Source organism: Dryas octopetala, chromosome 8 (genome assembly GCF_963921425.1).
Source record: "Dryas octopetala chromosome 8, drDryOcto1.1, whole genome shotgun sequence".
In the NCBI taxonomy this organism is placed as follows: domain Eukaryota; kingdom Viridiplantae; phylum Streptophyta; class Magnoliopsida; order Rosales; family Rosaceae; genus Dryas; species Dryas octopetala.
Window position 1 is genome coordinate 15,191,043 of NC_141373.1, and position 64,190 is coordinate 15,255,232.

General features: G+C 34.1%; 5 protein-coding genes and 1 pseudogene across 8 annotated transcripts; 3 read left to right on the top strand and 3 right to left on the bottom strand.

The window, feature by feature from the left end:
- Positions 1–5,717: 5,717 nt before the first annotated feature.
- On the top strand, positions 5,718–9,330 carry LOC147277545 (uncharacterized; annotated as a pseudogene).
- A 254-nt stretch (positions 9,331–9,584) lies between these two features.
- On the top strand, positions 9,585–14,904 carry LOC147277546 (uncharacterized). Its single transcript, XM_086255660.1, has 9 exons — positions 9,585–10,115; positions 10,249–10,455; positions 10,544–10,633; positions 10,742–10,849; positions 10,969–11,216; positions 11,323–11,371; positions 11,497–11,805; positions 11,900–12,177; positions 14,544–14,904. The coding sequence occupies exons 1-8, from the start codon at positions 9,585–9,587 to the stop codon at positions 12,167–12,169; spliced, it is 1,812 nt and encodes a 603-aa protein (XP_086111786.1). The 3' UTR covers positions 12,170–12,177; positions 14,544–14,904.
- On the bottom strand, positions 11,856–14,352 carry LOC147277547 (staphylococcal-like nuclease CAN2). The gene is made up of 8 exons (XM_086254139.1): positions 14,268–14,352; positions 14,005–14,060; positions 13,755–13,869; positions 13,530–13,639; positions 13,257–13,432; positions 12,879–13,176; positions 12,727–12,795; positions 11,856–12,140 (listed from the first exon to the last, which is right to left on the bottom strand). Exons 1-5 carry the CDS (start codon positions 14,304–14,306, stop codon positions 13,396–13,398), a joined length of 357 nt encoding a protein of 118 aa, XP_086110265.1. The 5' UTR covers positions 14,307–14,352; the 3' UTR covers positions 11,856–12,140; positions 12,727–12,795; positions 12,879–13,176; positions 13,257–13,395.
- A 2,897-nt stretch (positions 14,905–17,801) lies between the features above and the next one.
- Positions 17,802–24,539, top strand: LOC147277548 (tryptophan aminotransferase-related protein 4-like). The gene is made up of 5 exons (XM_086254581.1): positions 17,802–18,132; positions 19,619–19,919; positions 20,604–20,899; positions 21,724–22,010; positions 23,825–24,539. The coding sequence occupies exons 1-5, from the start codon at positions 17,843–17,845 to the stop codon at positions 24,079–24,081; spliced, it is 1,431 nt and encodes a 476-aa protein (XP_086110707.1). The 5' UTR covers positions 17,802–17,842; the 3' UTR covers positions 24,082–24,539.
- A 3,811-nt stretch (positions 24,540–28,350) lies between these two features.
- SOL1 (carboxypeptidase D) lies at positions 28,351–38,782 on the bottom strand. 2 transcript variants are annotated; one of them, XM_086255002.1, is made up of 15 exons: positions 38,573–38,779; positions 38,221–38,281; positions 38,021–38,116; positions 37,772–37,802; positions 37,594–37,650; positions 37,192–37,287; positions 36,130–36,252; positions 34,475–34,579; positions 33,718–33,764; positions 32,862–32,987; positions 32,581–32,683; positions 30,842–30,904; positions 30,530–30,613; positions 29,314–29,377; positions 28,351–28,808 (listed from the first exon to the last, which is right to left on the bottom strand). In XM_086255002.1, exons 1-15 carry the CDS (start codon positions 38,673–38,675, stop codon positions 28,516–28,518), a joined length of 1,452 nt encoding a protein of 483 aa, XP_086111128.1. In that variant the 5' UTR covers positions 38,676–38,779; the 3' UTR covers positions 28,351–28,515. The 2 variants fall into 2 exon arrangements, with proteins under 2 accessions (XP_086111128.1, XP_086111129.1); XM_086255003.1 differs by having other exon boundaries at positions 28,593–28,808; positions 30,522–30,613; positions 38,573–38,782.
- Positions 38,783–44,128: 5,346 nt separating this feature from the next.
- Positions 44,129–46,504, bottom strand: LOC147277550 (uncharacterized). 3 transcript variants are annotated; one of them, XM_086254652.1, is made up of 3 exons: positions 46,340–46,504; positions 44,947–45,259; positions 44,129–44,494 (listed from the first exon to the last, which is right to left on the bottom strand). In XM_086254652.1, the coding sequence occupies exons 2-3, from the start codon at positions 45,212–45,214 to the stop codon at positions 44,415–44,417; spliced, it is 348 nt and encodes a 115-aa protein (XP_086110778.1). In that variant the 5' UTR covers positions 45,215–45,259; positions 46,340–46,504; the 3' UTR covers positions 44,129–44,414. The 3 variants fall into 3 exon arrangements, with proteins under 3 accessions (XP_086110778.1, XP_086110777.1, XP_086110775.1); XM_086254651.1 differs by having other exon boundaries at positions 44,947–45,236; positions 46,327–46,504; XM_086254649.1 differs by having other exon boundaries at positions 44,947–45,236; positions 46,340–46,503.
- Positions 46,505–64,190: the final 17,686 nt, after the last annotated feature.

Consider the following 64,190-nt stretch of genomic DNA (forward strand, 5'->3'; position numbering starts at 1 on the left):
CCAAACATATCCTGCAGTGGGATTGAATCTTACATTAAAACTTATTTCATGCAAGACAACAATTCAAATAAACAAGGGACAATACTAAAGATGTGGGATTTATGGGATAAAGAACAAAAAAGAAATGAAAAGGATGAGGTTGTTGATTAAAAAAGTGAAGGATGAAAAGGAAGAGAGAAGAAAAGTGCAAATGAAGAAGGAGGTTTTGCACTTTCAAGCTACTGGAGGTTCGGTCTTCTCTCATGAGGTCCGGTCCTCAATCTTCTTCTCAGCTTCTGGAGGTCCGGTCCTTTCCCATGAGGTTTGGTCCTCAAGTCTTCTTCTTGATCTTCTTGTCCTACATCGCAACCAAGCAAAACCACAAAGTATAAACTCACAAGGAAAAGGAACATAAGTTGAAAATGAATTTTTTTTTGTCAAAGTTGAACATAAGCAAAACCATATTTTGGAGTTATAAACATGCCATAATCGAAGTTATAATTAATAGAAGTGAAAACATACCTTTCACTACAACAAACTCAAATAAGCTTGCAAAATGAAAAATATAATGAACTTTGATAGCACTGAAAAAATGCCTCATGCCTACTGAGAGGCAATAGAGAAACTATTACTTAATCATGTTGAAAAAGAAAAAGAAAAAGAAAGACTAGTTAAGGGGAACTCATGCTAGTATTCAAGTCACATATGAGGTTCAGACATATACCTTCCCCATATGCATGTTTGAACCCCATCTGTGACTCATTCTCCTGTTCACCTGTGAACTTGAAGGCAATACATATAGATTGAAAACACACACACACAAGGCATAAATTAAAAGAAAGTTTAAGTTAGTACAGATTAAAATAAGAAACTATAAGTATGCTTCCCAAACCCAAATAATAAGCAGCTAAGAAGCACACCTTTTGTCTGAAGGAAAATATCAGAACTTTCTCATATTTTTACTTGGAGAATACCTTGACAGCAACATCCTGTAAAATAGCAAAGATATAACTCAACCACACATGAAATTATATATGCTCACAATACTTTCATGCTTCTCTCACTTCCATAACCTAAAGATAATAATTAAAAAAAAAAAAACCAAGACAGATCCCACGATGCACTATCATTGTTATACTTGTTCATATAAATAAAAAGAGTTGTTGACCTATACTACAGACACATAAATTAGACTTTTGAGTAGTATGTTATACACTGCATTTTCTTCATTAAGGTTACTAAAAATCATCACTAGAGCATATCACTTTGGTTAAATCGGGAAATTTCATTTTTATGTATCCACTTAAATTTGAAGTTAACTAAAGAAAGAGTGAAAGAACATACTGATCCATACCACAGACCATGGTATTTATCACTACAACAAAATGTACTTATGATAGCATTTCACTATAGCACTTTTTTCAAACTGCTATTAAAAATAACACAATGGTAGCATATCCATTAAAAATGCTATAACATCATTTTATGCTGATCAGGTCTTGAGCGCGCCACACCTAAACCCAAAAAGAAAATAACGCGCGCTGCTTTCCCTCCCTATTTCACAAAAAACTAAAACTAAAACTAAAACAAAAAACATAGAACATACGCTCAAGCTCACTCCCTGCTTTCCCTAGCTCCCTGCTTTTCCTCTTACTCTGTCGCAAAAAATCTTTCCCCAAATACACAGAACGCTCTCTCACTCTATCTCACTGTCTCAATCTCGCTCTAATCTTCCTCTGGCTTACTCTCTGTCCACCGATCGGTTATTTGCTCGCTTACTCTCTGTCACATCCATGGGTAAGCCTGATTATCTACCTTTTTGATTTTGGGTTTTGGGGAAAATTGTGTGCAATTGACTCAATGTACTTCTATTCTCCTGATTATCTACCTCTTTGATTTTAGGGTTAGTGGGTTTTGGAAAAATTATGTGCAGTAGACTCAATTTTTTCTCAAAATTTTCATGTTCCTTTCTGTGCATCTATATTTTGTTTTATTTCTCTAAATCTATCTGTGCACTTATATTCATTCTTTGGTCTATGAATTTATCTATTTGTTTTTGGTTCTGAAAATTTATTTGTGCACATATATAGGTGGGTTTTCGGTTAATGGTGTGCTTTTGCTGGCATTATTGTGGGTATTGAAGGCATTTCTTCAGGTAAATGTATATATATATTTTGCACTTATATAGTTATGTCTGTCATTTCTTCATTTAGGTTTTTGCATTATATATTTTGATTTATAATCCTTCTATGGAGTGGCAATTCTCTGACTTTCTTTCGTTTTTCCTTTCTGTAAGCATCATATTTGTCCTCTCAATCGCTTCAGTGGTTTTTCCTTTCTGTAAGCATCATATTTGTCCTCTCAATCGCTTCAGTGAATTTTCTTTTAGTAAAGGTGCGTTCCATTCAATTTTGGATATATAATGTGAATTATTTATTTATTTTATTATTATTGTTAGTCTTTTTCTGTTTATATTTATATTGCATTATTTTTCTTCAGTTAGGTTGTTGTTTTTCTGATATTTAAAGGTTTTATATTAGTGTTAGTGTATGTATGTGTATGGACACACAAAGAATATTGATGACCTTGCAAAAAAAAATGTCATTTCATGAGAAGAGTTTGTTAGCCAACATTTTTAGGCTTAAGAATGCTGAAACTTGATCTTTATTGTTGACTTAGCCGTTCATATTTTGTGCACTTTAAGCTGGCATCCACTGTGGGACTTGTGCCAAACACTTTCCCTCATGTTGGACCCCTATTTTAGTTGGTCATAGACTGGGCAAATGCCCCCTTTTTTATGTGTCCAGAATTTCTAATATGTGATCCCTGTTAAGATGACCTATATTTGATGGTATTGAATATCCACCCGAAAAGTTTAAACTGCTACATGGAGAGACTAAGTGGGTATATATAACTTTACTAGACATCTAGCCTAACCAATATGGGGCTAGTGCTCAACACTTCGATGGTAAGAGCGTAGTTTGTTTCTTCTTTTCTGTTTGTTCAAAGGTGGGGAGAGAGTTTGGTTTGGGGCTTCACCTATGGGCATCAGTCGATCCAGATTTCAGGGACTATTAATTCTCTGTAATTATGTCTAATTGGGAGGATGTTGTGTGTTAGATTTGTTTCTGTTGTTGTACTACATACTAGAGTTTGTTTTTAGGATGTTGTACTCTGCTATATGTTGATTGTTGTATTCTACTTGTTTTATTATTAGAACATCCTAGAGCTTGTTATTTAGGATCTTGTCCACTGTATTGTACTCTGTACTTCTTTTTTCATTAATGAAAGTCTGTTTCTCATAAAAAATAAAAAAAAGTAATCTAGGTTCTAGATATTTTAACTCATTAGAAAATCTACATTGGTGATTTAATTGTAATTTTTATTTTATTATTTGTTCCTTATTGCATTCCACATGTTAAATGTTTTATGCGTATTTTTTAGAATTGCAATTAGTTACTGGTAAACTCTGATGAGAATGTAACTTCCAAAAAATAGTACAGGATGAATATAGGCTCTTATAATGGCTGTGAACCTTTTGCATGTGAAATTTAAGGCGAAGGGTAATTTTTGAAGAAAGAAAGGGGTGATTGTGAAAGGGGAAGGGCAGCTACTTGTTTCCTTTTTCTTCTTTTGTAGAGAGGAAGAGTGGAGGGGTGAGGCATAAATGCTAGACAGGTTGCTGGTATGAAAAAAATTTAATAGTACTTAGGTTTTGGTTTGCAAAGGAAATAATAAAGAAAAAGAATTGTAATTTTGTAAGACAGTTCTCATCTTTATTCCCTTTTACATACAAACCCAAATCATACAAAATTTGTGCACCTTTCCAGTGGTATTCTAAACTATGCGAGGGAAAGACACATCCCTTGCATTTCCCATATTACATTCTTCTTGCCCTATTATGGTTATTGTTGTTCTTTCTTTGTACCAAACCTATACATGTAGTTGTTGAGACTGAATGTCCTTTTAAAAAAAAATTTTCGCAATATATTATTTGGAATCTTATGTTTGATCACTAATTTATTTCATGAAGGTTTCTTGTCTACCTGCTTTTGATAATTTGAGCGAATTGAAGCTGGTTGTTCTTGATTGCTGTTACTGGTGGGTAGAGTTGCTCAAGAGATCACCTAATCTGAAATATTTGCAGGTACAAAGTACTTCTCTTTTGTATTTTGGACTTTCAACATATTCTTTCTTCTATGCAACCGTGTTTATGAAGGATATTCCTTCTTTGTGATTGGGTGAGTTTTGTTAGCTAGGTAATTAAGTACTTCTTTGGGTAGTTGAATTATGATTGAATAGGTTGTGCTATATCTACTTACTGGTTCTGATTATTTCTCATACATAGGCAACGCTGGGCATATTTGGACAACTTTCGCATGCAGCGCCTTTAGATGGCACATTTGCTTTAGCTTTGGTATTTTCCTTTCCTCATTAATGTGTTAAAATTAATTTTAATTATCTCCCTTGCTAGCTCCATGTGTATTTGTGGTTTTTGTAGATCATATTCTATCTAAATTAAAAGTACACAGGACAACATTATTTGTTCTTGATTTCATTGACTAGTCACATGGTCATTTGTAATTAAGAGGGGATCGGATTATCTGACACAACTCCTTGGTATGGAGGGCACATTGATTAAATTAAAATATTGGGACAGAAGAATCCCAATAAATGTGAAATCAAAAGTTTGTTGCACCTATATACTTATTTTTAGCAAATGCATGAATAACAAATAATTTAAAATTTTGCAATTGAGAAAAGAGAATGGGAATTAAGAGAACATAAAAGGAGAAGGGATACTCGTAGCACAATGCTGTGTTATATTTTGGTATTTGTTAGTCTTAAGTTTTTCTTTATTTATACTTATTGGGGCTGAATTGTATTATCTATATTTAGCTTTGTGCTATATATCTAATTTGGGGGAAGGTCAATATTTGTTTTTATGAAAAAAATTGGGGGGAGGATGACTTCTTTGCAACTTATGCTACTTGAACCATTTAATTGATATTTAAACTCCAAAAACCAATCACAAGTTTTCTTGCTTATTGGATGATTTCTTGCTTATTATTGTTTTTTATTCAATTGATATGCAAGAGAGAGAGGTGTATACTATTTTGTAAGTCTTAGAACATCTTTATCTTTCTCTTTGGCATTGTGGACAGAAGCTAGCTAGGATATGGATCTATATCTTTTTCTTTCACTTTCTATTTTTCTCTCTGTCCTAAAAAATGTTGTCTTTCACTCTCTGCACCCATCAACCATTCCCTTTTCTCTTTCTTTTTATTTATTTTTCATGTCAATGTAGGATTGTTTTATAGTTTATAATGTTATTTATATATAGTTATGAAGTAACAATGTTATTTTGTTGTAACAAAAGCAGAGATTCGAGGGTAGATTGGTCTGAAGATCAATCAAACCATTGCATTTACAGAGGTTTTGGTGCTGTTGAGTGCAAAGAGGTATTTTTAAATGCTTCATTTAAATGGAGTCATTACATTAAATGAAATCATTGCATTTGACTATATTTTATTAGACATATAGACAACTCAATTGAGAAAATCTCTTGTTTGGTACTAGTCTTTCTTTACTAATTTTCATTTATATATCTATTTTTTGCTCTATCACTTTGAAATGCAGAATTTGTTATTTTAAGTTTTGTGCAATTGAGTAATTGATATGGGATCGGTTCTCTAAGAGTTTAGGACTTGTTATTGTAGATCTTATATGACTTTAGGATGATGGATAAAGATTGGGTGCATCTGAACAGGTAACAATAACCTTACAACCTAATTGAATAGTTAAAAATTAAACACTCTTGGTAGACTTCTTAGTACATTCATTTTTTTTTTAAAATGTTAGAGCTACTGATCAGTACTTGCAAGGAGCATGGAATTTTGTAAAGATGGCAGAAAAGAATTCAGGGAACGCAGAAAAGATTCTATGCCCTTGCAAAAATTGCCGGAACTTAAGTCATCATTTTTCTTATACTATTTTTGAGCATTTGGTGATAAAGGGAATGGATCTCACATACACAAATTGGTTTCATCATGGGGAAAAGCCAATTACAGATGAGGGAGTTGAAGAAATGGACATGAATGAGGCATATGAATTATATAGAGCAGCCTACTTGCATGATGAAGACTATATAGAGCCTGTTGAAGAAAGAAGGGATGATGATTTCATTGAACAATTAGAAGATGCAGAAACCCCTCTATACCCTAGTTGTACAAATTACACAAAGTTATCGGCCATTGTAACTTTATACAGACACAAATCTGTAAGTGGATGGACCGATAAGAGTTTCACTAGCCTTCTATAGATTATGCATGACATGTTACCAATGTCGAATGTGCTTCTCAAGTCCTTGTACTCAGTAAAAAAATTTCTAAATGCATTCGATCTAGGCTATGAAAAGATTCACGCTTGCAAGAACGATTGTTGTCTCTTTAGAAAACAGTATGAGAACATGGACAATTGCCCAAAATGTGATTCTTCAAGATGGAAGGTTGACAAGCGTACAAAGAAGATTAAAAAGGGTGTGCCGGCTAAAGTTTTGAGATATTTTTCTATCATTCCTAGATTTAGAAGGATGTTTAGGTCTCAAAGAATGGCTGAAGATTTAAGGTGGCATTTCAATCATAAAAGCAATGATGGGAAGATGCGTCACCCGGTGGATTCTGTATCTTGGGACTTGGTTAATGATAAATGGCCATCATTTTCAGCTGATCCACGCAACCTTAGGCTTGGTCTTTCTACAGATGGCTTCAATCCATTTTCCAATTTCGGCAAACCATATAGTTGTTGGCCAGTAATGCTCGTTACATACAACTTGCCACCTGGATTATGCATGAAAAAAGAGAACATTATGTTAACATTATTGATTCCTGGTTCAAAGCAACCTGGAAATGACATCGATGTATATTTACAGCCACTTATAGAAGATTTGCAACATTTGTGGGATATTGGAGTGAATGTTTATGATGCATTTAGTAAAACGATCTTCAATTTAAGAGCAATTTTGATGTGGACAGTAAATGATTTTCCAGCATATGGAAATCTTGCTGGATGTAAGACAAAGGGTAGTACAGCATGTCCTATATGTGGTAAAAATACTCATTACCAGTGGCTAAAGTATAGTAGGAAGGGTGTATACATGGGTCATAGGAGATTTCTACCTCCAACACACCCATTTAGGAAAAATAAGTCATGGTTCAATGGCAAGGAAGAAAATGGAAGAAATCCTAGAATCATGACAGGTAGAAATATTTCTCTTGCTCTTAAAGATTTTGTGAATGTTTGGGGAAAAGCTGATAAGAGAAAACGAAAAAGAGAAGACCAAAATGGGGAAGAGATGTGGAAGAAGAGGTCAATCTTTTTTGATTTACCATACTGGGAGGTGAGTATTTTATATCCTTTAACTCTAAACTTTATTTTATTAAGAATTTAATAGTATATAAAAACTCTAAACGCATAATTTTTATGATCCAAACAGGAATTGCCATTACGCCATAATTTGGATGTAATGCATGTAGAGAAAAACTTTTGTGAAAGCATAATAGGCACACTTTTGGATATTAATGGGAAATCAAAAGATGGACTCAATGCTCGTAAGGATTTAGAAGATATGGGAATTAGGAAGGACCTATATGCAGAAGATCGAGGAACAAGAACATACCTTCCTCCAGCTCCACATACATTATCAAAGGCTGAGAAAAAGACATTTTGCAAAAGGTTATTTGACTTGAAGGTACCTGATGGTTATAGCTCTAACATTGGGAACTGTATATCAGTAGAGGAATGCAAGATTATGGGCCTCAAGTCTCATGATTATCATGTTCTTATGCAACAACTGTTGGCTGTAGCAGTAAAAGGATTGCTGCCAAAAGGGCCAAGAAATGCAATAATGAAAATGAGTGTATTCTTCAACAAAATCTGTCAGCGTGTTATTGATAGGGAAAAAATGATATCAGTTGAGAGTGAGGTGGTTGAAACCTTATGCTTGCTTGAAAGGTTTTTTCCTCCATTTTTTGATATCATGATTCACCTGCCCATTCATTTAGGAAGAGAAGTACGATTGTGTGGACCAGTCCACTACCGTTGGATGTATCCCTTTGAGAGGTTAGGAACACATATCAATTTTTTGTACTTAATCATTCATTTTAGAAGTTGTACATGTTTTAATATAATGGTTTTATGCTTCCAGACATATGAAAATATTCAAGGGATATGTGAAGAACCGTGCACGACCTGAGGGGTGCATTGCAGAATGCTATCTTGCAGATGAATGCATGGCATTTTGTAGTGAGTTTCTACAGCACTCAATTGAAGTTGATGTTCAAGAAGTACGAAATTCTGATTTTGGGAATGAGGTAATTCTTGAAGGTCGTCCAATTTCTGGGAAAAGACAGATTACATTAAGTGATGAATTGTTAGAAATTGCTCACCGCTGTGTGCTATTCAATACATCAGATGTGGAACCATTCTTAGAGTAAGTAAATCACTCATAAAATTGTAGAATTTCTAACTAGAGATACAAGTTAACTCACTTATTTTTGCATTATACTATAGGATGCATAAAGTCTTCAAAAAAATTCCAGCTTACTTTGGAAGAGACACACTGAAAAATTTGCATCATGGTTAAAGAAAAAGGTGACACACTATCTAGAAGATCAAATGTTCTCAGCTACAACATATAAAATGAATTATATCTTTGACTTAGTTTGATTTTTTTTTTTTTTGACAGATTCCTATTGATTCAAGTAATCATTCAGAGTTATTAAAATTGCTTGCATATGGGCCAAGAAATGGGGCATTGTCCTTCACTGGATATATGATCAATGGGCAGCGGTTTCATACAATAGATGTTGAGTTGTCAACTCAAAACAGTGGTGTTTCCATTGAAGCAATTAGCATGTGTAGGGCAAGCGCAAAAGATGCTGCACAAGTATCTGATATGGTTACCTATTATGGGATACTAACTGATATAATTTTATTAGATTACCACTCATGTTATGTTCCGATCTTTAAGGTCATTGGGCAAATGTTGGTAATGGTGTTAGGGTTGAAGATGGATTTACCATTGTTAACCTACACCAAGGTCAAAGTCAATTTGTGAGAGATCCATTTATCCTTTCATCTCAAGCGAAGCAAGTGTTTTATTCAAGAGAACATGATTCCTCTAACTGGTATATCCTATTAAAGGCACCACCGAGAGGTTTCTATTAGTTGGAAAAGTATGATGAGAATGTAGATGTAGTTCCCACTCCAAATGAAATTGAGATGAATATTGATGAACGTAGTGAGCAAGTTAGTTATGTGAGGGGGGATTGTGATGGTATCTTTGTGTAATATATGTACTTAGATTATCAATGAAACATGATGTTTCTTTCATTTCATATTTCTTCTATATATATGTGATGTTTCTTTTATTTCATATTTCTTTCCTAGCTTTTAATGTTCAGAACAGTAAGTAAACTTGTTGCATTGGTCTTTTGTTTCAGATTTTTTATTCTATATATTGATTCATTTTTGTTCTAAAATAAAAAGCATACTTCTAATTATTTTGAATTATTGTGCTTTATCCCACCTACAGGTCAGTAAACATGGTTAAGCGTACTACGAGATCAGCGTCCAAGAAAAAGGCAACAGAAAATGTCACTTCTCATCCTAACCTCCAACCAATGGACACACAGCCAACTCCAAAAGAATCTCAAGATAGGCCTCAAATCTCAGAACAAGGACCACTTGATTCACCTACAAATCGTACTGGTGGGTCACTGCACAGAGAGGGCACTCCAGAGCCTGTTATCCAACTCAACCAAACACCTACATCCCCACAAGCACCCCAGCATGAACCTGCATCATCAGAAGTACCCCAAGCTGCATCATCACAAGCACCCCAAGCTGCATCCTCACAAAAGAGTAGAGGAAAAACCAAAATGAAGGACATTGCTTTGGATGCTAATAGTCGGGTTGAAGTTGAATGGACTGATGGGGGTGAAGCAATTGGAGATGGATCAGTCAGTTTGTCTTCATATTTAGGACCACTTGTGCGAGAAAATGTACCTGTAACACTTGATGATTGGAGGAAAAATGATTCCGATAAAAAAGAAATTTTGTGGAAATCTATTCAGGTAAGTGAAAATAGTTTAATGGTACTTTTTCTAACATTTTATCTGATCATATAAATTTTATATGTACACTGTTATGTACATATTTTACCTAGTTGTGCAAATTTTTATTAATTCTACAATGTATAACTTGTAGGCAAGGTACAAAGTTGATGAGGGATGGCAAAAAGACTATATATTTAAGGAGATGGGCTGTCTTTGGAGAGCTTCAAAATCAAGATTAGTTCACCAATTACTCACAGCACCAAATGAAGAAGAAAGGCTTAAACTTCGGCCTGATAACATTAAAGATATTAATGTATGGAAGAGTTTTGTAAAGTCAAAAACAAGTCCAACATTTAAGGTAAACACATTGATTAACTAACTGTTGTACTTTTATGGTGAAAGTTACATAAGTTATTTACATATTTTTTTCTAATGAATTTTTCCAGGCTAGAAGTGAGAAGTACAAAAAAATGAGGCGCAAACAAATTCCACACACATGCAGTCGAAAAGGATTTGCTCGATTGACTGTTGACATGGTGATATATAACTTGTTGAATTTAATATATTTTTAGCTAGGTTTTTGTTTATTAAATAGTTCAAGTAGTGGTATTTCTGTTTGATATATATTATTATTTTTCTTTCAGAAAAAGACTAGTGCAAACCCATCCTCCATTTCTAGAGTTCAAGTTTGGATTAAATCACGCACCAGAAAAGATGGTAAACCAGTGAACACATCAGCTGGTGAAACTATTGTAAGAAAGATCATCTATATACTTTACATTACCTGGCACCCCTTTATGATATGTCTGCCTAATTTTGTATGGTACTTTGTTTTTATTGTACTTATCTATTTTTTTATCACCTCCTTTAGGAAGAGTTGAACAAATTAGAAAGTGTTTCACCATCGTGCTCAACAACTAATGTGAAAGAAGATGCTCTAACCAAAGTCCTTGGTCCAGATGTTAATGGAAGGATAAGAGCAATGGGAAAAGGAATGACCCTTACTAAATTATCTTTCTTACAATCGAGGGACAAACATGTGGCCCAGCTTCAAGAAGGGCAGATTGAACTTAAAGATAGGATAAAGTATTTGGAGGACTTAGTCCGTGGTTTAATGAACATTCAGGCAAGTAACAAACTGTTAAATATATATTCTTTTGATTTAGATACAATTGTAACCTATTTACTGATTGAATCCAAACTTTATGCATTATTAGGGTCAACCAAATGGGGGTCAACAAAATGGGGAACATGAAAATGCTTCTTCGCCAATGGTAAAGTTGTTACTTGTATTGCATGATAAAAAAAATAAATAAAAAAAGCTATGTACAAGAGCAAATATCAATTTAAAACTATACCTGATATTTTTTCTTCTTATGTTTGCCTTGTTATTATATAGAGTGTTAATACTCACACACAAACCAAGTGCAAGTTGGTAGATTGGACTGGATCAGGGGATATAGTTGCTGAAGGACGTTGGTCTTCAAGTGATCCAAAAGAACTTGTTCATCACATCCCTCTTGGGCCTAATGCCATGAAGGTTTGGATTGACATAGCAAAGCAACCTGAAGCATTTTTATGGAGGCCTACATCTTGTATGACTTGTATTGAAGAAGCTATTGGTAATACAGTTGCATGGCCAGCTGACAAAGTTGTTATGCCCATGAGTCAACAAGCTGAGGAAAATGGCAATTTATCTTCTCCGTCGGTAAAATACTTACTTGTATTGAATTATCATACATATACATGTTGAAATATCAATCTAAAGATAACTAATATTTTCTTTTGTTTCTTATTGTTAGAGTGTGAATAATAATTCAAAGAGCAAGTGCAAGTTGTTAGATTGGACTGGATCTGGTGAGATAGTGGCTGAAGGACGTTGGTCTTCAAGTGATCCAAAACAGCTTGTTCATCATATTCCTCTAGGACCGAATGCCATGAGAATTTGGGTAGATATAGCAAGGAAACCCGAAGCATATTTATGGAGGCCTTCATCTGACATGACTTGTATTGAAGAAGCTCTTGGCAGTACAGTAGCATGGCCTGCAGACAAAGTTGTTATGCCACAATAGAGATTTAGGTAAGCATTTATCAACTCAAAATATTTAAAATTGAGTTTCATGGTGATTTTTTTTTATTGTTTTTGGTTGTGAAATCTGTCTTGGAACTCTGAAAAGATGATTGTGTGTGAACTTGTATGCTTGGCAGGTTACAATCATTCTAAAACCCAAGTTTTAGTTGAAAACCCCAAACTATCTTGTAAAACCAGTTTTGCCCTTATTGTGATCTTTTGAAAACTGGTACCGTTTGACAAAGTCGTTGGTTTTGACATTTTGCCAACTTAAACTAGACTTCCATACCTTTAATTTCAGCTAAGAATCATCTCATTCTGAGTTTTTTTATCATTGGGCTAGATTTATCAACTGTCTAACTTTTTTAAAGGTACTTTTTTATAGTATTTAAAAGAAACTAAACCAAAGATCTGTATTAAAAGACATTTATATAGTATTGATCTTGAAGTTCTTTTCTTTATGTTTTACAAATTTATCATACTATTTAACTTAGTACAATTCTAGTGCAATAAATACAGAATTAGTAATATGATATTAATTATACAGTTTATACTCACTCTCCCAAATTCTGAGCGCTGGTCATAGGCTGCGTAATGCCATGCACACCCTTTCTTGAGCATTACTTCCTGGTTGAAATTGAGAAGGGAGAGATTAGAAGACTTGTTGGCAATATATGGCAGAAAGAGATTAATGTTAGGTGGCATAATACCTGTACAAATATGCCATTGCTATATATGTCACCTACACAACGGCCATAACGATCTTGCCCATAGACAAGGACCCTCAAACACTTGCCTTGAATAAGCTGAACCAGCTCATCTTTGGCTTATTTTCCGTATGGCATTTTACTCTCTGGTGCATCTATACCTCTGTTTTCTCTTAGAATCAATTATCTTTCGCTTGTAGAATAAGTTGCAGCTAGTTGAAAGCCTACAAGCAGATAATCTTACCTTAGTAGAATCCAATACTTTCAGGCAAGAATATCCTCGTTTTGAAAATTCAGTACCCTAGATGAAAGGGAAAAATCAATTAGAAACCCTTTTTTATTTTACAAGTTAAATGGTGTTAAATCTAAACGATCAATTACATGAAATTTATGCAAGAGGCATATGATATCCAACCGATATCCTGCATCAGTGATTTTTTTGTGAAGTTCATCTGCCTTTGTATAATTCTTATTAGTGCGTGCTTTTGATCTTTGGGATCTGCTGTGCTTACATACACTGTTACAGTATCACCATCTGAAATTGCTTTTGCGTCAACCTGGTTTCATCAAAATGATTTACCAATCAGAACTAGTTTCAAGGCACTTAGTTTTGGTGAAAAGAAGTACTTGAGAGCTCTATATTGTTTTTATTACTGTAGTGTCTGGAACTCAAACTGTACTCCTTGAGGCAATGAAGTTGGGACCCCAGCAGAAAGTTGAACCAGAGTATAGGGAAGAGAGAGACCATAGAAAGCCAATAAGCCCTATAGATAAACAATCACAAAAGAATTTTTATGTTAATATACCCCATTATTGTTGTGAGCATCATGTAACAGCCTGCACATTGTGTGGCACTAGTTCTTGAGTAACTGAGTGTACCTCAACATCAGCCTTTTGGTGTCTCTTGAGTGTTTCAATAACAAGCCTTGATGCTTCTTCAGCTGTTTGTGGTGGTGGTTTTGCTTCTCTCCATTTCTCAACTAGTTTTCTGTACCTTTATATATTTGAAAATTCAGAGAAACCAAATTTAGTTAATTGCATGCATGGAGAGAATTTTCTTAAGACCATTTCTTATTATTTTTTTTTTGTTTCAAATGTTGATTAATGAGATAGATTGCATGCTGATCACCAGTTAGCTTGAGCCTTCTTGGACGAGACAGCATGCTGAGGGAGTCCTTCTGGGACCTTTAATCATAATCACAAAAAAGAAAAAAAGTCAACTTTCGATAAAATGGGATGAAGATTTAACAAACCCAGAAAGGCTGAAAGTTCTGAAACCATTGACCTTACCTATTTGTTTATGTTTTGCTGAGACATAGAAAACGAATGAGAATTGAGAAATATTTTTACATTACAGGCTACAAATAGTGCTGAAGAGTTTTAAAAAAGTACCTTTATGTACAAAGATTTATCTGAGTTTGCTGAAATCATCTCATCCTGCAGTACATTTATGTACAATAAGGTTTTTTTATCATTGGGCTAGATTTATCAACTGTAACTTTTATGGCTATATAATGTCAATTTCTCCTCCAAAACAAGTTTATGTAAATATTAAATTCTGTTCATCTGTCTAGGTAGATGCTTGCAGGATATATATATATATATTTTCCTTATTGTCTCTAGGTTATAGGCTTAATGTTCCAATTATGATTCTGATTGTATTGACAGGAATATGTTGGGTTGTACTTGCTGTGGAGTTGTATCTTGCTGGTGCTGCAACAAATTCTCAAGATGGGATTACATATCTTTTTGGAAGATGCCCTACATGAGCTCAAGGAGATGGTTGAACAGAATATGCGTTGATTTGTTAGTATTCTCACTGACCCAAAATGTTGAACTGTTTTCCTCTCTGTCTATAGCTAAGAGGTGTTTTGCAGTTGGGAGACTTGGATATTGTTGGTTTTCTTTTTTGAAGTTTGGTATTTGTAGCCTTAAGCTAATTAAGATTAGTATTTAGTATTTTGTAAGGTACTAATTGTGATACTTATGGAGCCTTAAGGTGTTTAATTGGAGTAACTTCTATTTTGAAACTACTATACTTTTTTTTATCAATTGAAACTATTGTACTTTAGGACCAATTTTCATTTTAAATGCTATATAGAAAAATTTCTCAGTGGCAATTTAAAAATGCAAAGAAATAATTTGGGAGCAGGCACCAAAAAATGTCAACAATAAATACTATAGCGTTCATTAAATGCTGGGAAAAAAGAACAATAGCGTTTTAAAATGCTATAGTAAGGGCATTAAACGCTATTATACACAATATTATAAGAACCAAAAAACACCATTATAGCGTCCCAATAATAGCGTTTCTAGTATATTACAGCATTTTAGAAACGCTATTATAGTAGATTTCTATAGCGTTTGTAAACGCTATAATAGATGTGCTCTTTTATAGCATTCTAAAAACACCATTTTAGCGTCTCAATAATAGCGTTTCTAGTATGTTATAGCATTTTAGAAACGCTATTATAATATATTTCTATAGCGTTTGGAAATGCTATAATAGATGTGCTCTTTTATAGCATTTGAAAAACGCTATCAAAAAGTTCGACCTATTATAACGTCGGCTGTCATAGCGGTTTGGATAATGCTATTATAAGGGTTTGATAGCGTTTTTTGAGTGCTATAAATGACCATTTTTGTTGTAGTGTATAGTTCCACATGAACCTGCAGAAGGTTGGAAAATGGCAAAAAAATATCAGAACAAATATGAACCAAGCAAAACCACAAAGTATAAACTCACAAGGGAAAGGAACATAAGTTAAAAAAGAATTTTGTTTGGTCAAAGATGACCAATTATGCAGTTATTAGATGGACATTTTGGTTATCACTGCAAACAGTTGATGATTCAGGAAAGATCAAGTACATATTTGGGACAAAACTATGTCAAACAATGCAGTATGTCAATAAGAAAACCATTGAACTATATTGCTTGAAGGAGTTAATGAATACACGAATCAAGAATCACAGCTATATATTAACTGCTAACAGAATATTGAAACCAACTAACTAATCTCTTAACAAAACAAGCCACATGGCACACAACTATAGGCTATAGACTAACTAGCATAACTAATAACATAACCACTAAAAATATAGACACGTGTACAATTCAGCACAATCATGAAGCAGAGGACATGACCTCCACCTTGAGGACCAGACCTCCAAGAAGCCACCATGAAGCTGAGGACTGGACCTCCACCTTTGAGGTCCGGACCTCTAAGACCTCCAGCAATCAACACATTTTACAGCTCACTTGTTTTTATTTCTTTATGTCAAAAGAAATAAAAACAAACCCAAAATAAAACCTAAAATTAGTAATTTCTCATATATATATATATATATATATATAGAATGAGTGAAAATAATTAAGATATATATATAGATATATATAAGACACCAATTAATTAGTACCTCATCCAAGTGTAACAACTCCGTCAACATGACCGTCATACACCGTTGGAGTCGCCAGAGATTGGCAGAAGAAGGTCGTGGGTGTTTGGGCTTTGAATCGCCATCTATGTTGGTTGCTGAAATGATTTAACGACACCAATCAACTCAAAGCAATGAGAGGATGAAAATAGAGGTCATGTGCCTTGCTGCCGTAATAGTGAAATCGCCGGAAAAGATGGCAGTTTTTTTTGGTTTTCGATCTAGCTTCATGGCTGAGTTTTTGGGAAGAAAAAGATCAAAGGGAGAGAGAGGAGGAGGAGATCGATGAAGAGTTTGGTGGTAGTCGCGCTGGAATCCTCACTGGATTATCCATGTTCGATCTAAGATAGAGAGATGAGAGAGAAGGGAGGGTACGGCTGGTTTAGGGATGTGGGAGGAAATGAAGAATAAATTCTGGAGTTAGGTTTTTATTTAACCCTATGTAGCGAAATTACACATTTAGCCCTCAAACAAAAATCAACATAATTTGTTAACCGGTACACCAATTCGAATCTTGATGGTCGTAACTCCGTTTTACATCTTCTTCGTGTCTACGCGCTCGTAGTCCCGAGCCCTATCCAACTAGACCAAAAACTTGTTTATAATGTAAACATTTAATTTTGTCAAAATAAAACCTTAAACCAATTTACGTCTTCTTCATGTCTACGCGCTTGTAGTCCCGAGCTCTATCCAACTAGACAAAAAACTCATTTATAATATAAATATTTAATTTTGTCAAAATAAAACCTTAAACCAATTTATAAAAGTATTTCTTTTTAAAACAAACAATTTTATAAATTCATAGAAAAATAATTTTAATGAAATATATTAGTTTAATGAAATATTTTATAAATTCATCCCTAAACCCAAAATGTCAATTGCCACTTTCCCAACTTTAGTTTCAAAGAAAAGAGGCCTTGTGCACAGCCACCATTACAAATTTAGTTTGGGTTAGGGGTGGGAAAAAAAAATTATCCCACTAATCTCCCAATTTGGTTACTATGTTTATGGAGCTACCAAAAAATCAACTATTGTACAAATATATTAGTGGTTCCTAAAGCAACTATCATCTCCACCACAAACATAGTAATCACTAACAATAAGTATTAGTGACCACCTCATTTGTCAATAGGCACCCCCAAATTTATGGGTGCAAAAAATAGAGGTCTTTGGCCATATTTGTTGTAGTGTAACCTCACACTCTTGTACGTAGACATTGTGCTCTTATAAGTTTGCATCAATAAAATTAACTTCGGTTATAAAAAGAAAACTAAGTAAGAAAAGATAATTCATTTTACATGAATTGATTCGTGAAGTTGAAAAAAAAAAATTGAAAAAAAAAAATATTTGGGCAATAAAGATTCGTCCAGACTTTTCCTCGATCATAACGTATTAAATTTGTCATTGTCATTCTCTTTCTGATAAAGATAAGGCTCTCTCTCTGGGTCTCTTACTCTCTATCTCTCTTTATATATATATATATATATATATATGTTATGCTTAAGAAAGCCTGAAAATTTAGAAGAAAACACATGGCTAAGGCACAGATCAGGTCCTACTTTGTGCTTCTGGCATCTTCTGTGGTTGTTAATCTATTATTGATGTTCAAAATGTATGTGGATGGAGAGTGGGAGCTGAGTTGGAGCAGAAGAGCAGCAGAAGAGGCTGAGCATGTGGCAGCTATACCATGCTCAGGGCATGGAAGAGCCTACTTGGATGGCTTGGTTCTTGATGGGAAGGAACCTCCTTGTGAGTGCAATTCTTGCTATGGAGGCCCAGACTGCTCTCACTTCTTAACCTCTTGTGCAGCAGATGCTGACAGGTCTCTCCTCTCTCTCTCTCTCTCTCTCTCTCTCTCTCTCTCTCTCTCTCTCTCTCTCTCTCTCTCTCTCTCTCTCTTGCATAGAGGCTTGCACACACTGGAAAATGGTAGCTACTTTGGGAATTAATGAATTAACTAATTAAAAGGAATTTTATTAGAACAGTTTTTTAGAGCTTCCCTGAGTAGATCGGAGCATACACCTTAGGTATTGAGTGTGTGTACTTATACATGAAAACTTACAGGAGTTTTAGGATGTGATTGAGTTTTTGTTTATCAAAGTGGAGGAACATATCTTCTACTTAAGTATCCCAGAACATCAATTCCATATATATATCAACAACAATAAGGACATTTAAAAATTTTTAAAAAGATATTCATTTTATGTACACTAGCTAGGGACTTAATTTGTTTTAGGGAGATTTAGAGTATAGTTCATTTTATAATTTTTCTTCGACTAAAACCGGTAGTGATTTAGAGTTTTTAATTAAGTCTTTTTATTTTTCTTCTTTGATGACTTTATGTTAGGTTTTAACTCCAAAATTTACCTAACATGCAGCCTCTATAAAGCCTACTCTACACCCTAGGAGAAAAAATACCCTTCAAATAGAGAGAAATACCCTTCAAATCAAGGAAGGACTTTATTATGAATTAAAAAGATTTTCTTATAAATTAAAATGACTTTATTATAAATTAAAAGAATTTTCTTATAAATTATTATGAATTAAAATAATTTTTTTATAAATTTTAAAACACTCTCAATTTTTATCTAAAAACTATTTTTCTAGAATACTTAAGTCTAATTATCTCTTTATTTTATTCATTTTAGTGTATTTGGATCAGGTACTTTTTTTATTTTTTGGCCACTTTTAAAGATTCCAGAAATGTCAAAACTCGCATTAATGCATGTATTTTCTTAAAAAAATATCTTTATATAGTCTGGTCCCACATGTATACAAGTGGAAAAACGAATTAAATTAGAGGAAAATACTAGAGGATTCCTCACCGTTGGATCTTTGGTTTGTTTGTTTTTTCTCTTTTGGTATCTTCACGTTTTTTAGATGCTTTTGCTACTGTATAATGAATATTAGTGTTTCTGACAAAGCAATAATAATTGGTGTTCATTATATTAGGTCAATTATTTGTTTTGAGATGGTGGGTCCAAATTGAATAAGACAGCCGATTGATGAACAACCATTGGAAAAATTAATAAAGTAACACTTTACTATTATATGTATGATAAGATTCCTCTTTTTTAGAAAGAAAAAAACAGGGACAATTCAGACCAAAAAAAAAAATTACAAGGTCACCAAATTATCCTTTTTTAGTTCTCACACCTTCACGTATATATTTTTTTTAAAGCATATATTATATATATCATCATCATGACGTTACACAAAATGCCCTTATATCATCATCATGACGTAGTACTCATGGCTCATGAGAAAATTCAACTATATGATGTATAAAATTGGTGCTAAATTTGCAGTGGGGACCCACTTTTCTTAGAGCCTTATTGGATGCAACATGCAGCTGAAAGTGCAGTTGTAGTTGCAGGGTGGCATCGAATGAGCTACACCTACGCTGATCAATCTCGCATCTCAGAAGAGCTTGAGAGGCACATTCGTAAAGTACATGCCACTGTTGGAAATGCAGTGACTCAAGGAAGACACATTGTTGTTGGTGCTGGCTCAACCCAACTTCTCATTGCTGCACTTCATGCACTCTCTTCCCATAATACCAGCTCCTCAAGGCCTTCAAGTGTTGTAGTTTCAATTCCTTACTACAAGGTTGGAAATCTATCCTACTTCTCTGAATTCACAGCTTAATTTCATGCTGCTTGGGACATATTTTGTGCAAAATTGACTACTAACATTGTTTAATTTTGTAAGAAGAACTTGAGTGAGATAGTTCTACCATATCATTATGTTGATGTGGTAAAATCAACCACTCATAAAAAGTCATGTATTTAAAATATTGTAATTCTTTTTTGTTACTAGGGAGGCCAAAGGTGGAGGGGGGAGTCGAACTCTGGCTTTGGAAGTAGGGGTAAATGACAAGATTGTAACTTTCAATACACAATATACACATCATGTATTAAGAAAATAAAATAAAATTACATCATGCAATGAAAATATAAATTAACATGTAGCTTGTCATAAGAGTATTATGACGTAGTAACACCATCTCATCCAAATTTTTCTTCAATTTTATTTATCAAATAATATAATAGTGCTTCAAATTTATTCAATTATATCGGTAATAGCAAAATCATGAATTTTTAAAAAGAATGCCTAACCGTTTATTTTTTTAATAATTAATTAACTATATATAAGACCTCGATACCCAAAAAAACTAGCCATTGATTTTGTAATTTTAAGGACAGAAATACAATACTTTTTTAATTTGTGTCGAGCACTATTACATGTATATATATGACTATGATCTGATGTTTAACTGATTTTCACATGCAGCTTTATGAAATGCAAACAGAATTTTTCCGATCAGTGAACTATGAGTTTAAAGGAGATGCATCCTTATTGCAGAACATGTCACATGATCCGACTAGGAATGTTATTGAGTTTGTAACATCACCAAACAATCCTGATGGGCAGCTGAACAAGGCAGTTTTTCAAGGCCCCAATTCCAAAGTAATCTATGATCGGGTTTATTACTGGCCACATTTTACAGCCATTCCAACTCCAGCAGATGAGGATCTCATGATATTTTCACTTTCCAAGCTCACTGGCCATGCTGGTTCTAGATTAGGGTAAGCATCAACTACACCATCATTTTCTTTATTTTTAGGCTTATTTGCATAAATGCCCCTTGAAAGTAACTTTTATTCTTACTTTGCTCTATCTCTTAAAGTTTAATTTTTTCACTTTGTCCCCCGAACTTTACAAACTCTTTCAGTAAGTCATATTCCGTCAAGTCAATGACTGGATCAAAAAAGCTGACATGTCGCTCATCTACGTAAGTGACACGTCTGATTTTTTAACGGAACCATTGACGGACTTGATGAAATATGGGGTTTATAATATTCGGGGGACAAAGTGAGAAGAATAAGGTTTAAAGGGGCAAAGTAAGAATGAAAGGTACTTTCAAAGGGCATTTGTGCAAATAAGCCTTATTTTTATTTTCAAATTGTTTTTTAAACTCTTTTTGTTATGTTTTTCTTGTGGACTTCATCCTATATTATTATATATGTCCCACACTTTTGGAATGAAAATTGCTAAAGTGATCGATGATATTTTTTAATAATTTTATAATTTTTTATTGGGATTAAAAAATTCAAATTTAGGATATTTTTAATAAAATAAAGAGAAATACTACCGGAACAAGAGCTAACAAGTTGGTACATTGTTTGACAATAGGTGCACATGCTTAGTACATTATTTAATATGTATGATTATTAATTAACACATCTGCTGTCACATTATGTGATCAATTGACTTTAACTTTATATGTGAATTGGAATAATTTAAGAGAGCCATTTAACTTTATAATGTTAATTACTTTATAATGTTAATTAAATTCCTAGATTTGGAATCACTCCATCCAAATAGAGCCTTATTGTTGTGGGTTTTGAAGGTGGGCAGTGGTAAAGGATGAATCTGTGTACCAAAGAATGATGGATTATGTGATGATGAGTAGCTTGGGTGTTTCTCGGGATGCTCAGCTAAGAGCTTTGAAGCTTCTGAATGCAGTCCTTCAAGGAAGAGGAGGAGCAAAGCAAATTTTTGAATTTGGATACAACACCGTAAGGTCCCGCTGGGAAAAATTGAGCAACACCCTCTCTATCTCAAACCGCTTTTCTCTAAAAAAAATTGCACCCCAATACTGCACCTTTTTCCAGAAAATTAGAGGACCATCACCAGGTAACATCCACTCTACCATTTTAGATTTGTAGATTCTTAATAACATGAACATGCATGTGTAGGTATTCATTCAACATATATTGAATCATATATGGAACATTATAATGCTAGAGTCACGACCTATGGCTTTTTAATTAATGTCTGAAATCTCATTAACATCCGAAGCAAAGATGATGAATTTAACTCTAACTTCAAAGTACTCCAAAATCCATTATTTAATGAATTCCTTAAAAATGAATGACTTTTTGAGTATCACAATACTTATTGTACTTTCTTAAACTATCATATGAAAGTACATTGAGAAGATAACAATAAATACATATGAAAGAAAGTCTTTCAAAATCTATATTCTATACACCCCTTAAAGTTCTTGTCGGGTTATATTTCACTAAATCTAGCTAGTAACCAAAAAGGTCAGTGGCCCACAAGAACAATTTAGTGGATTGACCTACAATCTCGATCATTTTTGGAGATTGACAAATTTAATAAGAGAAATGGTTTCTTTTAGATATTTGTGTCGAGTAGCATCATTGCTTCAAAGTTCCTCAATATATGTAAAGTTTGATTGCCTTAAATTGGCCGGTGGCTGTACCCCAAACTATATTATATATATTATTGACCAAAATAAGAGAACTCCATACTATATTCTTGCTATGTACTATATGTTGGACTAATATCAAATTCCACTTGCCGGCCAGAGCCCATATATCAATTTTCAAGGCTCTGGATGAGTTGTTAAAAAATAATTAAGCAATAATTTATTGCTTATGATATCTAATAATTTTTATATTTTTTTGAGGTTAAGCAAATAAAGACAAAAGCCTCGAAGATGCTTCCAAATTATTTTTTAAAATAAAGAGAAAAAAAGACAGAAAAACTGAGAATCCTTACATAAGCAGCTCTTAACTATTAATTACAAGATTTTGTCCAAAAAAAAACTATTAATTATAAGAAAGTGATACCAGCAAAGTTAAGAGAATCTTTGCATCAGTAAAAAGACATTGCTACATATTATGTCCTGTGTTATACACAGATGCAAAAGGCATCCAGTTTCACTATTAAGCTACTATAATTCTTTTTCTTATTTTGTTTTCCAACAATTAAGCCGCTATAATTCAAATTGACCTTTATTTTCTTCGTGGAGCTTCAACTATCCTTCTTTTTCAAATTTGAATAAAAAAAATACCATCACATTATCTTACAAACAAAATTCAACAAAGAAATTTAGTAAATGCAGCATTACTCTAAATATAAAACTTGATATATACATAGAATTCGAGTAAGAGATCATTTAAGAAGTCTCACATGCATGAATACCTCAACATAAATAAGTTGAGGTATACCATGTATATATATATATATATGCTGGCTAAACATAAAACATATAACCAAATGATCATGTATATATGGTTTAGGAAATGGATTAGTTCTCTACTTGTACTTTTGGCGTTACATGACTTTCAATCAATAATAATAATAAAAAAAGAAACTAAGTAATGTTTGGATTTGTAATCTAAAGCTTTTTCTTTTCTTTTCTTTTTTTGGCCGGAATAATCTAAAGCTTAATTATGTTAAAAAGCAAGCAAAACCAAAACGTACAAGTAGAAAAAGTTGGATTTATCTTTATAAGCATTTTCTTTGTCTATAGCCTGGATTTCTCATTTTAGCTAGAGTTCTTATAATTGGAATGTTTATGGGCATGCATGAATAACCATCACAATTAAGACCACATATAGTTAATTTTTGGAAGAATCTAGAATTAATGGAACTAATAAATTAAAAGCCTCCATTTATTTAATTGATTTTCATGGCAGCTTATGCATGGGTGAAGTGCGAGAGGGAAGAGGATAAAGATTGTTATGCAGTTCTCCAAGAAGCCAATGTTTATGGGCGTAGAGGAAGCGAGTTTGGTGCTGAAGAACGATATGTACGTCTAACCCTCATCAGGAGCCAAGATGATTTTGATATATTGCTTCATCGACTCAACCAATTAGTCTTGCAAGAAAGACAGCCAAATCTTGCCAATGATTTAATATCAGTAACAACTCATCAACACTCAAAGGTAGTGTAGGGAAAAAAAAGACTTCTATATCACGGCTGTATATATTTTATGTGTCTAATATCTCTCTCTTTACATGATTTTTTTCACATGACTTAATACGTAATGAGAGAGATAGATACAATAAATAAATACACCTGTTACATAGAATTTTTACTCTCCAAATAAAGGTCAAGTTATTTGACCTACTACATAAAAACATTTTGAAAGTTAATAATTAATTAAGAGAGCACACTTCATGCTCTCTTGTTATATTTTCGCAAATTCACACACTCCTGTAATGGAGTGTTTGCAGAACTGTTTGATGGGAATGCAAATAGCTCTCCTCTTCATTAAAATATAAAATTTGTAGAATCGTTATTACGAAATGGTATTTATAAACTGGTATATGTAGCTAGTACATTAATTATGTGATTCTTACATATGTGAGTATTTCTTTTTTATTACAATGATTATAGATATTCCAGTTATCATCTTTTTTATTACATGAACCTTAAAATGAAGGATAGGGATGACTGGCATAGGCGGAACGTAGAAGGGACTAATTTTGAAAAAAAAAAAAAAAAATTAATATAAGTTGTAGAATACCACACATTGATCGAGCATATTTGTTGTTTATAATTACATGTTTTTCTTTTCTTCTATTGTATTATTTTTGTGAACATTACAATTAAATCAAATCAAATGTCACATAACTCAAACCGAACAACAACATTTGAATATTTAATATGAGTTTATTTTATTTTTTTAAGACTGAGTTTAACCCAATTATTTTGTATCTTATTCTTAGGCCAACTTTTTGTATTTATATAATTTTCCCCCACATTATACATGCCAGAAACTAGTTGATAATTTATTATTGTAGTTTCCTTTGTTTTAAGGACCATACCTCTTCAAAACCCAATTTCTTAATTAAAACCCCTCTATTAAATCAAACAAGAAAATTAACATTTAAAAACTAGGTATTACACAAAGAATCAAAGACAATTGATGATGATTAGTGCAACAAATGTGTAATACATAATTCCAATAATAATTTTTTTAACATGCTCATAATAAATAAATTAAAATTGTAAGGAAAAATTTTAGCTAAAGGACTCCAACTATATCTCTATTCAAGACATGAATTTCATTTTGTATCAATTGAGGACTGAAACTTTCATTTTGTTTCAATTAAGGACCCTATTTTTTTTAGTTTTTATCTCAACTTTGGTGACCTTAGACCCATTAAACCTTCACCAAATTCAGAAAAAAAAATATACTGTGTTTAAAGATATGCATTTCCTCTTTACAACCATATAAAGATCACCCAAATCGGACCTCTACAACTCCCGATAATCGGCCCCAAACTAGAGCACCCGAAACTATCCAATTTTCCAGATATTTTTCCCAAGGTCCGATTAGACAGTTTCGAGTATCCTACTTTTGGGCCAATTATCTAGAGTTGTAGATGTCCAATTTGAGTGATTTTTATATAGTTGTAAAGAGGAAATGCATAGTTTTAAACCCTGTATAAGTTTGCTGAATTTGATGGAGGTTTGATAGGTCCAACATCGGTACAAAGTTGAGATAAAAATTGAATAAAACAGGGTCCTTAATTGACACAAAATGAAAGTTTCAGCCCTCAGTTGACACAAAATGAAATTCATGTACTGAATAGAGATTTTGGGTATAGTTGGAATCTTTTAGCTAAAATTTTCTCATGTACATATCTATGTGAATTCACAAAATTCTTATGAATATATATTGCAGTAATGCTACACTTACCACATTTTTATACCACAATTTCATACCATCTTACATGGCATTCATACATTGGACACTACAAATTAAAAAATAAAACCTAAAAAAGAAAAAAGAAATACATATCCAGTAAAATAATGACATATCAGGTGGGATACAAATGTGGGAAAAAAAATATGGGACAACTAGCATTATTGTATATATTGCAGTAGTGCTAGACATCCCACATTTCTATACCACAATTTCATACCACCTTATGTGGCAATTTACATGCCATTCATACATTGGATACTAACAAATAAAAATAAAAACCTAAAAAGGAAAAGAAAAACTATGTCCAATAAAATAATGACACGTAAAATGGTATAAAAATGTGGTATAAGAATATGATAAGTATATCATTATTGTATATATTGGGTGTGGTATCATTTGAAGAATGTGTCATACCATTAATACTAATTAAATGAAAATTTAATATATGTATATATATACAACTTAACAATTTCATACTATCAGACCCTTTCCATTGAATGATTTCTCAAATAATTTTATTTAAGGGATCCTTTATGGGGCCTACTGCATATAGTATATCAACGATCCGAACCGTCTATTTTTAAAGACTATATTCAAAGATATCCTTCCAAAAATTTAGACAAATTGAAAACCATTAAGCTATTTAACTTTGATTAAATAAATAAACGAATAAAATATTTTCAATAAACACTTGAAATGATAACCATTTAATCAAATATGTAAATGATTTTTAATTTAGCTAATTTTTTACAAAGATAATCTTTCAATGGAGGCCTTAAATTTAGACGATTCTGATTGTCTAAATACAATATATAGTGAACTTTACAAGAGATCATTTATTTAATCTTAAATAAGGAATCCTTTAATGAAAGGGACATGTTCATACTATATTTTTTTATAATAAAAAGGCTTATTCGCGCCAATGCCCCCTGAAAGTAACTTCAATTTTCAATTTGCCCCCTGAAACTTCATTCCTCCCACTTTGCCCCTCGAACTTTACAAAATACTATATTCCGTCATGTCCGTCTATGGATCCGTCAAAATAGCTGACGTGGCGCTTACGTGGAGGGGCAATTAGGTCTTTTACCTGATGCAAAGCTGATAAGCCTAAAAATTAATATAAAAAACTAATAAACTTAAAAAAATGATATAAAACATAAAAATTAAATAATTAAATATAAAAAAACCAAAAAGAGGGTGAAAACCCAGCAACCTCGCAGCCCCCAGTCCTGCCTCCCCTGCGATGGCTACCCAACCTACCGACCTCCTTCCCCCTTTCCGGCGCCGACCGGTAACCCCTCTCTCTCTCTCTCTCTCTCTCTCTCTCTCTCTCTCTCTCTCTCTCTCTCTCTCTCTCTCTCTCTCTCTCTCTCTCTCCCTCTTCTCCTCCTCCTTGGCCGCGATGACGATCACGATATGTTGTCTCCCTCCGAATGATTTCAACACTCGACAGAATTACAATCAATTCCACAAACCAATTTTTCTCCTATCCTCTAATTCACTAAACTAATCAAAGAAACAATTTAATCTCCCAATTACAATCACAATCAACTAATCAAATTTTAATTTGTCCCGGTTCTACTTAATTCATAAACCCTAAACGCCCAAATCCTAAAATGGCAACCACGGAGCTGAACAGTATCGACGAGCTCTCAGCCGCTTCGACAACTATAGCATTCGATCGACCGGTCCATGCCACTGCCATGTTTTACCTCATGCCGCTGCCACTGCCATGTTCGAGATCTCCCTCCCGAACCATCGCTAGTTGTTCCCTTTGTTCGGCGGCAGCGTTACCTCGAGTCAAAGACGGCGGCGTAATGGTCCACTGCTTCTGTGAAACTCTTGAAAAACACCAGGTGGTTGTGGTCGGCTTCTCGTTTCCCCATCGTCACGATCGTCTAGCAAAAATTGCAAACAAAAAAGAAACAAAAATAAAAAAAATACCCATCTCGCCCAGCAACCCAAAATAAAAGGGAAAAACCCCATGATCTTGTATTTGAAGAAGACGAAGAAGAACAAAAGGGTCCCACTTAATGCTGATGTGGAGCTGATTTGGCATTTTGTCAGTCTGATTCAGCTTTGCATCAGGTAAAAGACCTAATTACCCCTCCACGTAAGCGCCACGTCAGCTGCTTTGACGGATCCATAGACGGACATGACGGAATATAGTATTTTGTAAAGTTCGGGGGGCAAAGTGGAAGGAATGAAATTTCAGGGGGCAAATTGAAAATTGAAGTTACTTTCAGGGGGCATTGGCGCAAATAAGCCTAATAAAAAAAGTTAAAATAAAAAAACTTTTAAACGCTATTGAAATATTATTTGGTAAGATATTGGTAAGAATTAAACATTTAGGTTTCGGCCCCAACAATGATAAAATCTTGTCTCTGCCCATGCATGAACATTTACATATATGCAGGAACTACATCTCCGAAAAAATAGCAACAAATTTGACAAATCACATTATTGAAATAGGACCATCTCGTTATATGGGTAACCCAATTGAAATTAGTGACACCAAGCAAATACTAAGTTCCAATATCATGAGCAATTCCATGTGAAATAAACAAGTACAATTAAACTTTCTATTCCGTTCTACATAAAAAGAAATGTCAAATTTCTCAATATAATATACAATTAACATCCTTACAAGTAAAAAAGGGAGCTTCAGCCTCAAACCATGACTGGTCTTTTCGATCCTGATAACTGTCTCTGTTTTAATCGGTTGAGCGACCTCCTCTTGCATAAAAACAAAAAGAATCCTAAAATAACAATCAAAAGCAAGTATAATTCCAAAGGGGTCTCCCAAATGATGCTCATACTGCCCCAGTTACTGTATTCACAGGCACTTCGAAGTGGAGTCCCTCCGAGGTCGACCTCAGGATCGAGAACAAAATCTACATTTGTGCCTTCTTCCAGCCAGATACATGTGGTCTTTGATATGTACCCAGGCACAGTGGCTGTGACTGCACACAACCAGAAACTCAGACATCAAAACCATTTTATGATGGGCAACCACACTAGAAAACATAAGTACAGATATGCATTTATAAAGTATTTGTTTTCCCAACTCTTTTATATGTACCTCCTTCGTCAAATTTATCCTCAAAATACATGATATATTCTCCATGTGGTGGTTGGAAGAAAATAGTGAAACAATTCTTTGTCCTTTGGTTATTAGGACAACAAAGTCCTTTCATGTTCCCCTTTTCTTCATAAGAAAATAAATTCATTTACCAAAAGAAACTGTATCTGCAAAGTGCAAACACACCAAAAAAAGAAAAAGAAAAAAGAGGACCTCCAAATCTCTATCCATGCCACATCCTCATTACACGCCTCACATATTTAGGCCAAACAATCCACTACTTTTCTAGGCCATGTTCTTAGGAAGGAGAAAATATTCCATGCTGAAAGGCATTGAAAATACTGAAAATAATGATTACCGCTAATATGTGAAAAATGTGCAAATACCTTCATATCTTCCTCCAGGGGCAAGCAAGCGATGGTAATCCGCATATGCTCTGTTAGCTTGAACCTGCCAGTCCAAAACGTCAGTTTTCAAGTAATGTCAACAAGTTCAGCACACTGTCCAAATGGGTGTAACATATTATGTAGAAAATGTAAACCATAAGGTGTAACAAGTCAATAAGCATCAATATGGCTGGAAACAACATAGGAAAAGAGAGAAGAGTACAAGGGTGAGAGGAAGAGGGAGGGTGAGAAGGAATAGGCATTGCCACTACATATAGCCGGTGTCTTTTTTTTTTTTTTTTTTGCGGAAGGAAAATCATACAGCCCAATGTGATTTGCTCCAAGTATGGAACACTGGATTTCATCCAGGAAAACAGAATTCTTTTCAGAAGTTTCTGACTTCTCTTAGGACTCCCATCCTTCTTCTTTTTCAAACAACCCAGAAGCAGGATAGTACAAAGAACAGAATCATAATAAATTGTTTCCAGATTTCATAGAAAATTAATATGCAAACATTATTAAACTGCTCATTCTGTTTAATTCTTCCATCTTTTTTTTTTTTTGGGTAGACTTTGATTGTTCATCTTTCGCTTATTTGTCAATAATTTTGATTTTTTATTATATTGTTTTGATTTTAGTTATTCTTGAGAAAGCAAAAAAAACAAAAAACAAAAAGTTGCTTAGTATTCTCAAAGCCCTCCTTCTTGATTTATTTTCTGGTTATTTGTTAAAAGTTAGATCATTAGAATTTTGGTAGATCACAACTTGGGAATTCATGCTCTATTAAAATTAAAGTCATCTCTATATAATCATTTTAATATTTTAGAATGAGATAGGGTTCAACATTAGTTTCAATGTTTCAACTATAGGCTTCGTTTGGGACATGTTGTATTGGATTGGACCGAATTACATCCTGTGTTTGATGCAAAATGGGATTGGACTATTGTTCTACTGCATTGTAATAGTCCAGCCATTGAGATAAGTTAACACATGCTTCTACATGAGATTTATCTCATGTTATCCTGGACTATTGTCCAATTTCATTGTAATAGTACAACCATTTTTTAGGCTACCCAACATAGGTTTTGAACTATTGTCATTTAATATTAATACTTCAGTCCACTCGTGTTTCAAACTGAAGCCATCTTGCACAACCACAATAGAATAAAAGAATAGATACATAATTTTAAAGAATAAATGAATGTTGATGACATACTGTGTAATTTATTCCTTTTATTGCAACAGAGCCTGGCAACGGCCTTCCACCATCTGATGAAAAGATCCTTCCATGTACTCCTGTCTAAAGATACAAGTTAAGTTTAGATAAACAATGTCACACCCCTTTAAAATTTAACTTCTGAAATGTCTTAGTGAGAACTTTGACTGTTATTCTCAAATGCTCAGCACAAGTTAAATTATCTGGACTATACTTAAAACGAAATGTGAGGCACCATGAAATTAATCAGTGGATGGTTAGTTCCTGTTTTATGACTATGCAATAAATATGTTGACAGCCAACCACAAGTACCTTCACTAGGCTTGCAACAAGATTAAGCATGCTCATTTTGTTGTATTCCCAAAGAGTAGGAAGCTGCACATTTACATGAATTAATATGTCAAACAGCTAATGGTAGCAAGTTAAAATGAAAGGGAATTTCCAAGGTGAAAGGTAAAAGTCACTTGATCCAATTAATCATTCAAAACCTGCCACCAACTTAGGACACCACCAACCACAAGATCCCCCGAGACTTCCAAACCAAATGGATAAACTAAAAAAGAATCCCATACAGAAAATCAACTAGAACTTGTAAGAAAAGCATAAGGAATAAAGATACCATAAAACCTATTGTCGGAAAAGCTTAAGTTCATAGGAAACTAGGAACAGTCACAAAAAATCAAGATTGACCTAACTCCCCCTCATGTGTAGGTCAAAAACACACCAACTATGAAACAGAAACATAACATTATATTAGAATACTAACAAGACTTGAATCAAAAACTAGAAAGACAACTATACTCTACAGTCTACACCATGTTAGGATACCAATTAACCCAGAATCTTAAACCAATAAAAATCATAACAATGAATTTGAAGCTTAACATGCACAGAGATACACTCAAGTTTTCGTTACTCAGAGAGAAACAAGCCTGTCAAGTACAGTAGTTTTCCTAGGTTATATAGAAAGGAGACTGAAAAGTGTTGAGTGAAGCCTCTCTCTAAACTATCTCATAAAATGTATACTCGGAAGGCAGGTATGCCCTGCCTAAACCCTTCACTGCAGTGAGAATTTGGAACTGTCAATAAGAGCCTCTCCACTTTTGAAGGGATTGATGTGAGGCTATTGACTCTCTGACAATGTAAAGACACTGACAAGATTGTTGGATCCCCTGCATTGATCAGAGGTAAGACACTTGCACACCTACAAAAGGTCTTCAGCATAATTAGAGATTGACAAGGGAAGATCAGTTTTTATACAATTTGATCTCTCCCACAAGGGAAGGTATAGCATAATGGAGGATCTTCGGTATCCTTCTTGGTCAAAATAGGTTGGTTTTCCTTCAAAAAATAACATTTTTCATTTTCCACTCAACAGGGAGTACAAACTTGCATAATGAATAACTAGTACCACTCTTGTTGGAAAGCAATTATTTCCATTTTTTATTTTAGAACCAAAACATTCACAGTTCCTAGTAGGTAAAATCAACAATGAAGGGCCTGATAAATTCATCAGAGTTGGAAGTGTCTTTACAAATCTCAATCTTTACAAACCCCATGACTTATTCAGAGGACAGCACACACATTAGAATGGGATAAAATTGATGAACACCACCATCACCTTCAATATCACAGGAATCTAGACAAGAAAATAACAAAACCAAGGTACAGATTGCACACATTTTGAAGTGATCTGAGCTAAGTTTAATGTAGCGGAAGCACTTAATAGAACAAAGCTCCTTAGAAGACTAAGAATCGTAGAGAAATCCTCTTTAGAAGGACCTTGAAACTCAAGGGAAATAGGAAAAGATAGATGGAAAACTCTCTGAAAATTGAATTTCAAAATATAATCATCTGGACCCTGATCCAGGTTACAAAAGGGCCTTTATAAACGACAGATGCATGAACTAGATGCATTAATGACAGATGCATTGAACTAATGTACTACACCAAAGTTTAAAGTAAGGAAAGAGCCTTTCTGGCTAATAAAAGAAGATTGTATTATATTATCAAGGTTACAAAAAATTGCACACACCGACAGTGATGCCTACCTCATTAGCAGTAGGCCATTTGTTGTCACTAATCTCCATTGTCAATTCAAAACAGCCAGCATTTATGTAGTTCCAGTCTTGCATGCCTCCGTATATAGGGTACCTGCAACAGGTGTCTTAAGAAACAGTTGATGAATATCAAACAAAAAGAAAAAATATCTATGATAAGTTGGTAGCTCAAATAACTACATACGAAACTCAAGAAAGTACAAAAAGATTAGCATTTAAAATGCAATTCCTTATGTTCTAAACTTCATAAACATTACTCAAAGCTGCCATACCAGGAAGCTCCATTTGTAATCCCTCCTTCAAATTCCTTGCTCAAGGACATGTTATGGTGAGAGCGACTATACACAGTTGCCAAGAACCGGAATGTTTCGTCATCGGGGCATGCAAAGTAATTTCTCCTGTAAATTAATGCATATCAAACGACAAAAACAAAAACAAAAGCAAAAGAAAAACTATATATTTTAATCAGCATGCAAATTCTGGGATGATGCTATTGTAACTTTACTGTTATTAAGCATCATTTGAAAATTCAGAAAGCACACAGCAATCTTCTTAACACTATAGTGAAGAACTACAGAGAGCTGTGGTTGATTGTTGACCAACGAAAAGCATGGGAGAAAGAAATATGCCCAAACGAAAAAGGGCGACTTCACATTCTAAGATCTCATGTTCGCATCACCATGATATATTTCACGGTATAAAAGAAAAATTTAGCGAACCAATGGCAGTCAATTTTGAGAACATGATTGCATGAAATACCTTTGGCATCTCATAGAATATTGAAGTACAATCCAAACCTACACTCTAATGAATGAATGCTGAGGCCAAAATAAAGTCAGACCAAAACATCACATTACAAGGAGAAACCCACTTCACAAGTTTAGCACTAATAAGTAGCCAATAGGCAGATGTTCAACGAAAAAATCCTTTTCTTTTCTTTTTCTTTTTCAGTCAAAGATGTTCATAGAGCTAAATGTTTGCACGTTATTTTCCATTAAGAAAAAAAGAATTCAAGCTTACAACAACAGAAGAACAAAAAAAAATTGGAAATATAGAAGAGGAATCAAGAAAGTAAGAGAGCACTGCCAAGTTATCAATAAAGAACTGTCATGGATGTAAAATCATTACCTTTTATCCTGAGTTCCATCCCATGGATAATTTGCAACAAGTGCACCCTGTGAATAACTAAAGAATTAATAAGGACCAATTCCTCCATCCTTTTATTAAAGAAAACATAAGCTAAGATAGAGAACACATGTTTGAATTAATCCCTTTGACCATTATGTATTTGTTGGATGGATCAATTTGTAATCTTTTTTTTTTTTTTTTAGTCAAGATCAATTTGGAATCTTGGATGACTCAACCCAGTAATGAAAGAAATAAAATGGATGTGGCTGAGGACTAAGAACTAAGGAACAACTTTATATAATGTAATCTTACAGATTTATTATTTTTTTTCTGATAAGAATCTTACAGAAATATTAGGATTCCTAAAGTCCTTATATAACAAAATTAAAAACAACAGACTTCCCGGGTAGCATGCGCTAATCCAGTGACTTTTCACATTGTCAATTGACTATATATCATGTATCGTCTATGCGAATGTCTTTCCTTATCTTTAGAATAGAAAAGAAGAGAAGGCATTCTTAGATATCCATAACTCCCCATAAGTTCGAAAGAAACAATAATAATATTCCATCATGCAGATCCATCATAGAAAGAGTTCTAACAGATTCTTTCCGCATGCTATTGATAGTAAGCAGGAAGTTGACATTGACTTCTAAAACAGCCTTGTAAAGGTATGGATATCAAGTAACATGGGTATGCTTATACAATAAACTAAGAGTAAATATCGTAGCATGAAAAATACAAGAAGATGCATTACCCCATGCAAGCTGGCAGATGCAGTAAAATGTATCTCTCTCAACCACTTCATTATTGCTCTTGTTTCAGGTTGTCGCGCATACACATCGTCATTCACAGGAAAGAACTGTTATTTCATGTCAAAGTCTCTTTCGTTATAAATTGACCAATGAACTTAGTAATGAAAGGTAAAGTAAAACCAGAATTTTAAATAAATACAAAATTAAAGATGCATCAAACATCCCACTATATAGATTTTGAATTTTAAGATCTACATTGAATTTCGATCACCAGGTTTGAATCCTTTACAACTAGATCATGTGAATTTTATTAATAGTATGTACAACCATTTTCCAAGCATTAATTTCACACACTCAAAAAATTCATATGGTGTATACTTATACACGGATTGATAATATCTCTTTGACATTTAAGATTTCAATCTTCGGTCTACATATATTTTAATTAGCCATTAAATCTTTGTTTTTTTTTCCCCCCGCAACCCACAGGCCCTTCCAAAATTCAAGAAAACATGTGATCATTTTTAACATGATTGTTCTATTTATAAGTATTTGAAATTACATGTTTTACTAGTGTTATCTATGAATACATAAATGAAACAACAGGAACAAGAGCATCAGAGAACCATGCAATAGATCACGGAATTTAATTTTCAAATCATAATAAATGCACATACTTTATTTAAAGAAGTTCAGAGTTCAGACAAGGGTAAAATAACACATTGAATATATATAGATGTACATTACATTAATAACATACAAACTTCAATACATGTCACCTGATCATTTCTGTTTAATAAATTGCAAAAGCTAATCCTAATCTCAATTATCACATGCAGCCTAATTTTAATAAATGACCATGTGAGGCAGGACAGAAGCATAGGCTGCTGTCCAGCTGTAGTAATAGGGCAAAAACCACAGTAGAAAGGAAAATCCAGCAATAACAGTAGAAAAGAGAGAGAATAAAGCTATAGAATCAAAGTTGGAACGTAGATAGATGAGTTCTAGGGTTTAGGAACCCAAAAGAAACTCTCACATCAGAAATCTCTGAATAATATTATGCCAAAAAACTGTCTATTACAACCTAAGCCTTAGCTTATATAGGGAAAACATAAACCTAAGATAACTAGGAAAGCATAAACCTAAACTAACTAGGAAAACATAAAGTAGAATTACCTTAAAGACCTAATGAAATAAGGAAACTAGACTCTAAATCCAGCTACGAAATAAAAATTAAAAAGCTACTAAAAAAATAATAATAAGTCTTGGAACCCTCGGAGATGCTCCTGCATCACCATGTTAAAGGAGCAGATTGAATATACGAAAGTGTGTTAAAATTAGAACATCCAACCCAAAACCAATTGGCAATGGATGGACAGGCCCAAGATTTTAGATATTGTGATGCAAGGTTTAGAATGACCAATGTAGAACTAATTTGTGATGGCCGAACATTATGGAATGCTATTTGTCACAGGATAGATAATAATTTTCTTATTTTATGAAATTTATGACTAGATTATTGGCTTCAGCAACTTGCATACCTAGATGATATGTTAGGGAGAACTACAATTTATTATGAAATCGAGTATTTGAATAACCATTTTGCAGGAGCCTACTGATGATGGCTCAATTTATGTCATGTCGCCCAAATAGGTACCTGGTCTGGAAAATCTCGATTTAGATCAATATTATTTGCATTGCCACGCTTCCTTAATGAAAACCCATCGGGATTCATAGACGGTAGTATATGAAGATGCACATTGTCCACAATCAATGTTGCCTGTAGTGATCAATGGACATTTGAAAGTAGGTTAATGTTGTAATATCAATGCTACAACCATACAAAACTAATTTTTCATGCACTCACAAGGATAGAGAAATATCAACTTAAAATAAGTTTATGCCATAGGAGAATTGAGTTGACATTAATCTTATTAGCTTTATCAAATGAATGTGGGAAAATCAAAGGGACCAATAACAAGGACTAGGAAAATAGAGGAAAGGAATCAAAGCACAAATTTATTTCAGGCAGCATAAAACATACAAAGTTAATACAGATGATCATAAGAAAGGATGGATGCATATTTTGACACATGAGAAGGATTTCTTTCTTTTATCCTATCAAGATGTATTCAAGGAATCTAAAAGTTCTTGACACATTTGAGTGAGAACTTTGAGGAGTGTGTTTAATTTTTTTCTTAAAAAGGAAAAAGAAACAGGAGTGTAGAATTTCAATCGCCCAACAAATTAAATGAGGGGTCTAATGGTTAAACAAATAAAACTCTATTGTTGTGTGTTCTAAAAACACACATCTGGGGATCTAACTGAACGGACCATTCATCTTTTAATTTCCTAGAGTCCACTGAAAATCCATCATTGCTATTGAAGTGTATAAAAATAACAAAATCATGAGAACAAAGGACTACCAAAAAGAAGCATATAGAAACTTCTAGAAATAGGCTAAAATTACCTTGAAATATGATACAGATACCACAAAACAGGACCAAGTTCTACCAAGTAGACCGAAATTTAAGGGCAACATGGGAAAACATATAAAGGGAAAAAAGAAAAACCAAAAAACTTTAAGAATCAAGTCAACTTCTCAAAGAAAAAAAAAAGTTTCTATAAATTACAAAGCGGGGGAATTTCACCAAGGATGAAAAGAAAGGAATAAAGCAATCATTAGACATACACCTACAATAAAAGGAAAGAAAAATACCAAGGGATCTTTCAAATAGTTGTCACATATCCAATTTGCAAGTAGTATTAGAAGCTCACGGCCTACAGGTTCATCTCCATGCACATTTCCAATGTACTGCAACACCCAGCAAAGTCGTCAACAAATATTCCCTTGATGAGTAACAAGTAATCTACATTCTAGGAAATGAAAGAGGCAAAAAAGAAAGGTTTTCACGTAGATACATCAAGTACAAAGATACTACAAGGTCACTGTGTGTATGCAAACACTCAAAGTAAATTTAATGCAAAAGGTGAAATTCATGTTTTCATTTTTCACCAAGTATATGCTGTTACTCAACCACGTTGACATATATTCTGCCATAAAGGAAGGAAATTATTAGATGATACTAATTCCAACTTTATGAACAACCAGATCATTCACCTTAAATGCAGGTTCAGGCTCTTCCTGCCCGGGCTTATCAGAAATTTCTATTACCCACTACAAGCAAAAATAAAAAAACAACACCCACTTCATAAGATGCTATTCAAGATGTTATTCTGCAAATAAAAATATCACAATAAAAAAAAAAAAAAAAAGGGAACTTCAGTGAAATGATTACCAGAGGAACCCCATTCACACTCTTCCCAATACTGATAATCCATTAAGAAAACCCCTCAACGAGAGAATAAAAAGAGCAAGTCAGCATAATCATAAGAGATTCCTGAGTACAAACACTAGACTTGAAATAGTGCATTTATCCAGCTAAACTACTACTCATAAATATCATTGCTTAATTTTATATACGAATACAGGGTAAAAATTTAATCCAGTACATGTATAAGAAAAGAGCACAAGTTCAAGTAATCACCTGTATACCCTAGAAATGTTACTGCATCTTTGGTGGAATGCCTTAATGGCCCATTCCAGGTCAGTATTAGTCATGTACCCCTGAGCTACATTAACACTGTGACACAAATTCTTTCACATTTTCAGAAAACACATAGGTATATCAAATTACAACACATAGTTCATCTGAAGCTATTAAATTTCAACTGTACTAAGAAATACCTTGTCTGAGTCTCCTCAAACAAGTGCCTGCTGGAACCGGTTCGAGTACCATATTCGAAGCCTATCGACACCAAGCTACAACTTACAATTAGCTAAATTCATGCACCAGTCAAAAGATAAATACATATATTGAAATTCCAAATGCGTATAGCTTTGACTTTTTCGTAGCTCTAAAGATAAAACTCCATCAAAACAATGGAAAGTTTAAGAAAACATAGGCACGATATTCTGATCATAATTTGATCGATAACTACCGTTTGGTTCCTCAGAAACCGCAGGAAAAAACAAAATTAAAGAAGCTGAGATATATACATATTTTTATATATAACACACAGGAGGAGATGAGAGAGACCTTCCAGGTTAGAGTTCTCAAGGCCGCCTCTAGCAATGGCATGGCGAAGACAAAAGGAGAAGCTGAGAGAGAGGAATAGTAGAATGGAAGATCTCAGCTTCATTCTGTAACATTTGATGTTGATGACGACGACGAAGCTTCAGCATCAGATACAGGAACTCAGGAAGGCATTCTTGTAAGAAGACGAAGATCTGGAATTGTGGACTGCACGTGAGATTTTGATTTGATTGGATTGCAAAGCAAAGTGACGAGAATTCGAGACATGGGCTTTCAAGTCGATGACAAGGAGGTCCGGCCCATTTCTGGCATTTATGGTCCGGCTCAATATTGAATATATTTAAATTTTTTTATTTTTATAACCATATTTTAATATCATGTAAACTTGCCATTTCCAATTCTATATACCATCTACTTTACACTTTCTCCTCATTTACCTATCACTTAACTTCTATCCAAGGGTTTAAATTTCAAAATTTTCGGCGAAATTTCGTCGAAAATTTCGATTTTTAGGGGTTCCGAAATTTTAACACCCATTCGACCAAATTTCGAAAAATTTCGCCGAAATATTCGAAATTTCGCCGAAAATTTCGAGCGAAATTTTGAATACCCTCACAGCAAATTTTTTTGAATTTGAGAGAAATTTCGCTCAAATATCCAGATCCAGCTAACCAGAGGGAGAGAAGGGAGGAAGAGGCGAGCTGGCCTCGTCGTCGGCCGTCGCCGAAGGCAGCAGATCGGGGAGGAAGATGAGGAATAGAGAGAGACCAGGGAAGAAGGAAAGAAGGAGAAAAGAGGAAGAGAAGGAGGGAGGAGAAAGAGGGAGGAGAGAGAAGGTGTTTGGGCGTGGGTCTGGTGGCTGGGCAGTGGGAAAAAAGAGAAAGAAGTGGGTTTGGTGCTGAGTGGCTGACTGGCTGGGCAGTGGGAAAAAGAAAGAAAAGGGGAAGAGATGAAGTCACGGGCAGAAAGAAGAAAAGAAGGAAAGGAAGGAAGGAAAGAAAAGAAAAAGAAAAGAAAAGAAAGAAAGAAAAAAGAAAATAAAAGAAAGAAAGAAAAAAGAAAAGAAAGAAAAAAGAAAAGAAAAGAAAGAAAGAAAAAAGAAAAGAAAAAAAAAAGAAAAGAAAAGAAAGAAAAAAAAAAAGTTTAGGATTGGTTAAGGATCTTTTGAGTTATCAAACAGTTGGAAAAATTCAAGAGAAACTATTGTACGTTCATGAACTGTACATCATGTTTCATTCATTGTTCTTATACACATGCATATATGTATATAATTGTTGACGCAAATTAATGGCCGAAGTTAATTAGTCGTAGAGAATTTTCAAAATAAATTATATATATACTGATTTCGCTTAGGGTCTTTGTGCAATTAGAAAAAAAAAAAAACTTTTTGGTTTTGTTTAGTTGTTTTTAAATCCTAAATCCTAATACATTTCTATATAAAAATAATTAAAAATATCTTAAAGAGCCTAAACCCTAATATCTTATACCATATCCTAAAAAATATAGAATACACATTATAAAGTATACAAAATTTAGTGTATATATTATAGAGTATATAGGATTTAGTATATAGAGTATATAGGATTTAGTGTATAAATTATAGAGTATAAAAAATATATTAATTTCATTTATTCATTATACTAATTTTATTTAATAGTATTTGCCTCCAGCGTGCATTATATTCATATTATATCACATGAAATTTACTATATAATTTAGTTTCTTCAATGTTTTTTATCAATGTAGTAGATAATATGTTAAATAAACATATAGTAAAGTTTCATTCAAAATTTCCGTATTTTGATAGTAATTTCCGTCGTTTCCGTCTAATTTCTGTCGAAATTTAAAAATCTTCGAAATTTCCGTCGAAATTTCCATCGAAATTTCCGTCGAAATTTCCATCGAAATTTCCATCAAAATTTCCTCGAAACCCGAAATTTTATTCCTTGCTTCTATCTACCTCTCGTCTACATATCACTTAACTCTCATCTACCTCTCATCCAACTCCCCAACTAACTTTTATCTATCTCTCATCTAACTCTTCAACTTAACTCTCATCTACCTCTCATTTCAATCATTATAAAGAGAATCATATGACACACTCCTCATCCACAACTCTCATCTTCTAATTCACACTTTGTCATTCTAAACACTATCTCATCCTACACATCCAACACCTTCTTAATGGATCCAAACTTCTCATTGGATCCCAACTATGATGTTCACTTTCAATTTGAGCAAGCAAACTATGATAATAAACGATACTTGTCTTGATTCTTCCAAATTGGATTTTTAGAGATTCTTATGATCAGTTGTCGCCGGTTATCTGGACAAATTTTTCCCGAACTTGCCTCCATAAAATTTTTTCGGGTTGCTTCGTACCCGACGACCGGATCTTGAGAAATTTCTACATAAATATTGCACAAGATAGCTTGTTTATCGGGAGAATAATTGGCCCCCTTACTTTTGATTGAAAGGGTCTCTATGAGATCACCAAAGTAGTAAAGCCAGGAACCTACATACTTAGGAGCTCGCGTGGAAAAGTGCTGGAACACCCATGGAACACAAAGCATCTTCGCTACTATTACAAATAGAGGGTGTTTCTGATTGGAAGCCATTGTTTTGTTTTCTTGCTTTAAGTAATGGTGTTATGCGCACCGTTAGGTTAGATCGTTTGGTATTGGCGTCTCGCACGCCGCTTTGATTAGGAGTTGTTTACTTTCCGTTTGCTTGAAACATATTTTGACCAACTGCATGTTGGATCTCTTAGGATTATTATTCGTTTTGGCGTAATAAAATTTAATTTTTCTTCCCTAAGATGATGTGAAAGATGTATGAGGTGGAAGGTGGGTATGCTGAGAATCTTTTAGGCTTAAATAAAAAAACAAGGAAGTTAAGAACCCAAGGGTTAACCCTCACGCCAAAGGAAACAATCCGACTAAGGTCCAAGCAAATAAAATCATGCAATTAGAATACAAATAACATCCAAGAACGGGCACACTCCTATCAGCCGGTAAACCTGCATCACCCACAGGAAATTCCCACCATCTGAAGGTGAACAAATACTCAGGTTTTCACGCCTTATTGGACGCACGATTCCCTTCGATCACTTTCCCGTTACGGGGTGAAGCATAGATTCAAACCAGACCATCCTTAACATGGTACATGCTAAGGTTATATAAGTAACTAAACTGCAAGGGCAAGGGCCCATCATATCCCAACCCGGCAAAAACAAATCTCAAGTTAACCATCAACCGTCGTAAGCTATGCAGGTGCCACCTCGAAAAATTGAAGGATACGCTAAATATAATGGGGGAGGGGGAGCCGAAATCCCAGCTCAAACCAAAATGGGTGGATAAGGACATTGCTAGGTGGAGGGTAGCTCAGCACCTTGTCTCGCTGGGGTAGCCTCATCTTGACACACTCTGGAATATCATAATGTTGTCTGAAGGCCATAAGACACTCATCCATCAAGGTGTTGGCATGTAGCTACGCCGTGTCAACAACCCAAGACATGCAGGCACCGTCTACATCACTGGTGTAACCCTCTGCCCGTGAGGACGAGTCTCCAACTGCTGGGCCATCACTCCCAGAGGAAGTAGAGTTCTCTCTAGAATAAGAAGACAACGATTCATCGTACGTAAAGGACAACGAGCCACTCTCACTGCCCGACATGATAGGCATCTACAAAAAATAAGGCACGGGCATAAGTTCGGTAAAGCAAAACAAAATGTTGAACCTATTTCTAGTCTTAAGTTGCTTGAGCGTCTGTACGAACTTAATGTCCAGTAAAAGTAACTGTAACGAAAATTTTATAGCTAAAAGTGAAAGCATAAATGCTTACTGGGGGAGGATGATGTATCACCGGAATGGAGGACTGGGGCTGAAATCACCACTAGGTAGCTGTCGAAACTAACATATACAAACAAGCCCAGTCCTAAGTTTGCGGCAAGAATAAAGGTACAACAAAAATCATGTAACATGAGAAACTTGTCTTACCTTGCCTAGGCTAAAACTTGCGCCGGTCAAGAACTCCACGTAATACAGCTTCATGGTTCGCAACCACAACATGTAAAAAAAAGAGGCGTCACTTGCCTTGCTAAAGCATAGGTCCGAGCAATGATTCTTTACGAAAAATTTCTAAACAGAGGCAAAATTGACTGCGTGACGAATTTTGCGCATCAACAATAATTAACCATTTGTACTCCACTCACTCTCTTTCCTTCAACTTTTGAGTAACTGGGTCTTATTTTTTCCTTGGTTTTAGAGATTGCTATGCTAAACTTTTTTGATAAATTTGGCACAAAAATTGAGCATTTGCTATTTTAGCTTTAGCAACAACATCCACATTTCTTCGAAAAATGAAATGACATCCACATTTCTTCAAAAAATCTAATTAACCTTTGACACTTATCTTTTATGCTCTCAACATCATATGTATTGGTAGACCTATTTGGCTTGTATTCACCATGTCTCTCACAACCCAAAAATATTTGAGGTCTCTTTATCCTCTTTCCAACCCCACCTGAATCGAACCTCTTAATTATGAACACCGTGTTGTGCCTCAAACCTTACCCACAAACCCAACTAATCAATCTAGATTTACTTAAAAATATTTGCACAAAGAATTCATATTATTTAGACACCAATTTAGGCAATTTATAGTAAAATAAGTTGGTTTCAATTAGTTCCTTATCAGTCATAAATCCATTACTGTAGTCGGCATGTTCAGTTCCAACCGAGCTACCTCGAGTAGAGGCATTACCCTCTTCTTACCTAATTTTCATCTTATTTTATTTTCTCATGGTTTCTCGATAACCAACTAGAGTTTAATTCAAAATTCAAACCGAAGAAATCAAATTAAAACGAAAATTCAAAAACTTACAAAGAGATTCTTAAAGCAATGGTGTTGGCACACGTTTGAGAGATAAAGTAGTAGAGAGATAGTGAGAGAGAAAGTCGTAGAGAGAGAGAGAGAGAGAGAGAGAGAGAGAGAGAGAGAGAAATACGTGAAGATAATGAGACACAGAGAGACAAGGAGAGTAATTAAAAAAGAAATGGAAAAATTAGTAATTTTCAATGCTCTAAAATATGACATCAGCAAGTGATTTGCCTTTACTGACTAAATGGGATAAAATTTCAAAGTCCATTAACCTTTTTAGAAAAAAAAAAATAATAAGTCCACAGTGACTACTATGTAATATTAAAATGAAATATAAATTAACATTCATTGTGAAGTTATATAATCTAAAAATGAGAAATGTGAGGGATCAAGAATAAAATTCCCAAAACAAAAATTTCACGTGGCCAAGCTCAAAATAACAATCTTAGTATGTTAATTCGGATCTACTAGACAGACCCACTATTAAAATTCCTACTTTGGTATACAAGGATGTTTCATGATCATTGCTGACATTTCTCAGCTCAATGGACTGCACTGCAATATGTTGGGTTGGCTATTACAAAGCTCCAAGCCTTGAATACACAAAACAAAGCGTTTCTTGCTCAATAATATGAACTAATGCAAGCATAAATGGACACAATTTAACTTCAATAAAATGAACTATAAACTTCTGCTTAGGCTTGATTCATAAAGAGCTAGATAAACAGTTTTACAACCTACAAGCTGGAGAACAATCCGAGTATGAACTATATGTGTGCACGCCATGCTTCAATAGAAAACGAGTCATTTAATAATAAATAAAGGATAAATAAATAAGAAAAAAAAATTACAGATGCATCGTGCAAAGTAGTTGGTTCTATACAATGTGGATTTTACATGAACCTGTCAACTGAAATTGAGACCATACAACATTATTAGGGAAACTTTGAAGACAAAGACAACCTAGTAGTCAGGAATAGAGGCAAAACGGTATCCTTTTGCACCTCTCCATGCATAGTATGCAAGTCGTGTCTCGTAAAAGCCTGCAGCCATAACAATCGCACGAAACTAGTCAATTTGTCAATCAAGCTCCTGACATGTATGAAGAATTTCCATATGAAACTGGTTGGCCAATCAAGCTTCCCATGTATGAAGAATTTCAGAAAATCCATCCCAGGGTAGCTAGTAGTCAAGCCAGAGTCAGAAATATGGTTTATGCTTTCTTTACTCCTATCATATGCTTATATAGGTGCATCACAGAGGAAATTCAACATAGGAATTAAGGGAATCTACACGTTATATGAAGTTATCCGTCCAAGAATTAATTGCCCTCTCCTCTAACTATATTATAAGACAAACTTTCAAATGCCTTAAATTGGGTCATTAATTTTAAAATTATATAGCATCTATTATATAGTCAGTTAGTCATATAACTAAAAAATGTCACAAGAGATAGGTAGAGATAAAGAAAGAGATGGAAATATCTTTGACATACCTGGGAGGAAGGTGAGAATTCCTAGAGCCAAAAGGCCATACACTTGGGACAGCTCCCCTCCCATGTGACCGGTGAAAATGAAATATGAAAGAAAGAGAAGCAATGATCCAAGAGAAAGCAGGAAAAGAGCAAGGACTATGGACTTCCATGGGATTTTATCGAAGGACTTTGGTGAATAGTCAAACCGAGGGTCATAGCGTCTTCCATTACCATCATCATCTTCATCAGTAGGAAGAGGGCTATAATGAACATGGCGCCTAGAAGCCATAGCCAAGGATGTTCAACAACAACTGAAGATCAAGAATGAAGCAGACTAAGTAGCCTCAAACATAAAATAAGGTTAATTTTTTTTAAGCAAAGAGCAAAATGCAGGATATGAATGCAAATATAATAGAAGTGTGAACAGGTTAAATAAAGAGAAAATTAATTAACACTGACTTCCTCTAACAACTACATTAAATGTAAAATCACCCCACAGCCAACCAGGCATCCGGAAAAAGAAAATGAATTAAAAGAATCCCAAATTGCACTATCAAGTAACAAGTAGAAATACACTGTAATAAAGGTGGGTTAAAAAAAAGAGTAGAAACACCATAAAGATGATAGAACTTGCATGCGTGGTTCCTGTTCTCAGAATCAAGAACAAGAAGTGGATTGGATTGGAGTAGAAAAAAGATAAATACAACCAATCAAAGATTACATGAACAAAGGGTAGGCAATTGCGTATTCTCTTTTGAATAGGGAAATAGAACTCTCAGGTAAACACAAAGAATGAGTTTCAAATATCATAATTGGGAAAAAAACAGAAGTAAAATTCTTTTCGTTTCTGAAAGGGAAAAAATTATGTTCAATTGTTCATATGAAGGGAAAATTTGAGAACAATGAATTCATGTTATTAGTTTTTTTTTTTTTACCAGAATTCATGTTATTAGTTTTTTTCTTCAATCTCCTATATCAAAAAAACAAAATTATTTCTTCAATCACAAAGTAAAGGGTCAAATTTTCAAGTACTTCAATCTGGTTCATCAAAAAAAATAAAAAAATTACTTCAATCTTAAAAGGCAGCCCTATCTCCAATAACAAGTTAAGAACCTCATGTTAATCATAATATAAAATTTGTAAATGAACAAGTTTGGGGAGCTAAACCCAGATCACAATTATGCAAACTACAATGAGAAACAAACGATACACAACCACTCACTCAATTATGCGTACCTAATCTTCTTATAATAGATAACCAATTGAACAGAAATAACAGAAATCAAAATACAATCACACATACACAAAACATAGAACATGAGAGAGTCCGAATGGATCCTAAAAGACCAAACCCAATCCAATTTAACCAAACCCATAAGCTAAAATCACAAGAATATTTACCAAATCTACTTACCCAGGACTTGGTCCTATCAAGCATCAACCTCAACGTGGATTGCAAGCCTGACACCTCTTCTCTGCAAATGCGCTAATCCTAAGATTGAAATTTAACCTTAGTCAGTCACTAACAAAAGGGAATTGAAGGGGATCAATTGGGTTGTTGGGTTTGATCAGTAAACCCGAAGAAGAAAGCAGAAGGGGAACTGGGAAGGAGGGAAAGGCTGGTAACTGGGTTTACGGGCTGGGCTGACCAAATTAGGAATGGGCTTGGATGGGCTTTTTTGGACCTTAGGGCCATGGCTGTATTATGAGTTATGACCCTTCTGCAAAATTAAAAAATAATTTCTTGCTCAGTGTCGTTTGATTAGATCAACTTTAATCTGACGGCTGGAGTTCAATATCTATATCTATCTTCCTTTTCTTTTTTTTTTTTGAGAGAGATTAATTCTTATATAGGCATAACGATTCAAGAAGATAAACATACATAAGCTTTAGAAATGTTGTATTATTAAATTGTAATTTGTAAGATTTTAATACGAGAAAATATGAGTGTAAATCTATAATTATTCAATGTCTAATTACTTCCAACTATTAGCAGGGGCGGACCAACGTTGGGAGGCAGGGGTTGGGCAACCCCCCAACGCCGGTGAAGCCTTCCCTTGAAGCCCCCTTCTTCAATGTCGGTGACTCCCCAACGTGGCGGTACGCCCACTACCTGTTTGTTGAAATGCCCCCTGAGCAATCTTCTGATTTTGTAGTTTTTATGTTTTTTTTTTCAGTTAAGCCTAGCCAAAACGACGTCGTTTTGAGCCATGCTTAATTTTTTTTAATTATCCTAATCAAAAAGGCACCGTTTTTAAGTCAGGATTTAGAAAAAAAAAATTAAAACAAACCACTAGCCCAACCTCCAAGATAAAAAACCTAGATCCACCACTGACTGTTAGTCCGTTGCCAATAATCATTAGGTCAGATAAAAATATTATGGATGCCAATTTGTTTATAATCAAAATACTTACTGACTGTTACTCTCATTTTTCTATTTAATAGGTCCACACCAAAATTCAAAACTTCCTTCCTTTATAATAAGCACACACAAGTTTTAGTATTGATAAAATAGCTCATCTTTATTAGTGTGAGACGCCTTAGCTCTTTTCATCAACTCCTCACTCTTGAGAACAGTTTGATATAATTAAAAGCATTAATATAGATTAATGTCACAAATTAAAAGGTACATTTTTACTTTTAGAAATTAAACAACTTCTTATTTATTTATTTTAGGTTTGGTATTTTCCCGATATTGAAATTTGTTTAATTTTAGACCTAACATATAAAGTTGACAATATGACTAGGTCTAGTACTCCACACCTGACACTATGACTACGTACCATTGGCCCAGTCTGGCCAGTTGAGAAAGTTCAGTTGGAGGATTGTATTGAGGTCTCTCGACCAAGGAGTCTGGTTTTCTTTTTTTCTTAATTTATATGGGAAAGATAGAATTTCTCTATTTTGTGTAGAGAAAAAAAGCAATATTACTCAATAGTTAGTTGGTAGTCAATGAGTATATTATTCTCTATAAACTGTATATTATATAATATAATACGTACAAAAATTAGTTATCTGTTATCTCATCTAACAAGATATCGGTTATATATAATAATTTTTTTGTAGATTAATTTGTTAATTTGGTTCCGCAGTGGATGTAGCCATGTGTGCATGTAGCTTTCGATCAGTTTAGTTTTTGAATAGGCAACGACTCTTGCTGGATTAATGCTCATCAATCGTAATGAAAGTTGAAGTCAGCCACTGCATCATATTCATATATGCATGTAGTTATCTTCAACCGTCCAACCTTTTTCAAATCACCTCTCTTTGGCTTATAGAGAGGTCATCATCATATTAATGGTCTATGGCCGACCAAAATATGTCAAACTTGGGACACGTGTAGGGTTGCTAAGGTGACACGATCGCTTATGCATGGTTAATCATTTGTTTAATATGTAACCATCCTTGTTAATTTGTTTAAATATTCACCATATTCAGCTATTGGTACCCACAGGTCACAGACGACCACCGATTTCTTTCATTTTATAATTGTTAGTGCTTGGACGACATGTATATTCCTTCATCATGCATGGAGCCTCTTGTCTTTGTGTTATCATTCTAGATAGATTGTTCTTTAGGAGGGTCAATTCCTCCCCTAAATTTACAATGTTAACCCAAGAGTGTATCTATGTTCTTCCTAATTATTTTTCAGCATGGTTCTATAATCAAAATTGTTCACTTTTGGATCCCTTTTTAAAATTATTTTTGTAGAAAATTATTCAAATTAGAAATTGTTTATCATAAAAATTATTTTTGTTTATTTATTTTATGACAAAATATATGATTAATTATTTTATATTCTATAAATATTTTATATTGATGATCCTTGAAAGTTGAAACAAAAAACATAAAAAAGAAATATTTCAAATCACTGAACCTCATTTTTAACAAATTACATATTAATACATAGGTGTTTTGCACTAATACTACCCAGATTATAGGGAGTATGCATATTTACCACCAAAATTTTATTTTTCTTACAATTAATCACTCAAATTTCACTAAATGGATTATAGGGAGTATGCATATTTACCACCCAAATTTTATTTTTCTTACAATTAATCACTCAAATTTCACTAAATGTGACAATGTGGTTCTGTTCAAAACTCAAGATTTAAACTCTAAGTCATAAATTTCAGAACTTTAATTCTAAATTCTAAATCTCATTTATATACCATGTACTTTATTTATATACCCTAAACTAAATTAAGAGTGTGCAACGTCATAATTTTATACCCATAAATAATAATAAAAAGTTATAGGTAAATTAGTATTTTTTAATGTATCAAAAGTACATATCATCAAGTAAATTGAACTTAGTAACTAAAATGATATATAATTTCAAAACTAGCTCATTGACTTATACGAAAAAATAAAATCTATATTATCCATTATGTAATATTGAAATATTTTATTAATTAAATGTAGTTTGCTATAATTTATTTTGCTTATCAATATTAACCCCTTACTAGAATTATACATTGTCCAAACATTTGGTTATTAATTTATTATGCATTGTCCAAACATTGTACATGTATATAATATTCATTGTGACACATGACATCGATCATGTCCTCGACCATCATCAATTCATCAATTCATCATCATCACCATCCCTCAAACAATCCCAAAGGCCAAAGGACCCCAGCCAATCGCAATAGGCCATACATGTCAAGGTCACGAGCCAAGTTAGATGTGAGAGAGAGAGAGAGAGAGAGAGATGGAGATATATTGCTGCCACAGCATTGCGCCACGTCGCTTGGGCCGGATTTGACCCGGCTTATATCTAGAGCTGCGCGCTGATTGGCTGCTCGCCAGAACAAAAATATCTAGCGCCAAGCTCAGCCAAGCAGTGCTGCTGCTGCTGCGTCTTCGCTCTTGACTAGTCTTCCACCCAGATATTTTTGTCCTGACCGTCAACCCCAGCCCGCTCCCTCCCAGCCATTCATCTGCCCACGTGTCGCTTCCTCGTCAAACCATGCATTTCGGGCACAGCTGCCCGGTTTATTTTTAAATTAGAACAAATTATAATTTAGTACTTCAATTTTACATGTTATTTCAATTTAGTACTATAATTTTGAAAACTTGTAAAAAAATACCTCAACTTTCAATTTGTGTCAAAATAGTACCTCCATTAGTTTTTCCGTCAAATAAATCATTATCTGCTGATGTGGCAGAAATATTTTCGTCTTTTTACCCACATTTAAAAAATAATAATATTTTTAAAAACTTTTGAATAAAAAAATTCTTTAAAAAATTAAAACTTTCAAAAATAAAAAAAAATTGGGGGAGAATGATTTGGTTGAAGAGGGGTGGGTCGGGGAAGAGGGGTGAGGGGGGCTGGGTTGGGGGTTTGGGTAAAGGGGGTGGGTCGGGGAGGGGCTGGATTGGGTTGGGGGGAGAGAGGCTGTTGCTGGGTGGGGGGTACGACGGGGCTGAGGGTGAGGGGGAGGGGGAGGGGGTACAATGGGGCTGGGGTAGGGGGAAAGGGTGCGATGGGACTGGGGGTGGGGGGGAGGGTGGATCGGGCAGGGAGAGGGGATGGGTGTGACGGGGGTGGGGGGAGGGTGGGTCGGGTAGGGGGATGGGTGCGACGGGGCTAGGGCTGGGGGGGAGGGGGTGCGACGGGGCTGGGGCTGGGGGTGAGTCGAGCAGGGAGAAAAGGGAGGATGGGGGGCGAGCTGGGGAGGGGGCGGGCTGGGGCGAGGGGAGGGGCTGGGTGGGGGGTGGGGACAGGAAGGGGAGGGCTGGGTGGGGCCTAGGAGGGGAGGGGACGGGGCTGAGATTAGGTGGCTGAGGGGGTGAGGGGGACGGGGCTAGGAATTGGGGGGGAGAGGGTGCTGCGTGTGGCATGGCTGGGGAAGGGGGAGGGTAAAAACAATTTGTACAAAATTTTTTTATTTTAATTATTTTTAGAAAATTTTTTAGAAAATTTTTTTATTTAAAAGTTTTAAAAATATTATTATTTTTTAAACGTAGGTAAAAAAACGAAAATACCCCTGCCACATCAATAGATAACAGTTTATTTGATAGAAAAACTAACAGATGTACTATTTTGACACAAATTGAAAGTTGAGGTACTTTTTTACAAGTTTTCAAAGTTGGAGTACTAAATTAAAACAACATGTAAAGTTGAGGTACTAAATTGTAATTTGCTCTTTAAATTATTAAGGTTTGTTTCTGTTTTGTTTTGTTTTTTTTTTTTTTAATTCGTTGATGTGGGCACAAAACTACATATTTTATGCGTACATGTATTATTCAAAATATTTACTCTAAAAATACAGTAAAAAATTTGGATATAATAATTTTTTTTACTACAGAATAATACGAGAATGATACGTGTTTAATATGGGATTAATATGCGTATACTTAAAAAATATATATATATATATATTATATGTTTGAATTGAAAAAATATGCTTTTTTTTTGTATCTTTTGAAAAATACAAAAAACGGAAGATGTTTTCAAAACTATGTACGTATGCGAATTTTACACGAATTTACTAACTATAATGTGGGCAATGAATAAAACATATCATATATCTTACATTAATTTTTTTTTTTTTCTGAGAAGGATCATATTATTTCTTACATTAAAATGCAACAATGAGAAAATCTTATATTAAAAATGATTAATGTTTTGTTTTTTTATAAAGAAATTAATATTTTGTTAGCATTAACTCTCTTGATTTCTTATTTTGGAAGAAGGAAGACAGGAGCATAAAATTGAAGGGGTATTTTTTTAATAAGTCCATTTGGACAAAAGTAGTTTTAAAAAAACCCAAATGCGGAAGCTCAATTTTCAACCGACCCACTTTTTAAAAATTAGGTACTACTGTAGTGCGCTACAGTACCTTTGAGAATTGTTACTGTCTAACATTAACTATTAAATTGTAAAAATACACTATTAATTGCTACTGTTTGGCAGTAGCAATTATTGTTACTGTGATAATTTCCTTAGTTAAAAAAAAAAAAAACCATGGAAAAAAACATAACATGGACTTATTTGTCATTCAACTTTTTAGGTGAATTTTTTTTGTACAAAGAGCTCTCAAAGTGGCTTTTTTGTAATTAACTAAAATTAAAGTGATGAGTGTGGATATAAGTATATAATTAACCTTGTAAAATGCTCTAAGCATTTATTATTTAATTTCCTTTTAGAATACAGTGAATTACAAATATATGAAAGTATACTTGACATCAAGACCTTATAGAGCAGATTTTAAAATATATATATATATATATTTATATACGAGGAGTGCTCTAAAGCTAACTAGTTAGCAAGTTAATATGAAGCTAACTATGCTTTTGAGCCCACCACATCACTAATCTCACAATCCGAACCATCAATTATTTAGGCCTTATTTCAAAGATCATCATTGCAAAAAATCAACTAAATCGAAAATCATGTAGTCATCTAATTGAGATCAAATAAATAGACGATCAGTATTTTCGATAAAAGCATAGAAATAGTTGTTATTATAATCAAATGGCTAAATGACTTCTGATTTTGGAGATTTTTTACCTGAATGATCTTTGAAGTATGGCCTACAAAATTAATGGTTTGGATTTTGAAATTGCATTGTGCAATGGGCCCAACAAGGTGATTAGCTTTATATTAACTTACTAACTAGTTAGTTTTAATGCATTTTTGTATACATACACACCTTATAGTTATGGAGTGATTATATTGAGACTCATCTATATTGCTCATTAGACTTTCCTTCTAATTTGTTTTATTTTTCTTAAAACTTCCTATTTTACTCTTAAACAAGAAACTAAAAAAATTTAAAAATTACCCACCTTCCTATCCTCACTGCACTGCCAACGTGGACGCCTCTCATCTTTTCTCTCTTTCTTTATAGGCTCTCTCTCTCTCTTTATTTTAGATGCATGCAAAGAGAAGCTAGTGACCTTATGAACCTTCAAACCAAAGGTCCACGACCTAACTTTTGAGAATCCAACGGTGGCATATTTTCTAAATTGTGGATTCTATTATATTATATCCAAGTAGCACCCTTAACTGACAAAAATTTGCTGATAGGTCCCTAAATAAACCCACTAGGTGACAGATGTAGAGTCGTATTAATTAATTGCTTAATTTGTTTCATCCATAATCATCTTTAGCAACTTATCAATGTCCTAATAAGTTTGATAGCGAATAAAGCTAGCCATTGTGTCATTCATATCAATTTCATGACATTCCAAAAGTGAGATAAGCTTAACTAGAGAAAATGGGAGTACCCAATTAACCTTCTAAAGCAAGACTGAATTTCCTGGCCCATAGCCACCACCTCATTCAAATTCGTGATGTGTATATGATCCACCAAGACCTAAACATAGGAATGTTTTTTTGTTTTTTTCATTTTTTGGGGCTTATCTTAAAATTTTTTTTTTTTTACAACCAAATATTAAGATTGTTTTGTAAAAAAAAAAAAAAAAATTCAACTTGCTCTGTTTAAAAGGAAAAAAAAAAAGAACAATGTTAATTTCTAATTTGGGTCTATATTTTGCATACTTGTGTCACACATGTTTTGAACTCGAATTTTGTTGTGCTTAATATGCCATAAAATTCAATTCAATCTATTTATTTTGATCATGCTCATAGCGGCCCAATTTTTTTCATGCCCATATTTTTTGTGCTGATGTTAAACTAATTCATTCTAAGTTATTGAATGAGAGAGTGATAAATCTTATATTCAAATCCTATTGTAAACAATAAAAAAAAAAACACAAAATCACAGTCGCTTTTTATTTTTAAACAAAAACATTCAAAATAGCTTTCTCTTGTTCATGTTATTATTGAATGACAATTACATTAGTAGAGGACAAATCATCTGCACCACAAGTGATTAAAAATTTTTGTAGTGGCGCACTCATATTCCAAGTTTGGCAAGTGATTTGTAGTTTCAGAAGTCAATCAAGATATTTACAATCTTTATCTTCTCTTTCTCACCACTACCAAATATTTTTGCATTAAAAAATTTTGTCAACTCTAATTGTCATTTTATAACAACTTTAATCCTCATTGGGTAACGGGTATACAGCTTCATATATATAGTCAACCATCCAAACATCCGTTTTAGGAAATTAGAGATGTAATTTGTGAGACAGCCACAAAAAAATGGGGTTTTTCTTTATTTTATGTGAGGGAGAGAAATTGACTCTTTGTAAGAAGTAAATGGCCTTAGTCATTGTCCTACTAGGAATCATTATCACACTAATACGTGAGATACAAGCAATGGGATTGACGAAAGAACATAAATCTATAGGTACCCTAACCACACAGCAACTCAAGTCTATTGATTCTCTATCACATTCGTGAGAGGCTGGCTAGTTGGCTGTGCTGGTTGGAAGACTTGTGTGTTTGGACTATAAGGTTGCTGCTGCTATAGCTATGACTTCATCAGGTTAGTTATTACTAGGATCAGTTAATGTGTAATCAACATAGTCAGAGTAATGTTTAGTTATGCTTACTTGTATAAGTTGTGTGTGCTTAAGATGTATTAAGAACTTACACTCTTTGCCATTTTTTTATCATTTTTCTGACAGATTTAACTTGGTCTCTTTAGGATATAGAATGACCTGTGAAGCTGCATGATATGTTTTAACTCTTAGAATTTTAAGAAGAGATTACAATAACAAAATTAAAAAGACACAAATATTAAGTCTAAGATTAGAGGTGATGAGGTACCAGATTAAAAAATCCCCTTTTAATATTGTGAAGAGAAATGAGCATTATAATTGACAAACCACTAATTTTATTACTCAAAATTACATATGCTTGCATTAGTTCGTTTCAGGACAGATACAATGTTGAGCACCCAACAGTAAGTGCTGATTGCTCAGCGGATCATGCTGATCCCAACAGCAACTGCATTTACACCATTACAACCACACTAAAAAAAACTGCCTTTAAATCTTAAACCAATAAATTCCTAAAACATACTTCAACATACTATAAAAATTTATAATCAACTCTACAAATATTAAGATTCAAGTAAACCCACTATATATGTCCCACATGTATTACGTGTGATAATCCTAACAAGGATAATTATATTTCCACCCCTTGTCTTATTTCTCCACCCACTTTATTTTTACACCCATTAGTAAATTTGAGAAAAATATTAAAACACTTTTCACACCCTTCATTATTCCTATACATTAATACCCATTGATATACTAACTAAAACACTCACTCAATAAACACTTTTCCCACCCCCTTTAACTATTATTCCACCAACCCATTTCATATAATTCATTGCAGTGAATAGTTCATTGATGAATCATCTCCAATATGTTCTAATCTTATAATTACAGTAGCAATTTGTTTTTTCATATTCAAATAACCCGTAAACAAACAGAAGCAGTTTTTAATTACATGTTGAAAAAGACAAAAAAGACATAGCAATTAATCTAACCACCATTGAAACACTTACAGAAGTTACATGAATAATACGAAGTTACATGAATGGTGGGCATAGCAATTATACATGGAAGTATTGCTATGATAACAACTTATGTTATTCATGTATAAGAATATTTAGCAGGAGTTGCAGATTATTAAACTTTTTTAAGTTGTCGATTATTACATAGCAATTACTCATTAATAATATAATTACATGGAGGCCGAGTTTACTTATGCAAAACCTAAGTCTCAAACTATTCGATTTTATAAGTTTTGGTACATGTCCAAGCTCGCATATCTAGGCAACCACTAAATAAGATCACGTCTGATCCATTCCTCACCCATTTTGGATTGAAAAATGAGGTCTTACTTAAAAAAGAAAAAAGCATCTCACAAAAAGAATTGTTTTGCTAATTACCTTTTCACTAGGTGAATTCTCTCAACATTAATTTGATTGTTCATCCCCAAAAATAGTATAATAAAATGAATAATGATATGAGAAAATAAGAAAAGGATTTATGAAGTTTAAGTCGTTGTGAGGAGGTGGGTGAGTAGGGAGGGATGGAGAAATAAGATTTATTTCCTTTTTTTTTTAGTCAAGTCCTTAGAAGTTATTTTACAAAAAGATAAATTTGTCATTATCTTTTAGTCCGTAATTTTAAACCCCCTAACCACCCAAAAAATTTGTCTAAACCCCCAACCATCTAGCAACTCTCTCAAAACCCCATATAATACATAATTCTTAATTTATCCTTCTGACACACTGAAGCGCTATGATATGCTGACGCGCTCTGACATGTTGGCGTGCTCTGACACTCTGACGCACTCTGACGCACGTTGACATCACTGTAATTGAATTCACTATAACTGAATCTGAATTTAGTGTAACTGAATCTGAATTCAATGTAACTGTATTCACTAAAACTAAATAAAAAAAATTACATTACATCGTTTCAAACTTTCAATGCAATAAAAAAAAAAACAAATTGTAACTAAAACCAAAACAAAACATTCACTAAAACTGAATTGACGTCACAGTAATTAAATCTGAATTTAGTGTAACTGTATTCACTACAACCAGATAAAAATTAATTCATTTACATCGTTTCAATGCAAAAAAAAAAAAAAAAATTATAACTAAAACCAAAACCAAACATTCACTAAAACTAAATTAACGTTACTGTAACTGAATTCAGTGTAATTGTATTCCCTAAAACTAAATAAAACATTAAATTACCTTGTTTCAATAAAAAAAAATGGTAACTAAAACCAAAATAATACATTCATTAAAACTGAATTCCTAAAACTGAAACCCTGAAATTGAAATTTAGTGAATTCATTGAAATTAAATTCAATTTCACTAAATGCACTGAAACTGAATTTAGTGAAATTGAATTCACTGAAACTCATATCCTAGGCTATGTCATTGTCAAGATCTCTGATCTTAAACTCAAACCCTAAAAAATGTTGTCACCGTCCAGATCTCGAATCTCTGACCACCTCACGCGTGTCGAGTACATGACAGTCGCCGCTGCCTCTGGTGGCTGCCTAGATTTGTTTCCACCTGAAAATTTGATTCGATCATCATATGTATTTCAGGACCACAATTTCATTCAGAATTCATCTAAAACTCACAGTTGAAACTGTTTCACGAACTGAGACTGTTTCACGAACTAAAACTGTTTAATCTTAATAAAATTCCCTAAAACAAACCAACTCCAAACTTTTAATGATCAAAGACATTAACATAAATTACACATCTGAAAGTTAGGCATGCTAAATATGCATAAATTGAAATTGTGAAGCAAACCTTCACAAGATCTCCTAGTTCCTCCTTACATGCATTTCAGTTTGTCCTCTGCCAACCAGTTTTCCAAAAGGTTCTTCTTGTTCTGGTTCACAAAAAACAAAATTATTAAAGCATGAATCGAAGCCAAAAAAATGAACAAAATCAGGTCTTAATCGCCACCACTTGCGGCGGAGCCGCCGCAGTGGCTGTGAGGCTCAATTTGGGGTTTCTTGATTCATCAACAATTGGACTAATCCAAACACATAGAATTGAAGAGCACAACGAGAAGAAGAAGATGGTTGCCGGAACATAGAGATCGCCGACAAGGATGTCGCTGGCTTTTCTCCTTTGAAACGACGAGCCTACAGGTAGTCCAAATCTTTTGATGGCACCAGTGGACTCGAGACGACGAGAGGAAGCCATCCATGGCAGTCCGGCACCTCGTCGTCGCCGGAATTGGCGGATCTCCGGTGAGGGAGCTCGGGTTTGCCTAGACTCGATCCGGTGTGGATGCTAGCTTTCATGGCGAGTGGATTACAGGGGGAGGAAGAAGGAGGAGAGACGAGAAGATCAGGACCGGTATCGCCGGCAATCGTCGCCGGACGACGGAGAACGCACCGGCGATAGCCACGCGGAGAGAGAGAGAGAGAGAGAGAGAGAGAGAGAGAGAGAGAGAGAACATACAGAAGAGAGAGAGAGAGAGTCTGAGTGAGTAATATGATTTGTGTTATAATCAATGTGAGAGATTAAAAAAGGGTAAAACTGGAACATTAAAAAAATATGGGTCAAACTATTAGTTGACTAGGGGTTTTAGGAGAGATTAAATGTCCACTAGAGGGTTGGAAAATAGTTTTATTAAGAGTGGAGGTTTATAAATAACCAAGTTCAAATTTGAGGGTTTTAAATAGTTTACATTTATCTTTTTTATTAAAATATGGGTGGGAAAATAAGACAGATGAGTGTGAATATAACCACTCATCTTTGAATTATGCTAATTTATTTAAGAGAAATATAACATTATGGATTTGGAGAATGTGACATAAAAGACAAGTTTGCCTTAATTGATATAAAAAAATATATATAAAGTACATCATATATGCAACCCAAGATTGGCTCTAGGGCATATATCTAACACTTTCCTCTTCACTCTTCAGTTTACAGACACATGACTCAAAAATCCGGCTTCTTCTGCTACTCAAGTGAGACAATAAGTAAGTTCTCTGAAAGACTCAATCAATCTCTCTCTCTCTTCTCCTCGCTTAGCTTTGATTTCTTCTGCTCTTTACAATTTTTTTTTTCAAACTCTTGAATTTGTTATGTTATTACCCCAATCAGCAGTCACCCCCCAAATCTAAGAAGGTAAGTATGTCTCTTCTGATTGATTTTCTAAGTTTTATGTTTAATTTAGAGTCTATAGTGAGCCTAATTGAAAAGATGAAACATGGCTATATCATTTAGAAGACAAGTTTAATTAGTATAGCGATGCTTATATATTATTGACATTCAACCTGACAAAAGAAAAACTCTAATAGACATGCTTATGATAAATCTACAAAAAAAAAAAAAAAGCTTTTTTAAACCTACCAAAAAAATATTGCTTAACTTCCTAATTCCACATCATTACTCAATAATAGACATGCTTATGCAAAAGATCCCAAAAGAATTTCAATTCTCTATTTTTTTTTTGTTTCAATTCTAATAATGTAATATAAATTTAAGGATTGTAAATACATAGATTTAACAAATCCATTTTATCTTTTGTTCTATACTCTTGAATAATAAATACATGACTAAGATTAAAATTTAAGTAGAAACAAAGAAAGAACAAGTAGGTGATCTAGATCCTACGTGGAACCATGCAATGTAAGCTTTAAATCCCCATGGATCAAACTCATTCCTCAAATCGACTCATGCAATGTAACCTATCAAAATGGACTTGTTAGGTGATGCTGCACCCATATAAACCTCTGACGAACTCATTCCTATATGATGTGGGATTCTTGTCCTTGACATGTGGCATGATGAAGCGTAGCTAATTATTGAACATTAATTCATTATGTCCTGGCATGATTTGTGATGAGAATCTTCATGTAATAGCCCTTTTTAATGAGCCTCCTACCTTTTTTAACCTTGGTGCCAAAATTATTACTTGTTTTAGCTATTTGACCAATTTTTGGACCAAAATACCCCTTAGGTCAATATATTTAATTGCTTGAATTGACCAAAAATATCAACTTTAACAAAAATATGTTAAAAATAGGTTGATAAGAAGTAAGGGTTGCAACACTTTCTTGTGATGCAACATTGCAAATTTAAACCGAATTCTATTTAATTGACTGTGGTATCGACCATAATATTTGCAAAGTGTAAGCCAAGCAAAATTGTCCAAAAGATCGACTTGGATTATGATTTCGACTTTAACATGATGAAAAAATGTACAAACCCATATCTTCATGAAGCACAAGCACCCTGTTGTACCACTTCTTCATAATATGCAATGGCCAAAAGTGTTTTCAAATGATTGATCTCGCCCAACAATGCCATAGTTGCAGATCGAGTAAGATCCACATTTGGATTTGGGGCTTTAGGGTTATGGGGAAGGGTGGGAGAATGAGATGTGACAGACAAATAGGAATGTTGTTGTGATAAATTTGGGTATATATATTAGGGGCATTTTAGACCTTTTACATGCTAAATGGCTAGGAAAGTAATAAGTTAAGGTCAAAAACCTAGAAGGCTACTTAAAAAAGACTATTATGTGAAGATTCCCATAAAATTTTGTGATATTAAAATATAAAAAATTATATACTATGCTTAAAAGGTAAGAGAGCTTCTTCAAGATTTTGTTTTAAGGAATAGTGTTTGTGCAAAAGGCAATGCTATAGAGGCTTATTGACATAAATTTGCAATTATTGACATTGAAATCCTAAAAAAGGTCCAATGATAAATGTCAATAGCTCAATCTTTTTCATATTTTGGTATATCCTCTTAAAAATTTAAATTTATGAATTTAATTATTTTAAAAATTATATAATTGCAAATATGTTAATTTTTAAAATGATCGAAATTAATATTGAATATATTTAAATATTAATAATTTGTTACATCTACTAATTTGTTAAATTACTTATTTGAATGCTCCAACCACATCTTGACAATACCGCACTATGTCATCCCCATTGTGCAAGGTTCAGCAATGGAAGGTAGGGTTGGGTAAAAATACCGAAATATCGAAAAATACCGAAACCGAACCGATTTTATACCGAAAAATACCGATACCGAAAATACCGATGAATTTGGTAACGGTATTGGTTTACAAAACCCGATACCGACGGTATACCGATACCAACCGTATATTGAAAAAATATAGTTAAAATAATTCATTTTTATACATTTCTATACTATACTGGTATACCCTAAATATAAAATACTTAGTATTACATTTCTATATAATTTATAATTTTATAAAATACATTTCTAATTTTCTATAATTTATATCAATATGATATAATATTAGTAATTTAGTATATCGTATAATATGATATAATATAGTAAAATATGGTATAATATGATATAATATATTAATATCAATATGAACTATGGAGTTATGAACTATTTATGATTTATGTAATTACCTCAATCATAAATGTATAATATGATATAATATATTATTATTAGTATATGGTATTAGCCATTTAGCCTAACGTTCCTATTAGGTATATGACCTATACGGCTATATCATATATCCTAAGGTTTAGTCCTAAACCCTAATATTATACTAAATTATAAACCCTATATAGTATATTTATATGATATCTCATACTAAATTACTAATTTCTATACCCTAATAGTCTAATATTATAAATTTATAATTCATAGATTCATAGTTGGTAACTTAGAGTTTGGTATAGTATATAGTATAATAACATAATATGGTATAATATGGTATAGTATAGTATAATATGATAATATTAGTGATTTAGTATATTGTATAATATGATATAATATAGTAAAATATGGTATAATATGGTATAATATATTAATATCAATATGGACTATGGAGTTATGGACTATTTATGATTTATGTAATTACTTCAATCATAAATGTATAATATGGTATAATATATTATTATTAGTAGTATATGGTATTAGCTATTTAGCCTAACGGCCCTATTAGGTATATGACCTATACCATATACCTTAAGGTTTAAAAGATGATATAAATTAAAAAACATGTAAACTATTAAGTTATTGACTATATACTATAAATTATAAAAAACATATGTAATAAAAATATAAAACTCCAAAGTCCAAAGTCCAAACCCCAATTAAAATTTGAAATCCCAAAATACCCTAAACCCCAAAATCCAAACCCTAAACGAAACCCCAAAATACCTTATTTATTCATATACAAAATAAAACTTTATTTTTATTATTTTTTCTTTTCCTTTCCCCCTAACCCACGTGCCCCCCCCTCTTCTTTCTTTCTTTTCTTTTTCTTCTTCTCTCTCCTCCCACTTGTGTCTCTTTTCTTCTCTTCTTCTCTTCTCTTCTCTTCTTTTCCCCTTCTTTTTCTTTCTGTGTGCGACCACCCAACCACCAAGTCCACCACAATGAATGCATCATCTCCAACCATCACCACCACCGGTCCACACAAACCCCTACTCACTTCTTCTGAAGATCTCCCATGGCTTCCTGAGCTTCGCTCGAGCTCGATCGTCCTCGTCCTCGTCTCTGTTTTTCACACCTTCTTGCTTTTCAATGGCGGTGGAGCTCATGAGCTTTCCAAAGATGGACGACCAGAAGACCATACAGGAAGCCGCGTCACAAGGCTTGAAGAGCATGGAGCACTTGATCCGCTTCCTCTCGCACCAGAACCACCACCAGCAAACAACCAACCAATCAACAACAACAGCTCGGACCGCGGCTCTCCGACCGATACCGTCATTCTCCGACCGATGCCGAAGTGATCGGTTACCGACCCATATCGGTCGGAATTCGGTTTGGGTGTTTCGGTACGGTTACCGTACCGAACCCACCCTTAATGGAAGGTAAGGATTAGTTATTTTATTTGAAATGAGCTGTTGGATGAAAGCCAGTTGTACGACATTAACATACTTGCCAGGAAATACCAACAAATGGCCCTCTCATCTTGTGCCACATGTTGCTTTTCTCTGTGGAACCCAATTTGTCTTGGTCCAAGAGCTTATAGATCAATAAACATGTCAAGAAAGGATCCGGATCCTCTACCAAACTTTTTAGTTACCAGAATTTTCATCTCAGCCATTGAAAAAAATTGTATGGTTAAAATTACACCATCTTTTTAATTACAAACTTGTTTCTTTTTAATCATGAAAAAATCATTTGAGCAAATTAAAATTTAGTACCTCAACTTTACATATTATTTCAAGTTAGTTCCCTAATTTTGAAAACTTGCAACAAAGTACCTTAACTTTTATTTTGTGTCAAAATAGTACTTCCGTTAGTTTTTCTGTTAATAAGGACGTTATCTGTTGATGTGACAATGATATTTTTGTCATTTCACTACATGTAAAATTAATATTTTAAAACTTTTTTGAATAAAAAAAACTCTATCTTCTTCCTCCCTTTTTCCCCCCAACTGAGCACCCTTCACCCCAAACCGCCATCTCTATCTTCTTCCCAACCCAGCACCAGCCCTTCCTTTCCCCGCCCCCACCTTGTCCCCTTCACCCTTACCCTCACCTAAGCCTAACCCACCCCCAAGATCAATTACCCCAACAGTATTTGAATATTTCTTCCCAAAATTTCCTAGTAGATAATTTATTATGACTTGAAAACAAGAAGCAAATTAAGACAAAATGCTTTCGGAATAACAATTGCAACACTAAAATTTTCTACCAACCACAAATACCATAGCATACCCACTAGAAGGAACCCTCTTAAGTTCCATCAATAATCGTAACGGCATCGGGGCTGGAGTTTAGGGTGCTTTTTTCTTTGAGTAGATCCTTAACCGTTTGCAGACTGCGGTCGGAGGCATCGCCCTCCAACGCCCTTAAGCTAGCAGTTGCCCAACGCTGACGGGAGTGAAGGCACGCATCTCTTTGGGGACGACTCTTTCGGCCGAGTCAAGGAGGCCTGTGAGGGTCCTTGGCGTGGGCACTCAATCCAGACTTGGTCGGAATGAAAAGCTCGAGATCTTTTTCGATGGGAAGGAAGTCCAGGTTTTGGTCGAAGCAAAAGACGTGGACTCGGCTGCCGGAGCCACCAGCGTCAAAGATCACAGCATAAGAGGTTTTGGGAGGTAGTTTGCGGTGGTGGTTGAGATTGCTGGTGGTCATCAAGATGGGCTCGGGCATGACGTAGAGGACCATTGTTAGCAGTAGTAGAGGGACGAAAATGACGAGCACGACGCTCCTGTACTTGTACATTTTGTCGGAGAGGGAGTCGAGGAGGCCACGCGTGAGGGGGTTGGGTCACTGAGGGGGGTGGGTTGGGCTTGGGTGAGGGTGAGGAGGGGTAGGGGGAGGGGTAGGGGCAAGGATGGGTGTGGGAAGGAATGAAGGGAAGGGAGAAAGAAGATAAAGTTTTCTTATTTTTTTTACGTGTGGTGAAAAGACAAAAATACCTTTACCATGTCAGCAGATAACGCCCTTATTGATAGAACAACTAACAGAGGTACTATTTTGACACAAAATGAAAGTTGAAGTACTCTTTTTGCAAGTTTTCAAAATTGGGGTACTAATTTGAAATAACATGTAAAGTTGAAGTACTAAATTATAATTTACTCAAAAAATTTCTTTAACATAAAATGCCAGAACTTAAAACATCCATCCCAGCTCCTCCTCCCGATACAGTCCCTTCTCCTATCTTTCTAGCCGTCTCAGTATAATCTTTGCAACATTATTATTGAAGGTGACTCAAAGGTCCTTATTGATCTTTTCACTAAAAAAAGTAAGATTATTTGACGATTTGTCCCACTGTGATTCAGTATGTTGCCTCATTCAATTTTTCTTTTAAGTTCATATTCATCATGCTTTCCACGACACAAATATGGTAATCGATGCACTTGCAACGTTGATA

What these genes read in the sequence shown, in the direction of transcription:
- LOC147277546 (XM_086255660.1), top strand. Translation starts at nt 9,585, where the DNA reads ATGGTTAAGCGTACTACGAGATCAGCGTCCAAGAAAAAGGCAACAGAA. An exon ending in CTCGATTGACTGTTGACATG is followed by an intron (nt 10,634 to 10,741) that starts GTGATATATAAC and finishes TTTTTCTTTCAG; the next exon opens with AAAAAGACTAGTGCAAACCC. An exon ending in CATCAGCTGGTGAAACTATT is followed by an intron (nt 10,850 to 10,968) that starts GTAAGAAAGATC and finishes CACCTCCTTTAG; the next exon opens with GAAGAGTTGAACAAATTAGA.
- LOC147277547 (XM_086254139.1), bottom strand. Translation starts at nt 14,306, where the DNA reads ATGATTTCAGCAAACTCAGATAAATCTTTGTACATAAAG. An exon ending in ATAAATCTTTGTACATAAAG is followed by an intron (nt 14,061 to 14,267) that starts GTACTTTTTTAA and finishes TTATGATTAAAG; the next exon opens with GTCCCAGAAGGACTCCCTCA. An exon ending in ACCAAAAGGCTGATGTTGAG is followed by an intron (nt 13,640 to 13,754) that starts GTACACTCAGTT and finishes GTTTATCTATAG; the next exon opens with GGCTTATTGGCTTTCTATGG.
- LOC147277548 (XM_086254581.1), top strand. Translation starts at nt 17,843, where the DNA reads ATGGCTAAGGCACAGATCAGGTCCTACTTTGTGCTTCTGGCATCTTCT. An exon ending in TGTGCAGCAGATGCTGACAG is followed by an intron (nt 18,133 to 19,618) that starts GTCTCTCCTCTC and finishes CTAAATTTGCAG; the next exon opens with TGGGGACCCACTTTTCTTAG. An exon ending in TTTCAATTCCTTACTACAAG is followed by an intron (nt 19,920 to 20,603) that starts GTTGGAAATCTA and finishes TTTCACATGCAG; the next exon opens with CTTTATGAAATGCAAACAGA.
- SOL1 (XM_086255002.1), bottom strand. Translation starts at nt 38,675, where the DNA reads ATGAAGCTGAGATCTTCCATTCTACTATTCCTCTCTCTCAGCTTCTCC. An exon ending in TTTGAGGAGACTCAGACAAG is followed by an intron (nt 38,117 to 38,220) that starts GTATTTCTTAGT and finishes TTTGTGTCACAG; the next exon opens with TGTTAATGTAGCTCAGGGGT. An exon ending in TTGTTGCAAGCCTAGTGAAG is followed by an intron (nt 30,614 to 30,841) that starts GTACTTGTGGTT and finishes TTGTATCTTTAG; the next exon opens with ACAGGAGTACATGGAAGGAT.
- LOC147277550 (XM_086254652.1), bottom strand. Translation starts at nt 45,214, where the DNA reads ATGGCTTCTAGGCGCCATGTTCATTATAGCCCTCTTCCTACTGATGAA. An exon ending in AATTCTCACCTTCCTCCCAG is followed by an intron (nt 44,495 to 44,946) that starts GTATGTCAAAGA and finishes TTATGGCTGCAG; the next exon opens with GCTTTTACGAGACACGACTT.